The sequence below is a fragment of the Dermochelys coriacea genome, chromosome 9 (assembly GCF_009764565.3).
Source record: "Dermochelys coriacea isolate rDerCor1 chromosome 9, rDerCor1.pri.v4, whole genome shotgun sequence".
NCBI lineage: Eukaryota > Metazoa > Chordata > Testudines > Dermochelyidae > Dermochelys > Dermochelys coriacea.
This window is the reverse complement of record NC_050076.1, coordinates 18,618,279-18,690,367: the sequence shown is the minus strand read 5'-3', so window position 1 is coordinate 18,690,367 and position 72,089 is coordinate 18,618,279. Positions and strand designations below refer to the sequence as shown.

General features: G+C 39.7%; 1 protein-coding gene across 11 annotated transcripts; it reads right to left on the bottom strand.

Annotated features, from left to right (window-relative positions):
- Nucleotides 1–19,626: 19,626 nt before the first annotated feature.
- ZBBX (zinc finger B-box domain containing) lies at nt 19,627–70,473 on the bottom strand. Of its 11 annotated transcripts, none has more exons than XM_038417388.2 (22): nt 70,267–70,457; nt 69,379–69,455; nt 67,753–67,794; nt 65,202–65,335; nt 63,832–63,948; nt 61,693–61,786; nt 58,118–58,166; nt 57,625–57,734; nt 57,048–57,143; nt 42,299–42,466; nt 41,347–41,521; nt 37,456–37,576; nt 36,753–36,883; nt 36,380–36,483; nt 35,891–35,970; nt 32,736–32,914; nt 30,944–31,260; nt 29,674–29,833; nt 28,834–28,998; nt 24,277–24,525; nt 21,907–22,045; nt 19,627–19,708 (listed from the first exon to the last, which is right to left on the bottom strand). In XM_038417388.2, the coding sequence occupies exons 4-22, from the start codon at nt 65,267–65,269 to the stop codon at nt 19,633–19,635; spliced, it is 2,598 nt and encodes an 865-aa protein (XP_038273316.1). In that variant the 5' UTR covers nt 65,270–65,335; nt 67,753–67,794; nt 69,379–69,455; nt 70,267–70,457; the 3' UTR covers nt 19,627–19,632. The 11 variants fall into 11 exon arrangements, with proteins under 11 accessions (XP_038273316.1, XP_043348427.1, XP_043348430.1 ...); XM_043492492.1 differs by having other exon boundaries at nt 37,456–37,594; nt 70,267–70,373; XM_043492495.1 differs by having other exon boundaries at nt 32,736–32,902; nt 70,267–70,371.
- Between the last annotated feature and the right edge of the window lie 1,616 nt (nt 70,474–72,089).

The following is a 72,089-nucleotide window of genomic DNA, read 5'->3' as shown; positions in this document are numbered from 1 at the left end:
AGAAGTAATAGAGGTCTTTTATCCTCCTTGTGGGAAACATCTCACATTAACAAACAATTGCACCTGGTGGTATCTAGATGGTTAGTTATGATAAAAGTGGATTGACATCAACCTGGAGTAACTATTTATTTTGATATCCATCATGACCAGTAATGCCACAAGGAGACTTAGAAGATTTTTAAAGTTTCAATATTAACTACTGTCCAGATAGATCTTGTAAATGTAGCACTAATAAGGCACTATTGAGATATTAAAATGTTGTCCCATTAAGTTGCATTGAGTAAAATCATCATAAGTTTTCCAAAAATTATAATGCTGAATATATTCAGATGGAAAAAATGCATGCAAATTATGCTCTGGGAAAGTTATTTTGACTTTTAAAACAGACCCATTTCATACAGCATATGAAATGTAAGTTGGTGATGCTTATCTGAGACAGTTAAGAGAAGTTAATTTGCACTGCAGAATGGAATTGCATACACTATACAGGGTTGCCTTTTGAAGTCTTGTAACTTATAAATGTCTTAAATTGTCAAAGATATTGCATGTTGCCAGTGAAGTACAAAAAATGAAGTGCAAAGGGGACATTTGTCTATTGTTTTTTGATGAAGTTAATGGTATTTGAAATGGTAAACTCCTCAGGACAGTGACCTTCTCTTTCTGCGTAAAGGCTTGTTCAGCATCGTGTTCATTATTAGCATTCTGAAAAAACAATATTTTTTTTTCAAAATTAGGCAGTCTAAATAAAAATACTTAACTGCATATATGACCTAAAATGTCCCTGGTAGAGTTAAGTCTTACTCAGCAACTACAAAATAACAAAGATAAACATTTAACATTTTCTCCAGTTGCACAGATATATTTCTTGACCTTGGTTGCTATCTTGATTCCAGTGCAACCTAGCTAACGGTTTGCTGCTTTAGCTAGCTTTTTTGGGTACCAAGGACATTTCACATAATTAGCAAGTCCTGGCAATTATCTAAAGGATCTCTTTGTAATTATGGTTGTTAAAGGCCATACTATAAAAACACACCATAACACAGCTGCAGATGTCACTGCCTATAGCTAATTGCTTTTGCCATAAATAGAGCAATTCCTAATTTTATTTGGACTTTAAGTATATTTATAAGTTAACAATGTGCCTACATATTTGGTATGGGGTAAGAAAACAATTGTGCAGTGAGAAGGCAATGTAAGGAGAAGTCCACTAATTAGCTTACTTAATCTCTACCTGAAAATATAAGTTTTCACATCCCTTCAGGATGAAATTGGGTTTTCTGGCAAAAAGGTACAAGTTCTGCAATTTCCAAACATTCAACAGAAAGTGGCTTGAAAAGTTGCATTGGAGCAAACTGGCCATCACTTAGAATTGTGCCCACCCAATTAGTTTCCCCACTGTTCACAATAAAACAGGAATGGGAGGCAGGATTGAGAGACAAATTTATACTAGACATCTCTTGTTAATTCTGCCATATTTTTGGCAATGTCTAAGTATCCCACAAAAGGTGTACATACCCACCTGCCCACACCTGGGGTAAACGTCTTACTTCCTTGTGCACTATTCCTCCAGCCAATCCTTGCTGATCTTAAACATAAAAAGAAGCTTACAAGAAGTGGAAGATTGGACAAATGACCAGGGGAGGAGTATAAAAATATTGCTCAGGCATGCAGGAGTGAAATCAGGAAGGCCAAATCACACCTGGAGTTGCAGCTAGCAAGAGATGTTAAGAGTAACAGGAAGGGTTTCTTCAGGTATGTTAGCAACAAGAAGAAAGTCAAGGAAAGTGAGGACCCCTTACCGAATGAGGGAGGCAACCTAGTGAAAGAGGATGTGGAAAAAGCTAATGTACTCAGTGCTTTTTTTGCTTCTGTCTTCACGAACAAGGTCAACTTCCAGGCTGCTGCACTGGGCAGCACAGCATGGGGAGGAGGCGACCAGCCCTCTGGGGAGAAAGAAGTGGTTTGGGACTATTTAGAAAAGCTTGATGAGCACAAGTCCATGGGGCCGGATGTGCTGCATCCGAGGGTGCTAAAGGAGTTGGCAGATGTGATTGCAAAGCCATTTGCCATTATCTCTGAAAACTCATGGCAATCGGGGGAGGTCCCAGGTGACTGGGAAAAGGCTAATGTAGTGCCCATCTTTAAAAAAGGAAAGGAGGATTCAGGGAGCTACAGGCCAGTTAGCCTCACCTCAGTTGAAAAAATCATGGAGCAAGTCCTCAAGGAATCAATTCTGAAGCACTTAGAAGAGAGGAAAGTGATCAGGAACAGTCAGCATGGACTCACCAAGGGCAAATCATACCTGACTAATCTAATTTCCTTCTATGACGAGATAACTGGCTCTGTGGATGAAGGGAAAGCAGTGGACGTATTATTCCTTGACTTTAGCAAAACTTTTGACACTGTCTCCCATAGTATTCTTGCCAGCAAGTTAAAGAAGTATGGGCTGGATGAATGGACTATAAGGTGGATAGAAAACTGGCTAGATTGTCGGGCCTCAATGGGTAGTGATCAATGGCTCCATGTCTAGTTGGCAGCTGGTATCAAGCGAAGTGCCCCAAAAGTTAGTCCTGGGGCTGGTTTTGTTCAATATCTTCATTAATGATCTGGAGGATGGCATTGATTGCACCCTCAGCAAGTTTTCAGATGACACTAAACTGGGAGGAGAGGTACATATCCTGGAGGGTAGGGATAGGATACAGTGGGACCTAGACAAATTAGAGGATTGGGCCAAAAGAAATCTGATGAGGTTCAACAAGGACAAGTGCAGAGTCCACAAGTGCACTTAGGAGGGAAGAATCCCATGCACCGCTACAGACTAGGACCCGAATGGCGAGGCAGCAGTTCTGCAGAAAAGGACCTAGGGGTTACAGTGGATGAGAAGCTGGATATGAGTCAACAGTGTTCCCTTGTTGCCAAAAAGGCTAACGGCATTTTGTATAAGTAGGGGCATTGCCAGCAGATCGAGGGATGCGATTGTTCCCCTCTATTCGACATTGGTGAGGCCTCATCTGGCGTACTGTGTCCAGTTTTGGGCCCCACACTACAAGAAGGATGTGAAAAAATTGGAAAGCATCCAGTGGAGGGCAACAAAAATAATTAGGGGACAGGAGCACATGACTTATGAGGAGAGGCTGAGGGAACTGGGATTGTTTAGTCTGCGGAAGAGAAGAATGAGGGTGGATTTGATAGCTGCTTTCAACTACCTGAAAGGGGGTTCCAAAGAAGATGGATCTAGACTGTTCTCAGTGGTAGCAGATGACAGAACGAGGAGTAATGGTCTCAAGTTGCAGTAGGTGAGGTTTAGGTTGGATATTAGGAAAAACTTTTTCACTAGGAGGGTGGTGAAGCACTAGAATGCATTACCTAGGGAGGTGGTGGAATCTCCTTCCATACATGTTTTTAAGGTCAGGCTTGACAAAGCCCTGGCTGGGATGATTTAGTAGGGGATTGGTCCTGCTTTGAGTGGGGGTTGAACTAGATAACCTCCTGAGGTCCTTCCAACCCTGATATTCTATGATTCTATGAATCGGGGCTCTTTAATTTAGAGTACTGGGTGAGAGAAATTCTTCTTCCACTACATCACAGGAGGACTACAAATGTTCTCATTCCCCCACATTCCAGCCTCTCTTGCCCGCTGAGTCACCTAGTTACTCTGATTTCATTGACTTCCTGGCAGTGTTATGTGCTCTGACTTGGGAGTTTGACCCCAAGACAGGCAATAGCCCTAGTGGACAAAAACAACCCTAACTGATGATGAAAATATCATTCTTTATTGAATTACTTTAGAAGTGGTGAAATATCATGCCTATTCAACATGGTTGCCAGCTTTTCACAGGTGGTTTATGAATGATTTATGATTGCATTTCTATTATATATTCCTACAATAAGGTAGACACCAGCTGATTATGGCTGGCACAAAACAGTTACTCTAAGCTGGAACATATTTTGAACAATTGCCTTATTTGTAAATCTGGCTGGAAATCCATGAGTCTGTATTTATATTTGGATCCATGACTCAGAGTTTATATTTGTTTAAGAGTTCTAAACATTGGAAGTCATCTACTTAAGCTGCATCGCAACAATAAGAAGTAAATAAGGGGAGCCCTTAGAGCATCAAAAATCTTTGCCACTGAGCTGCAAGGTGTGTTCAGCCCTATCCAGATGAATGGATTTTCTGCATAAAAGTAAATTTTTATATATAGGTCAAGATTCAAGGACTAGCACAGCTGCTGTGGTTACTGTTGTCCATTAAAAGTAATGAGAAGTATATTGCATTTATATAGTGCCTTTGATGAAAATGAATTACAAAGCATTTACAAATTAGAGGCAATGATATGACTAAAAAACAACACTTGTGGGGTTTTTTTTTGTTTTTTACAGTAGACAATGCATGAAACTTGGTTATTAAAACCAAAATTCCAAACCTAACAAGGGGCTATTAGCGAGGAGAACTTCCATTGGTTTCAATGAGAGCAAAATTAGGCTAACCCTGCGTCCTTTTGAAAATCTCACCCTTAAAGTTAAGCTGTTTGTGTAATTTGTGCCTGTAACAGGGTGGACCCTTTAAAGGTTTAGGGGTGGGCAGGAACAGCAGTCTGGAAGGGAGCCCAGCAGGCAGATGGTGGGAATCATTTGCCCCAGCTGAACAGCATTTAGTGATTGGAGCTGATAATTCCCAGCCAGGTGATATAAAGGAGAGTACTGGCTCTATGAGAGCAAGGGAGGACTAGAAGAGTACTTTCCTGTAGCAGAAGGCTATGAGGAGGCAAGAAAGCCCTGTGGAACCCCAATCCAGAGCACTAAGTTTTTGGAGGCCTGAGGAATCCACAATTTTAAATGAAGCAGTGGGAGCAAGAAATTGAACTGGTTTTAAGACTGATCTTTCTAAGTGTTTAGAAGGAATGGTATGATGAGGCTGTCTACAAGGGTATATTGTCCATCTGCAACTACTAGTAGCAAATATCTCTAATGATGATAAGGAGGTTTTAGTACCATTATACAAGGCACTGGTGAGACCTTACCTAGAATACTGTGTGCAGTTCTGGTCTCCCATGTTTAAAAAGGATGAATTCAAGTTGGAGCAGGTACAGAGAAGGGCTACTAGGATGATCCGAGGAATGGAAAACTTGTCTTATGAAAGGAGACTTAAGGAGCTTGGCTTGTTTAGCCTAACTAAAAGAAGGTTGAGGGGAGATATGATTGCTCTCTATAAATTATCAGAGGGATAATACGGAGAGGGAGAGGAATTATTTTCAGCTCAGCACCAATGTGGACCAAGAACAAATGGGTATAAACTGGCCACAGGAAGTTTAGACTTGAATCAGACGAGGTTTTTAACCTTCAGAGGAGTTGAAGTTTTGAAATAGCCTTCCAGGAAGCAGTGGGGGCAAAAGATCTATCTTGTTTAATGATTCTACTTGCTAAGTTTAGGAGGAGATGTATTATGGGATAAATGGGATTTTGGTAGTAATTGATCTTTAAATATTCAGGGGTAAATAGGCCAAATCCCTGAGATGGGAATTAGATGGATGGGATCTGAGTTACCCAGGAAAGAATTTTCTGCAGTATGTGGCTGGTGAATCTTGCCCATATGCTCAGGGTTTAGCTATCGCCATATTTGGGGTCGGGAGGAATTTCCTCCAGGGCAGATTGGAGAGGTCCTGGAGGTTTTTCGCCTTCCTCTGTAGCATGGGGCATGGTTGACTTGAGGGAGGCTTCTCTGCTCCTTGAAGTCTTTAAACCATGATTTGAGGACTTCAATAGCTCAGACATGGGTGAGGTTTTTCATAGGAGTGGGTGGGTGAGATTCTGTGGCCTGCACTGTGCAGGAGGTCGGACTAGATGATCAGAATGGTCCCTTCTGACCTTAGTATCTATGAATAATGGCTCGAGATGGGACACTAAATGGGGAGGGCTCTGAGTTCCTACAGTGAATTATTTTCCAGGGTTCTGGCTAGCTGGTCTTGCCCACATGCTCAGGGTTTAACTGATCACTAAGGCTACAATTTTGTCACAGTGGTCACGGAAGTCATGGAATCAGTGATTTCTAAAGATCTCTGACTTCAGCCCTGGGTGGCTGGGAGCTGCAGGGTCCCGCTGCCTCCTGCAGCGGCAGGGAGCTGTGAGATACCCCTGCCACATAAGGCAGGGGGGCCACCAAGCTCTGAGCCCATGAGCCACCATGAGCAGAGGGGGTACCCTGCAGCTCCCTGATGCCACAGGCAATGGGGACCCCTGCAGCTCCTTTGCTGCCATGGATAACAGGGGGAACCCCCTGCAGCTCCCAAGCCCTGTGGGGTGTAGGAGGCCTCCCGCCGCAGCAGCAGGGGTACCCAAGCAGTTCACTGCCACCATGGGGAACAAGGGGACCCTGCAGCTCCATGCCATGGGTGGAGGGGGACCCTAGAGCTCTGAGCCCCCACAGGTGGAGGGTCCCTGGAAATCCTAGCTGCCCAGCCCGTTCCCATTTTATCATGGATGTTTTTAGTAAAAGTCAGGGACAGGTCACGAGCATCTGCGAATTTTTCTTTATTGCCCGTGACCTGTCTATGATTTTTTTTAAAGTTAGGAAGGAGTGAAAACAAGAGATAATGAATTGAGTTCCAGACATAACTATAGCTATTACCACCGTGAAAACCTAAACCACAATCCTTCATTGTTTCTTCTGTCCTTAAATTGGATCCTGAGCTGGGGGCCCAATCCCCTCACCCTCTCAACTTATCTCATTTCTAGGAATGGCACTGTTGCTTTCATAATACTGCAGCCAGCCCACAGAGTAATTGAAAGTTGGCTCAATACGAGTTCCTCACCAAAATACTTTTGCCTTCTGTATCAAGTTGTCAATCAAAGTGATATTTGAACGTCTTGTCTTTAAGAGCTAGAAATACATAGTCTCTAGTTCTTATTTTGGTGGTTGTCTCTTTTTTGGCTTGCTCAGAAAATGAGGTGACATAGCTTGCATTTTCCCATTTACAAGTCTGTTGATAGCTCATTTTTAACAGGATGAGGAAAAAATGTGGAATCTCTTGCTGGCTTGCAGTAACCAGTGAACAGTGGCAAACATCAATTTTTGTCAGCTACCATGTGGTGTCCTCACCTTTTTCTTTATATCACAATGTAGGTCGCCCTATTGAAGGCTTTCTTATTCAGTGACAACACAGAGAGAGAGAGAGAGATCGAGAGAGAGAGAGAGTGTCACATTTCTGGTAACACAGCTGGAGACCAATGCTAAAAGAATGGAGGGTGAAATCCCGGCCCCATTGACATCAGTGATGCCTGGATTTCAGAGAACAGTTACAAAACCTTTTAGACACAGTGAACTTTGGATCTTGGCTGGAGCCATCTTTGCAGACGTTCCTAAACTTGGACTTTCTGGTCCCACTTCTCAGGTCTCTCTGGCTTTTTAGGTGGATACTGAGGAGAGGGACTCCAGATCCAGTGACTGATTCCCTTCCCCTCTTTCCACAGCCAACCAATCAGTTGCATCTGGTCTTTAATAAGCTGTGTGGGGTCAGAGGCCATACTCCCTATAAATTGTAATGCCTCTTCTTACCTCAGTTTCCTCATCAGTAAAATGGGAATAACAATTTAACTCAACAGTGGTATGGTGTGGTCATTTTAGGCCACTGGCAAAGCTGCTAGCTACAGAGAAAGAGACACAAAAATTAGCAGCACTAACAACTACTGAATAAAAGGAGCCCAGCTAAGTAGCACAGTTTTTGTCAAAACACACCAAAAAACATGATTTCATTTTGTTTCCTAGTCCTTCCATCCCAAAACTTCCCACTTGATTCACAGGAACCAGAAGCAACCTCCTAGTTCCAATACAGCTGCTTGGTATTTAACCCTTCACTTCCACACCGACTCAACAACTGAAAACATAGTTAACCCTCAAGTGCTTTAGCTATGGCTGACACTACTAAGAAATCAAGCACACTGCTAGCTGTCAGAGGAACACAGAAAGATTCCGGTGCAAGGTGAGCAAGACATTTCACTTCAGCAAGAGCACAAGAAGGGATCATGTCTACACAGCTATATCTGAGTGGCTTTCAACGTGGGGATTGATGTTGTGATGGGCTGGGTCACAGAAACCGCCTTAGGACTGCCACTTGATGTGCTGAGACTACCTTAAAGCCCATTTTCCCTGGTACCCTGACTGGTTGTGCCAGACATGCTAGCCTGCTACAAACACAAATCCAGGTCTGAACCACGTCCCCCAAAAGCATCAGGCTTAACTGAAAACAGCTTAAGTAGTGCTCCTGTCTCCAACACCCAGATACCCAGTTCCCAATGGGATCCAAACCCCAAATAAATCTGTTTACCCTGTATAAGCTTTATACAGAGTAAAACTCATAAATTGTTCACCCTCGATAGCACTGATAGAGAGAGATACACAGCTGTTTGCTCCCCCAGGTATTAATACTTGCTCTGAGTTAATTAATAAACAAAGTGATTTTATTAAATATTAAAATTAGGATTTAAGTGGTTCCAAGTAATAGACAGAACAAAGTAAGTTACCATGGAAAATAAAATAAAACACACAAGTCTAAGCCTAATACAGTAAAAAACTAAATGCAGGTAAATCTCACCTTCAGAGATGTTCCAATAAGCTTCTTTTACAGACTACAGAGTAGCAGCCGTGTTAGTCTGTATACGCAAAAAGAAAAGGAGTATTTGTGGCACCTTACAGACTAACAAATTTATTTGAGCATAAGCTTTCGAGAGCTACAGCTCACTTCATCGGATGCATGCAGTGGAAAATACAGTGGGGAAATTTTATATAGACAGAGAACATGAAACAATGGGTGTTGCCATACACACTGTAAGGAGAGTGATCAGGTAAGGTGAGCTATTACCAGCAGGAGAGAAAAAACCTTTTGTAGTGATAATCAAGGTGGGCCATTTCCAGCAGTTGACAAGAACGTGTGAGGAACAGTTCTTGTCAGAATAGAGATAACCTATCCTTGCAACAAAGCCCGTTGCCAACTGTGTCCACATATCTATCCAGGGGACACCATCATAGGGCCTAATCACATCAGCCTCACTATCAGAGGGTCATTCACCTGCACATCTACCAATGTGATATATGCCATCATGTGCCAGCAATGCCCCTCTGCCATGTACATTGGCCCAGCTGGACAGTCTCTACATAAAAGAATAAATGGACACACATCAGACATCAAGAATTATAACGTTCAAAAACCAGTCAGGGAACACTTCAATCTCTCTGATCACTCGATTACAGACCTAAAAGTCGCAATATTACAACAACAAAAAATCTTTGAAAACAGACTCCAATGAGAGACTGCTGAATTGAAATTAATTTGCAAATTTAATTTAAACCATTAAATTAGACTTGAATAAAGACTGGGAGCGGATGTGTAATTACACAAAGTAAAACTATTTCCCCGTGTTTATTTTTCCCCCCTGCTGTTCCTCACACGTTCTTGTCAACTGCTGAAAATGGCCCACCTTGATCAACACTACAAAAGGTTGCTGAGCAGAGATTGGCACCCCAATCACATGCACCTCCGGAGGAAAGCCAATAGCTGCCAGGCAAAGGGCAAGAAGTGACATTGGTGCTCCGGCCAGTCACCAAGGAGACTATGATGCCGGAGCAAGTGCAGCACATTCAGTGTCAGTATCCAGAGGAGCTGTTTGGGAAGCAGCCCACAGTGGGACTGGCAGCAGAGGAGCCACCAGAGCCAGAGCCTGGTAAATTCTTCTAACATGTTTTTTATTAATACATGAATGGGAGGACTCTCCAGCATATGGTCCTATTGAGTTATTAATACAACCCAAGATTGTAGTGTGCTTCCATTCAGGGAGGATCTTATACCAATTTCCTAGCACCTTCTTCCTTTCCCCTGACACTATGTGGGACACCAAGAACTGAGAGGGTAAAACAGTTAAACAAGCAGTTATGCATTTTTTACTAGTTACTCATTGACCGCTTGAAATATGGGTTGGGGTACTACAATTTGAAGCATAACATATCCCTCGCAGCTAATACAACACATCTTATACATCAGCCACACCTGCACCATCTCAGACCACATGTACAATGAGTAAAAAACAAAACCCAGTCCCAAACCTGGAGTGTGTACTTGGTCCACAACTGGTTGTAATAAGTCCAAACAAAACCAGAATGTGTATTTGGTCCACAGCTGGGTGAAATAGGAGTCCAAACAGTACAAACAACAGAGACCCAGAGCCCCAGAGGTATTTGGGCACCTAATTCCCATTGAAATCACTTATAATCTATCTTTTGTAGTTAATAAATTTATTTTGTTTTAATGTAAGCTAGTGAGTTTGGAGTGAAGTGTATGGGAATCTTAGCTCAGAGAGGCTGTTGTATATTCCTCTCCACATTGAGGGGGAGGTGAACTGGATAATAAATTCACACTGATTGGGGTTTGGACCAGGGCAGGACGGTACCGCTCTGGGGTCCTAGGCTGAAAAGCTGACCAGCAGTGGCTGGTTAGAGAGCCTGCATGTAACTGCAGCTTGGTGTGTCCATACCTGTGTGAATGCTGGTGGAAGCGTAAGACCGGGAGCATGTCTGCAGCTTGTCACAGCAGCACAATGTGAGAGGGAACCCAGACTGGTGGGTCAGAAAGCTCAGTGGTACCCAGTTCCAGGTGCACTCCCAGGGGAACCCGTCATATACATTACAGAGTTAGTTCAACGCAAGCAGCTTATGTTGACCTAACTCTGTAAGCATCTACAATAAAATGTAGCTCCCACCAACGTAATTTGGCCACCACACCGACTTAATTCCACCTCCACAAGCAGCATAGCACTTAGCTTTATGTAGTTAGGTCGATGCAGTGTCAGTGTAGACGCTGCATTGGTTATATTGACTATTGCTGCCTTTCAGAAGCTGTCCCACAATGCCCCACATCGACAGTTAAATCGTTGCAAGCGCTCCTGGTAAGGATACGCACCACTGACACAAGGAGCATAGTGTGGAAGTGCAAAAGCAATTTAATTACTGCCATGGCTGTATGTTGAAGTAACTAAGATCGACTTAATTTTGTAATGCAGACTTGCCCATAGTCTTCCCACTACATGTCAAGTTCCTGCAATAAAATGGATGGTCTAATTCACAGTAAAGGTTAAAATTACAAATTACATTCATAAAACCAAATGGAATTCATAAGTGGAGTCATCATGCCAGACTGGCAAATGGATGGAGTATGTGAATTTTCTATTTCTACAATTGTTTAAATCTGTTAAATTGAAAGAACAAGACATTTAACACCTTCTCACTTGATTCTAAAGGTTTTGGAAAGTGTAAACCAACAAAGTAGATCCTGACATTTCCTTAGACCTTATTAACGGAAAGAGATTTTTCTTCCTTTTAATCTATCTTTTGTAGTTACCATTATATTCAGTTGAGGCCAATTATTTATGTACATGTTGGGCAAATTCTGCAGTTACTACTCAGTGGGAGTTTGCATCAGCCATGAGTGAATAGAGACTGAAGGATTTGTCTTGTTGTTTTTCAATATTTCCACTGGAAACAAATACAAAGTAATTCATTTCTACCTCTGTCAAGAGATATTTGAAACTTGGCTCTTGTGCATTTCCTGTTAGCAACTATCGTTTATTCTTTTACTGTGGTGAGCTTCTTACAATTATAATTCAAAAAAAAGAGGATGTGGAATGACCAGTTCATGCAGACTCTGAAAATCTAATACTCTTCACCTAAAAAAGACTGCCACTAAGTAATTGCAGGTAGAGTGTCAAAAACTACAAATAAAATCAAATGGTAGGAAGAAGATGTACCACTTCATATTAGATCTTTCTAAGGGCTTGTCTACACAGTACTCAGCAAGCTGCTGTTTGAATCTACCTGCCATTAGACTTCTGTGGTCTGACTGTTCACATGCACCCTGCTGATGTGCATTAACGGTTTTGTTAAGGCACTTTGAGGTAGTCCTGTTTCAAAGAGGACTAGATCAAAGCAGATAGATGCAGCAGACAAGCACAGGGCACTTGCCATGGACTAACTAATTGTGTAGACAAGCCCTTAGTAATTATTTGTTTAATTTTTTCTGAAGTCAGTAGATAATATCTTGGCCCTATTGAAGTCAAAGAGAGTTTTGCCATTTACTTATAAAGCATGTGGATTTCACTCTATACATACAACATGGGGTTTGGTTTGTTTTTTTGGAGGGCTCCATTTCTTGGGTCTGTTAATTTATCTACAATTTTAATATCAGTTACTTTTTATTATCATGCCTCCCCTGCCTTACAAAGAGCATGAGCATTTTCAGATAATCCTAGTTAAATCCTATAATCCTTATATAATCCTCGTTAAACAGTTGGAAAGCTTCTCATTCCCTAATTCATAAATGCCCTTGTGTTGGTTGTTTACAATTAGTCAAAATTCAATGATCAGTGAAATAACAGATGTATTTTTCCCCAATCTAAAGGGGCTGGATACATTAAAACTGACTGGTTTTGTATGTTACTGATTGAATGAGGCACACGTAAACCAAATTACAATGGAAGAGAGATGATGCAACATTACATTGTTGATGTACTTTGCAATGTTGCAAGTACAGCAACAATTAGATAAATGATAAATTCTTTAAGGAGGGTGGAGGTGAACGAATATGTCCTGCATTTTGGGACAAGGAATGATCAGAAAAAGGGATCTATGATCTAGTAAGTCTAATGTCTCTAACTACTATGAATTAAAGTTATTTAACAGAATACTGTATTTCTGGGAAAGAAGCTGGTTTGGCTACTGTTCCGTTCTTTTCAGCTAGCAAATAGTCAGGATGGAAAAAAATAAGGAGGCTGAAGGTGCTTCTTTCAGAGCCCTGTTACTTTAATACAGAGCATAAAACTTCTTGTGTCAGGCTGCCTTTGTTGTGCTGGATCTGTACTCCAGGAGGTTGAGAGCAAGTTTTCTATAACTGCTCCTATGAAATTAAACATTGCAGCTAAGGCCTAGCCTACTATATGACAGCTTCAGCCACTATTTAAACCCAATGTTTAAACAGGCAAGCATTTTTAGGGTAGCAAAGATCCTAATGAGAATGCATTACAGACTTCTCACTGATATGCTGGCAGGCATTGCTCAGCAACTCTGAAAATAAGGCCCAAGGGTCTCAAGTTGAGCACCTAAAATCAGTGGCTATTTTTGAAAATTCGAGCCTGTGGCTTCATTAAAAATGCCATAAAGTTAAAAACAACAATTTTAATGGACAACCAAACAATCCAGGTATGGGATTGCTATTTTTTACCAAAGTCTTTTTAAACTACTAGGTTAACGCTGTGTTCAGTAGATCAAAATAAGCTCACACTTACTCACCACAACAGACAAATAGACATTTCATTACTCAGTACAAAACAGAAGATGACATGTAAGCATCTCATTTCCCTGTTCTCTTTTAAAAGCTATGCTAGGTCTCGATTTTTAATCACATTGCCAGCTGTCGGTTCCTTCAATATTTTTCTGCAAGAGTACAGTTAGATCTGTTTAAACTTATGCTTAAACATTGATTCAGAAATACTGGCTATTTGGCCTTCTAAAACAACAGACGTGATGCATCGTCTATCTACATCATCTTTTACTTCCTGTAACCGAGCGGACTTACCCAGCCTCTTGCTGCTCATCTGCAGGAATTAGTGGGTCAACCTCTGGAGAGCCCTCTGCTGAGCCGCCTTACCACTAGGCCCGGTCCCTCCTCCCACTGGGGTGCCCCAAAAATCCCTGAGGGTCTCCCCTCCCTGGGGAACCCCCACCCACTACCTCCACCTCGGCTTGGCTACTGCCAGTCATCGCTTAGCCCCACTCCCTGGGGCAGACTGCAGTGTATCAGCCTCTAATCACCGGCAAGGGGGGTGGGACCTGCTGCCTCTGTCTACCCATGGGCTGCCCCCTTGCAACCCCAGTACCTAATAGGCCCTGATCTAGCCTCGCAGCCTGGAGGTTTCAGGCCAGAGCTCCCCCTGCTCCCCTGGCTTTTCCCCCTCAGCCCTGATCCAATCTAGGTACTCCCTCTGGTCCCTGCAGCCAGGCCCTTCTCTCTCTGAGCTGCGGCCTGATAGGGGCGTAGCCCAGCTGCGGCCATTTCCCTATTCAGCCTAGCTTTTCTTGCCCTCGGCCCTGGCTCTTGCCCAGGGCTGGCTTTTAAGCCCCACAGGGCAGGAGCGGGTAACCACCCTGCTATACTTCCCATCTATGTTGTACAAAAGTTTTCACTTGTGTGCCAGTAAAAACAATTCTCTTGTATTGGCTTCTTGTTTCACTTTCGCTCTTTGAAATTTTTTTTAAAATCTTAATAAGTGAAACTAAATGGTTGGTGCTTCAAATGCTTTAACCTTACCAATTTAATCTGCATGTTAAATGCCCTAAAGATGTGAAAAGTTGTAAGTGGGAAGCTAGGTATTAGTAAGCTTCACTGAGTGGTAATCATCATACATTATCCCAATAGCAGTTCCCCAATACAGGTGCGTTGCATCTTTTGTGCATTTAACATGTGCAAATTCAGCTTTGCGCAGTCTGCAAAAAAAAAAAAAAGAGAAAAATAATTTAAATACTGTACCCGTAGTGCGGGTGATTCCGCCCGCCATTACACTCAATGTAATATTGACTATACGCGATTTTCGCTTTATGTGCTGACTGCGGAATGTAACCCCAGCGTAAAATGAGACTCACCTGTAAATGTCTGATTTAGCTAATGTTCCATATGAGCCAATAAAGTGGGTGCTACAGTAATAAATGAGAATAAGAGACTTCAAATTACAGGTATGTTCTTCAGATGGTCACTCCTCCTCCATCTCCCAATGAATAACTTGATCCGGCCAAAAGAGCTGCTGTTTGACATTTTTTTCCAAATTCAGATACAATAGTATGCTTAAGCAATAAATGTATTAAATGCAATCAAATGCATCCGATGAAGTGAGCTGTAGCTCACGAAAGCTTATGCTCTAATAAATTTGTTAGTCTCTAAGGTGCCACCGGTACTCCTTTTCTTTTTGCGAATACAGACTAACACGGCTGCTACTCTGAAACCTGCAATAAATGTTGAGTACTTTGCAGAGTCTATAGGACTTTCTGTCAAAGAACTAGAGGTCAGGTGGGAATAAAGTAAACTGTAAAGTTGAAGGTCTTGAAAAGCCTACTACAGAGAGTTTCAAGTCATCTTCTATTCCAAGTGTATGGTTTGTTTGTTTTTTTTAAAGTAATCATTGAGATATATTTTTCAAAGTACTTTTCAAATAAAAGTAATTATACTTTTAGCAAAAACAAATATTTTACCATTTAAACATCACAGATCAGCATTAAATTGCATCATGAAAACCATAAGGTTTGTTAATAATTGCAGAATACCATTGCTCTAATGCATATTCAAGGTGCCATCTAATGCATTTTAGTGAAAGAGCAGGCTTTTTGCAGTCACAAATCACAATAACAATGTTCTAATTATGTTTGACAGGCATATATCTCATGATTACAATAGCAAAAGCAAAAAAATAAATGGTTTCTTGGGGATATTCTTTTAAATGTAGAGCAATCATGCGTAAACCATAGAAAGCAGGTTCCATGCTTTAAATTTTCTATTTCTGGACAAAAGCATCTCCGAATTAGGAAATCTTTGACTGGTTATGTCAGGCAAGAAGCAATCTGTCTACAGATGGGTACAACAGTTGTTACCAGATAAAGTTTTTCAATCCAATCCCATATTAAAGATTTCCCAGAAGTATTCAGAAGCATCTTCATCTGTTCCATATCACAAAACTATCTCTTTGAACAAAAACATGACTTTCTCTCAAAGTACTATCTTCATCAAACAAACAAACCTTATCACAATGATTTAGGGTTCTCTGGGCTCAGTCAAAAAATGGAAACATATGTACTTGCAGAAATTTCTGGAAAGCACTAGGTCAATCTAGTATTAAACTAAAAGATATAGAGGCTCACCCAGTATTTTAATACAGTACTTTGAAGAGGAGAACTAAAATCTGAAAATGAAAGTGAGTGTGGATAGACAGAGATGGATTTTAAGTTAGTCTGTAACTTTATTAAACTTAACCCCAGAATGCCCCATTTCCCCATACCAGGCATTTAAGTAGATCCAATCCAATCCCATCTAACCTACAACTCGGGATAGTCAGTGGAAAGTTTATCCTTACAAGTCAGCTCATTCTTCTGAATCTTCTCACCTTCCCCCCCGCCCCCCGCGAAAGGGACAGAAGGTACCAAAAAAGGACCCTGGTCTCCACATATTTCCAGTCTCCCCTTTTCAATAGGGACCAAGGTCTGACTGCAAAATCCTAAGTCTCTTATTTCTGGGCACTGGCCCTTTTGGCTAAACTAAACATTCATACAATTCCTATTATTAAATGTCTGACTCCTATTCCTAGATGGGTCTTCATGATACTGTGAGGAAAGGAGTTGGGGGGAACCTTACCAGGCCTCAACCAATTTTGCCACAATGGGAAAAATTAGTTCCTGACCACCACCCCCAAACCAAAACAGGTGATCTATCAGATCCACAGCATCCTAAAAGCACACACTAAATACAACATAACTAGAGGCAAGGAGGGTGGATTCAGCTAAAATGGGCTATGGGCTTGAGAAACTCAGAACAAGGATTTAGATAATGATTTTGGGGAGCAAGGAGCCAGTAGGCTTCCGTGGCTTTAAGACTGGCCAATGGGTACTGGAGTGTCCAGGAGGATGAGGGGTCTAACCCTGCCTATACTCCCCTTTTAATTCTAAACCTCTCCAGCGACTTGCAGATCCAATCAAGTCTCCCACCTGTAAACTAGGTGGGCAGCCATTAAGGAGGACCTGACCATATAGTCACCTGAGAAAACTGTTTTTAACTATATTCCATTGGGTACCTCCTGGGCCATTCCAATGACAAACATTTGTTCTGAAGAAGAATTTGAATGGGTCATTGGTAAAGGGTCATCCCTGGCCAAAGATCTTTTAGCTGTATTTAAAAAGAGGGCAGAAATGCCCCAATCCCACATTCTATTAAACTATTGTGCCAGTTCATAGGGTAGCTGAAAAGTGACATTTTTTACTGATTAAGGTTAACATATTAATTCTATGTAATCATAGCCTAGTTTGTGGGGCTGAAATTCACCAATTAACATCCATGCATCCTGAGGGTAAATAAGTTTTCAGCTCGGAGAATTGTGAATGGAAGCATGAAACCTAAGAATCTGTGCAGCTAGTACCTTTAAAGAAAAGTAATTTTTTTCCAAAGGAAATGTTTTGCAAAGATTCACAGGAAGGGTCTCGTATAGTCTTTGCTCACTGTGCTTAACATCAGGGGGAGAGACAATTGTCTCTTTCAAACCATATACCGCTGCCAGGTGTTGAGCTTCCTCAACATTCTTTGTAGCAACAAACAACTTGCAGGATCAAGCTTCTTGTTTCTCAACTATCTAAGGGTACGTCTACAGTGTGAAATTATTGCGAAATTATTGTATTAGAATTTTCGGAAGCGATTTTATACATTCAGTCTTGTGTGTCCCCACTAAGAGTGTGAATTCGGCGGAGTGCATCCACAGTACCAAGGCTAGCATCGAATGTCTGAGTGGTGCACGGTGGGTAGCTATCCCACAGTTCCCACAGTCCCCGCCACCCATTGGAATTCTGGGATAAGCTCCCAGTGCATGCTGGCGCAAAACACATTCTCGCGGGTGTTTCAGGGTGTGTGTCATCAGTTGCTCCTCCCTCCGTGAAAGCTACGGCAGACAATCATTTTGTGCCTTTTTGGTGTGCAGACACCATACTGCCTTCAGCAGACAGTGCAGTATGGTGCACTGCTGTTCTCATCCTACTATGAATCCACCTCGCATTTCCTCTCGTCTTCCTATGTAATCTCTATAATATCTACTCTCTCTCTCTCTCGCTCATCGACCGCTTCCGCTGCCAACTCTGCTTGGCCATTGTGAACTGAGTAGCACAGCTTCTGCAGCCAATGCTGTTCTCCTGCTCTTGCCGTGCTACCGAGCATTTCCATGTTGTCTGCCCTGGGCTTCTGCCTCCTTGAAAGCTACAGAAGACAACCATTTCCCACCTTTTTTTGGCTATCATGAACCGAACAGCACTTCTTCCACTGCCACTCTGCTCTCCTATGTTTCGTGCCCTTTTTCCAGGATTACCTGTGCAGGTGCCATAGCGCGGCAAGCATGAAGCCCGTTCAGATCTCAGCTGCAGTTTTCACCATTGTAAATACCTCGCGCATTATCCAGCAGTATGTGCAGTACCTGCAAAACCAGGCGAGGAAGCGATGACAGCACGATTACGATACTGATGAGGACATGGACACAGGCGTTCCTAGAAGCACGGCATGTGGCGATTGGGAGATCATGGTGGCGTTTGGTCAGGTTCATGCCAGGGAACGCCGATTCTGGGCATGGGAAACAAGCACAGACTGGTGGGACCGTATAGTGTTGCGGGTATGAGATGATTCCCAGTGGCTGCAAAACTTTCGTATGGGTAGAGCCACTTTCATGGAACTTTGTGACTTGCTGTCCCCTGCCCTGAAGCGCAAAGACACTAAAATGAGAGCAGCCCTCACAGTTGAGAAGCGAGTGGCCATAGCCCTGTGGAACTTTGCAACTCCCGACAGCTACCGGTCAGTCACAAATCAGTTTGGAATGGGCAAATCTACTGTGGGGGCTGCTGTGCTGCAAGTAGCCAAAGCAATCATTGACCAGTCACTATCAAAGGTAGTGACTATGGGAAATGCGAAGACCACTGTGGATGGCTTTAAGGCGCTGGGGTTCCCTAACTGTGGCGAGGCGAGAATGCCTGTGATGGTGGACTGTGCTGATGGTCACCTGTGCTGATGAGATCGCCACGGTGACCAAACAGGAAATCAGGTTTCAGAGTAGCAGCCGTGTTACTCTGTATTCGCAAAAAGAAAAGGAGTACTTGTGGCACCTTAGAGATTAACAAATTTATTTGAGCATAAGTTGTAGCTCACGAAAGCTTATGCTCAAATAAATTTGTTAGTCTCTAAGGTGCCACAAGTACTCCTTTTCTTTTTGCAAACAGGAAATGAAATTCAAAAGTTCCCGGGACTTTTACTGCCTACCTGGTTAGTGCATCGGAGTTGACAGTGTTGTCCAGAGTGGTCACAAAAGAGCATTCTGGGATAGCTCCTGGAGGCCAATAACGTCGAATTGCATCCACAGTACCTCTAACCCGGAACTGTGATCTCTATTTTAGCACTACTCCACTTGCTGAGGTGAAGTACAGAAACCGGATTAAAGAGCCCTTTAAATAGAAAAAGCCGGTTTGGTTGTGTGGATGGAATCAGTTTTATTTCGAATTAACTCGGCTAATTCCAAAATAACTGCGTACTGTAGACCAGGCCTTAGGTTTCAGTAAAATGGTCTTAAAAGATGCAATAGTATCAAACACATAGTAATATACTATTTGTGCTAAAAAAAAACAAAACCCATAAATGATTTTTAATTTTAAACATGTTTTATTTGTAGGATAGACTTCCAACAACATTCTTCAGCAGTTAACATCTTCAACACCTGAGAACTGCCTTCTAACAGGCTGCCTGTTTTATACTATGCAAAGAAAAAAAAATTACAGCAAGTTTTGGTTGTGGGGTTTTTTTTTTGGGTTGGTCAACGTAGTGCTATAACTTCTTGCTTGTCTCTCAGAGTCTCTTCCTCCTCATCTGTATGGCTTTCATCATAGTCTCTTAAAAAAAAAAACCCCACACAATACAATGATTATCAACAGTTTGTGTTCAAGGTCTTCAAAGAAACAAATCCTGGTAAAATTTTTTGGTCCTGTTTCTCATACTCATCTAATGTTAGCTTGATTTATCATATTAAAAAAGGTATGACCACTGTGCAATCGGTAAATTGTAACAAAGTATACTTTTGGCCAAAACTACTGCATCCATTTATTTTTTCTCAACTTCGGACAAGTTGTTTCTCAACTCTCTCAATTAGGTTTGGCAGAATTTGATTTTCTTAAAATAATTTCACTGGATGATATCAATGTTTATTTTTAAGCTTTTTAATTTATCAATTTAAATGTTAACAGTTGTGCAAAATTATGGGTGGGGAGGACAATTATTTAATTACAGTAGATGTTGAGGTTTTAAAAGTTAAAGCTTCAATACCATTAAACACAAATGGAATATTTTGATGCTGATAAAGTAAATGTCCTCAAAATCAAATTTTAATGTTATCAAGCAGTTTCTTACTTTCCTTATGTGTAAATTTTGATCATTATTGACGAAAAAATATTTCCATCAGTTTGTGTGTGCATGGTGAAATCAAAGTTTACCAACATTTACTAATGAAAATCTAATTCTTCCAACCCCACTCTTAGCTAAGCGGTGAGTCAAAAGTACCTTCCTTATCCTGTCTCAGCTGAAAATCCCAAGTCCCAGAATGAATAAGCTAAGTAAGGGGTTTTCATTTGTGCCATCATCATTGGTTTAAATAGCAATCAAGAAAAAAAACAAACTAAAATTTGTTTGAAATAGCTTTCTAGAATCTCGAGCATAACATTTCTTCTGCTACTGTTTTTATTTAATTTGCAAATTTTGTTTAATTTCCTGTTGACATGCACCTGCTTCATTATTAACATAAAAATTCTAAAACAGGTTTCATTTCCAAAACATAGTACAAAGTTTAACTAATCCTTTGAGATAGAATCATAATTATTTCCATTTTATAGATGAGTTAACTGAGAGGCAGAGAAGTTGAATACTTTTCCTAAGGTCATGCACAGAATTCATGTCAATCAAAGAATTTTCTGGTTTTCAGTCACATGCTCAGTCCACTGGACCGTCCTGCACCATGACTGATGACAGAACAGTTATGGAATCAATGTTTCCAATTAACCTATGCCTTTTGGTTAGTTGGAAAACAGTTTCCACAGCAAACTATTGAGGACTTTCATTAACAGGTGCAATTTTTATGTGTCGTGGCAACAGGGCAAGGTATTTAAAACCAAAACCCAATAATAATAATCTATAGGCATTTACCAGCAAATTACACCATTTTCATGATTTCTGATAGCTTTCCCTCCCCCACGAGAGTTGCAACAAATTTCCTATCACCTAGACCTGTCCACACACTGTTCTTTCAGATATCTAGCAACTAGCAGTGTCGTTCTACTTTCCTGGCAACAGCAATCATATCACTGTAACTGCCAGATATCGAATTCCAAGTAATATATCAGAGGGAAGATGTAGAAGACATGGTTAAATAATGGAATTATACAATTTTTTTTATCAGACATCAAGCAGTGACTGAGAAAATGGAAACATCTGCATTGCAATGGTCCAGAAAAGGCTTAAAAACAACGTTCAGCTCTGAACAGTGTACAAGAACTAATGTTTTCCAATAAAAAACAATTTCATTATTTTCTTAAATTAAGATTGCACAAGAAAAATAAATTAGACTAGCTATGTAAATTACTTTGTGTGGTCATGAAATTTCACATTTAATAAATGGGTCCTTTTTTTATTTCTAACAAAGTTTTATTTCTAACAAAGAATAACTCTTTCCCCAATCACAGATGTCATGAGTCAGCTAGAAATTACTTGGCTAATTTACAAAAGCAGCATATTTTTAGATTTATATTACTTCTACCCCAATATATTGCTATAATCTTGGTGGCTAGGGAATATTTTTTCTTATTTTTAATGGATTGTATTCCCGTACAATTTTCATCTTTACATGTTATATTAACTCTGTGATTTAACAAAACATTATGCAGTGTTAGGGCATTTTTTAATTCTTTTACAACAATCCCATCAATATAGTAAGTCATTCAGATGAAACACATATATTAATAATTGGCCCTTTAAAACAAAAAAAGTCAATGAGTAGTTTGCTAAACAGCTAAAAAAAAAATAATCAGCAGGTTTAACTTACCTATAAATATCAACTCTACTGTGGTATTTTATTTCTAGGTTATTATGGAAATCTGTAATATTTTCACTTATCTTCTTTGAATGTCTGCTGAAGGCGGATAAGTCTTCAGAGGTAAAGCTGTAAAGCTTTTCCTGCAAATCTGAAATATTTTGTCATTTTCAATAGCCTATGTAACAAAAGTGCAGTATCTACAATATATGGTCTCTAAAAACTTTCTCAGAACAGTATAGTCATATCAGCAAAAACATGACATCATTAAGATAATAGTGATAAAACACTCTGGTTTCGGATGTTACTGGAAACACAAATTAAGTATAACTTTATTATATGGTTGCATCAGTGTTTCTATTATTTTCAAGAGTTCAAAATAAGGACAAAATACCACAACTTAAAGCTTGAAACACAGGGTCCACCAGCAGCTGCTACTATAGTTGCATACATTCCTATGGTCTTGAAATACCATAGATAGGGCAGAGAGAGCTGATTTACTAGTTCACAATACTTCAAGAAGACTAAACAACATGGATCCCCACTCCTGGTGATATGTATGCACCAAAAGTTATATGGTCACTATGATTGCTAGAGGCTGCACCACTTCTTTATGACACTGAAGATGCATAAGATAATATAGCCCTAACTATCCCTCCATTACTTCCACTTTTTCAGAAGCCTGTAGCAAAATCTGAAGAAGTGGTGTCAGAAGCAGAAATTAAGAGTGTGACCATCTGACAGTCTTCTCAAAAGTTACTGGTATTTTATTTCTCTTTCTCCTTTGAGTATTGTTAGTGTGCATCCTAACCCCTGGGAGATCAGCAGTAACAGAAACCTACAAGGATGTGGGTTGGATGAGAACTAGTTAAATGACAACTGCAGGCCTGAAATGTGCATCGTAACTCAAAACCAAGACTAAAGTAATGCTGCATGAACATATACATGGAACTCTAAAGTACCAGCATTATACGTCTCGATGGAAGAATCTCTTGAATCTGGACTACAGTTTCCATGTATCATGTTGCATCACAGCCTGGGACTCCCAGGAGGCACCATGGTGGCTCATCAAGAGGAAACCATGATATATTATGGGAACTGAAGCCTAGCCCATAAAGGAAATCTTAGGCATGAAGCACCCAAACTACAACTTCTATGAGGGACTGAGCCACACCTGGAGTATTGTGTCTAGTTTTGGTCTCCCCACTACAGAAGGCATGTGGACAAATTGGAGAGAACCCAGTGGAGGGCAATGAAATTATTAAGGAGCTGGGGCCAATGACCTATGAGGAGAGGCTGAGGAAACTGGGTTTATTTAGTCTGCAGAAGAGAAGAGTGAGGGGGGATTTGATAGCAGCCTTCAATTACCTGAAGGGGGATTCCAAAGAGGATGGAGCTCAGGTGTTCTCAGTGGTGGCAGATGACAACAAGGAGCAATGGTCTCAAGTTGCAGTGGGGGAGGTTTAGGTTCGATATTAGGAAAGAATATTTCACTAGGAGGGTGGTGAAGCACTGGAATGTGTTACCTAGGGAGGTGGTGGAATCTCCATCCTTAGCAGTTTCTAAGGCCCGGCTTGACAAAGCCTCAGCTGGGATGATTTAGTTGGTGTTGGTCCTGCTCTGAGCAGGAGATTGGACTAGATGACCTCCTGAGGTCTCTTCCAACCCTAATATTCTATGATTTCTAAATTAAAAATTTTGGTTTTCAATTTTTCATCAAAAAGTTTAAATTGTATGAAAGAAAAAAAAAGAATAACCTTATCTAACCATCTCTATTCACCATAAATTGTCCCTTAAATAAATGGTCTTCACAGAGGTGGTCTTAAGAAAAACAAAAACAAAAAAACCACAACCCCAGGAGAGAAGTGTTTCTTTGCCAACACTGCCTGATAACTGGCATGCGTCATCTTGAGATGATGCATTAATAAGATTTCCTTCTTGGCCTCTTTTTCCCCCCTGTTTGATTTGATCCTGGTGGCAGGGTTCATTTGCTGTGTTCATTATCAAAGATCAAGTAAGCAGGTGGCTGTTAAAATACTCAGACCCAGAAGGGGTACCTGACACATCCTGTCAGATTTCTTTGATAGACATGCACGAGGTGAGAGATCCATAAGTATGAGCTCTCTGCAATTTGTTCCTATAGAACTGAGCTGAAGATTATGTGATGGTTAAAAGTAAGAAGACTGTTCTATTAAGCCAGAAAACTAGAGTTTTGCAAAGCCCAGAAGGATGTGAGTACTTTGTGCTGGATCAGGTCTTTAATTTTCCACAAATCAGAGCTCAAATAATGATCATGAACATAACAATACTGTAATTTGCTTTACATTTTTGCAAGCATAAACACAGCTAAATTACTCTTATGTTCTCACTGTAAGTAATTACCTGTATGACTTTTTAGTTCATTTTCCAAGCCAGCTAAGGCTTGTTGATCAGCAGTATATTCTAAGAGAGGGTCATTTTGTTCAGTTACATCAATGCATTCAATTTTTGAAATTTCAGTAGCAGCTCTAGATAAGGGCCGAGTAATTAAATTTCTTGGTCTTGTCTGAGAGTGTGTACAGCAGATATCATCAGATTTCATAGATTTAGAGGATGGTATATTTCCTGACAAAAGTCTTTGGAAACTATTATCTGAAAGAAAAACAAAAAAATCATTACTGTCTTCTAATTGTGAATCATGATTTTAGATGTATAATAGAATTTGATCTCACTAATGTCATTTTCTCTAATTAAAGTAATGAATTAGTATTAGTCTTGGGAGAATCTGATTTTTAAATAATTTTGACAGATAATATTGATTTAGATTTTAAGCATTTTTATCAATTTCAGTTTTCACAGTTGTACAAAATTATTGGGGGGCAAGCAATTAAGTACAGTAGACACTGAAATTCAAAAAAGTTAAAGATTTACAACCATTATAACAAATTGTATATTTCAACACTTGATGCCGATAAAAGTAAACATTCTTAAATCAAACTCTAATTTAAAGTTCTCAAGTAGTGTTTTTCTTACTTTGCCTATCTATACATTTTGATTATCATTGACAAAAATATTTTTCAGCTGTTTGTACGTGTGCGGTGACAACAATGTTTACCAGTAAAAATCTAATCCTTCCAAGCCTAATTATTATGACTGAACATGTACATAACACAATGAAAATTATAATGAGAAGTGGCATCTGACACTCCTTTTATAGTGCCATATAACTTTCTGGAATTCAGTATTCTAGATTGCAAGTTAACACACTTGGTCTGTGTGGCACAGAATATTTTTCTGCCATGTTTAAAACTATTTGGTTCTGCCATTTTTGATGTGTATAAAAATAAAATATGAGTGTATAAACAAAAACAAATAAAATTTCAGATTTTTTGCACTGAATTCAAAATTGATTTTAAATCGGTCAAATAATACTTTCTAAACAATCAAAATGTCAACTTGGTTGCTCAGGATAAGCGAAGAAATATGTGAGCTGTGTGTCTTGGGTGGGAGATAGTTGAGGTTGAGAAGGATAACTGATGAGATGAGAGAAGAATAATTTAACTGCTCCTTTTGTTCCTTTTGTTTGTTATTATTTGTTTGTTATTGTTTAGCATTTGTAATATAATAGCACTTAAAGGCTCTAAGATCAGGACCATATTGTGCAAACCACTGTACAAACACATAGTAATAGAAAATCCCTGCTCTAGAAAGGTTTATAATTTAAATATACAACACAGACAAAGGAAGAGAGTGGAAACTGAGGCACAGAGAAGTGGCTTACTAAAGGATATGAAATCTAAGTTTTAAAATAAAGTAAACAAAGTTGTTTGTATGGAAGTTGTGAGAAAGATGAGTTTATGAGAAAGATGAGGTTTGAGTATATACCGTTCAATATGTTGTTTAATTTTTGCTGTTGGTGAAGACATGAATATATTATATTCAACAGTGTGGCCACAAGCATTTGCTACTGCTGCTTGTTAAATGTTTAAGAGGTGCTTGATACATATTTTAAGAACACGTAATACTGAAATGGAAATTTTAAAAAAGAAAGCTTTAAAATGGTTAAAAACTGAGTGCAGGATCTTATCCATGGCTGCCAGTTTCAATTTCACATTTAAGGCTTGTATTTTCAAATGCTCATATGGGAATTATGCATCCAACTTCCACTGAAAAAACAACAGCAGCAAATTCTTATTATTACACGTGTTACAATTGTGTTAATTTGAGGCTTCTTGTAATATTCACAGTGTGGAAATGAGATAGACTCTCTTACTAAATATGAAACCAAATGTTGAGAATGCTACAATAGGAACATTTCCAGGATGCAGAAATAGCTATAGTATAACTCGTTTAAAAAATACAGATAGACCTAAATACTGTTCACTTTTCTCAGAAACACCCATTGGATTAAATTGAGTCTTGTGAGTAAAGTGAGCTGTGTTTGGCCCTAGAATAGTTATTTGCAAATAAGTACTGTAATACATTCTGTTTTGTTTTTTCTAGTGATTAAGTGAACTGAAATAGCCAAGATGACCTTGGGATATGTGCCTGTTATACACATATCTTAAAACATGGGGGCTCCAAATTGAAGTGCCATCATTTACAGTATTTCTGGAGTATGGACAGCAGAAAATGGTACTTCTGAAAATGATTACACAATTATCGGTAACTATCATTGTATGACGTATCATTTCTTTAATAAAAATGTTGATATAATTTTTCATTTAACCTATTACAGAGCTGCTGCTTCCCTCAATACAAATCCGTAAAATCTCATATCATCAACATCCACTACCCACCCCCTACTGTGCACCCAGAAGGGGAGATAAATCCAAGTTAAGGACTAATATCCTATTGATTGTATCAGATTACGCCATACCAAGCATTTTAATTTCGTAGGTGCAGATTAGTGGAAATTAGTTTGTGAAAATTAGGTATTTCAGATACGAGGCTGTTTTTAGTATTAGAATCGAATAATAAAAATTTGGCTCTGATAAAAAGAAATTGTTTTCTAATATATAAGATTTCCTGTAAAGACTCTTCTTTAAGCAAAGGCAATTTCAAACAATTATAAATTAAATAAAGTAAAGTAAAGTAAAAGTATTTGCAACTAAAGTTTAATGGCCAATATACACTATAAGCTGTTACAAGCTTTTTAAGATCATTAATGTTCCTAAGGTGTATTTACATTGAGTTAAAATAAAAACTACAATTTTTAAAAAAAATTTAAAAGAAAATATAATTTCTTCTGCCTGAACAAGGAAAAGGCAGTGGAGACAAACAGTTCCAACTTGTGTAGTACAAGAACGAACAAATCAGATTGCTCTCAAGCCTGCCTGCCTGTTTCATAAAGACCAGTGATACAGGACCAAGGTAAAATGGTTATATTTATGTGACTGTTTTGCATTCAACTATAGTACAGGTACATCATATTCCAAAACTACCATAAAGTGAAAATTCTTAATGATGTCAATTACTCTCTTTATACAACTAAAACTATCTTGGAACTTTGAGTTATCGTACACCTTCAAAATCTACAAGTTCCCTAGTGATGACAGTGAGTTAAAAATGTGAACCACCATGAAATTTAATCATGTAGTTATTGTGCATCTTTCAACACAGTAAGCTCCAAAGAGAAATAGTTACTACTTATTTTCTCTTTTTATATAGTTTTATTACTCTCTCACAGGCTCTTTTTAGATTTTAGATCAATTTTATGATGTGTTCTCTGGATTTTTGGAGACCAGGTAAATTGTGGCAGTGATGCACTTGCAAATTTATTTATTCACACTATCACCTGTACTAACCACATCTTTCCAACTACTTCAGGGCCAGATTCAACTCTCAGGGAAGAGTCCATAGCAAAGCCTTCACTGAATTCACTAGACATTGATAGGATATGCTATAATAAGCTGTATGGGAAAAGTCAAAGAAAAGATGGTTAAAGTTAGTGGACTCAGTCTAAGGGTTCACAAAAAGAAAAGGAGTACTTGTGGCACCTTAGAGACTAACAAATTTATTTGAGCATAAGCTTTCGTGAGCTACAGCTCACTTGATCGAAAGCTTATGCTCAAATAAATTTGTTAGTCTCTAAGGTGCCACAAGTACTCCTTTTCTTTTTGCAAATACAGACTAACACGGCTGCTACTCTGAAACCAGTCTAAGGGTTGTGCAACACAGAAGCCAGCACTTAATATGTCTGGAGACTACCATATGTGGGTATTGCTGTCTACCTGTTGCCAGGGCCAACTACTGTTATACCTCAAACACCGATGGGTAGGGAAAGCAAGCTGTCATGTAGCTCCTTGGACCTTTAGTGAGCTCCTGCTGTCTGTCAGTTGTTGAGCTCACAGTCAGCCCAACCCTAAATGCTGGCATCTGGAAGACCTTTGGGAGTACAATTTGAGAATCACAGTCTGACTTCCGAGTTTGTTATTGGATTTATCCATCTTTCAAATTGAGTTATTTTTGGAGATGCGATTGAGGCAAAGTTGGAAATCCTGGTCTAATTTTTTTTTCGGTATTCCCCAGATTACTTGAGGGACAACTGAGTATGCTTCAGATTTTTCATTTTTCCAATATCTAAATCTAAAGTTAAACTGGATAGACTCTAAAACTACCTATTTTAGAAAAGAATAGTAAACTAGCATTCCAAAAAATAATTAATTACAAATTGTATCGGACAGATCTAAGCCCCTGAGCCAACAAATCACTGAAGCATGTGCTTAGCTTTAAATCAAAGGGACTACTGATATGTTAAATTTCAGAGTAGCAGCCGTGTTAGTCTGTATCCTCAAAAAGAAAAGTAGTACTTGTGGCATCTTGAGCTTATGCTCAAATAAATTTGTTAGTCTCTAAGGTGCCACAAGTACTCCTTTTGATATGTTAAAGTTAGCCTGGTGATTACCTAACCTGCTAAATCAAGGCCTCGGAAAATTGTTATCTTGTCAATATTCTTACCAGTGGGTGACCTGTGCATTAATGTCCATGATGAAACTCCAGCACATAAGTTTTGTAGTTCCAAACTACTTGAAGATCTGCTCAGTTCACTTTGCAAGACATCCTGTACTACAGAATCATCAGCATATTCACTTAAGCTAGTGTCTCTGAACCAACATCCCTTTCCTGAAATAAAAAATGCAACATAAATAGCACCAGAAAAATATTAACACTTTTTTCATGTGCATATTTATTTAGCCTGTGAGACTGTAGCTGCTGTATTATTTCTTTATGTCCAGAGAAGGTCAACAGTGCTATAATTAAAAAGTTCACATGACAAAACATACAAATACATTTTGAAGTGATATGCAGATAATTTGTTATACATTTTGTATTTTACAGATTCTATACTTCAAGTAAGAATTAAGTAACTTTTCATTAATAATTTCAGATGCTTTAATGGAAGCCATTAGAAGTAACAAAATAGACATAATTTTAAGCAGACCATCACATCAAAATTTACCACCAGCAGAAAAGTGTGAAGACTGACCGGAGTCCAAATTCTCAGGTGACAGAGAGAGAGAAAACAAGTATATTGGTGTAATTTACAACTTAAAATAGGGGGCTGGTTTATCCTATGCTTTCTTACATTCCATTAGTTGCTCTTCTTGGTAGAGCGAAATATCATACCAATATCAGCCAATTTATCATATAGACCTAAAAATTATACCACAGGACCTAGCACATGCTTATATAGAGGTAGAAATAAATCTATGCACAGATAAAGGCTATGATGCACTGCAACATATGTACTCAATATGTAAAGTTCAGTTGTGGAGGATTTTATTTCCAGATTGTTACCTGAAACTGAAGTACTGTTTGTAGAGCTGCAATCTGAGAAAGGTGAAGGAACTGAATCAAGTCTTACTTGCTTAGAATTTGTATGCAAAATAAAGAATCCCTCAAGTCCTTGATATTGGGTCAAAGTAGGTTTTTCTCTTAGGGCTACTTCCTGTAATAACTAGGATAAAAGACAAAATATTAAAGACCACTAAAGGCTTATATTGTCTACTTATACCAAGTCAATATTAATGCAATGTTCATGTCATAAAACCTGAAGTCATTCTAATTAATATAAAAGTACTTTTTGTGAAAGGTTTACCGTTTAAGACACGGAATATTTCTAAAAAAAAATCCTAAAAACCTATCTTACTTAGTAGTCACCAAAGTAATCGGAGTATTACCTCCACTGATCTTCACATTTCTGTTAAACCATTGGGGGTATGACAACATAGGGATTTAAAAATGAACAAAAAAAATCACACACAGCTGGGCCAGGTCAGCTGACTCGGACTCATGCTCCAGGGCTGCAAAATCGCTGTGAAGGTGTTTGGGCTTAGGCTGGAGACTGAGCTCTGGCACCCTGCAGTGGAAGGTCCCAGAGCTCGGGTTCTAGCCCAAGCCTGAATGTCTACATAGTGATTTTTAGCCCCTTAGTCTGAGCCCCGCAAGACCCAGCAAGCCACAACCATGGTGCACATCTTTTATCCCAGTGTAGGCATACTGTGTGATCTGTAACCATGAAAAGAGAATCAAGATTAGTTGCCTTGATGAACACACAAAGACTGCATTCATAAATGGAAGCAAGCAAACAAATCTGCTCCTCAGACCTATTCAGTGAGAGATGTTTGAATACTGTAGTTTCCATAGGAGGGCATGCTCAACGTGAGACAGCAAAGTTAAGGGGGAAAGGGAGGGTGAGCAGCAGGCCACACAGAGCAGCCCTTCCGAGATTGCAACTAGCCACCCGTTTTCTCTTGCTCTTTCTGAACTATCCCCGTAGAAGACTGAAAGTGTGGGGGTGAAAGCACTTTTATCCTTCCCCAGTTGAAAGACTGGGGCCGTGACAGCCAGCACTCCTCCTGCCCCACTAAAATTACATTCATGATTACCACTATTTTTAATGGAGTTACTTTGTTACTACATATTAATGTGCAGTATTTCATGGTAACTACTGTATATGGTTAACTACCAGTACCACTCTACTGCATTGTGCCAAGATAAAAATGTTGAAAAGGTGACAGGGCAATTATGCAATATTTATTTGAAGAATAGGTACAAAACATTTTACCACTGAAGCCTCTGTAGTTACAGGTAAAATCAAACTCTTGCTTGTGTGGAAACTGTTAAATTCCAGTGAATCTGTATTGTTTTTCAATGATCTTGTCATGAGGGAAGGTTCATTGCTGCCTAATTTAAGAAGGTCAAAAGTCTTCTCAGGTGACATACAAGCACTAAGAGATCTTCTATAAGTCTTTGTTTTAATGCTTTCTTTTTCTGTTACAGCACTTTCATGAGGACGGCTGAAAACTGTTTCTTCTGTGCTAGAATGGATGCAATCAGTATAACTTCTTTCATGATTCACTGTAGATGTTCTTGCAGATGAAACTAAACAAAAAAAGGACAAACTGGATGTCTACAGATATTCTCAGGAAATTCAAAACAAAAATGTGCAGCCTTATAGCATTTTACTGTTAGATAGCCCTAAGATGTCAAATAAGCAATTCATAAGGAAAACAATTGACTTTCATGTAAACTTACAGCTTGATTTTCAGAGATGATGGGCAGCCAGAGCTCTCATTGAAATCTATGGGAACCAGAGGTGCTCAGCTCCTCTAAAAATCAGACCCATAACAACTCATTATCCATGAATGTATTAAGTCATTTTGTATCTGACATTCCTAGAGGGGCAACTATCTCTAAGAAAATGCTTTATGGAATTGTCATTTTTCCTTTTAAAAAGGCATGAGATCTAATTGGAAACAGATGAACAACTGCAATAGCAGCATTATAATTTAACTACAAAAAAGCGAGACGGCTACTTGGAAGTACATTTCTTTGAAAGCAGTAGCAACATGCTCTTGGGGCATGTATCTTTTGTATGCATCACAAAAGTAATGATTAAGTTTTTTTTTTTCTTTTTATCTTAAGATATAGCTATTTGCCTTTCCTTCTCTGCCCCCAAGGTAACACATAGCACACCTCACTGTCCAACTGTCAGTTTCTCTTTCATGGTTTGGGCCTGAGCTTGAACCAAATGCAAAAAAAGAGACTGGCTGAGCACATACAAGAACTAGTTTCTGACAATTTGCAAGGAAGAAACAATTAAATGTAAAACATTAACCTAACATACTAATTATTTAAAACACTAATTATTAAAGAAAAATGGCACAGTAAAATAACCCAGTTTTCTGATTCTGGAATAAGAAAAACAAATGGTTTTCTGACTCGTGCTTAATAATGATTTCACAATACAAAGCTGCCACATTTTCAGATGTCTTTCACAAATCCATCCACAAAATTTTGCAGGTACATCCATTTAAGTATTCAAATACTGCCTCTGTGCATGCAAATCAGACAGACAGCTAAGCCAGGCACCCAGTCTGCAAACATTTGTGTACATAAAAACTGATGCACACAATTTGTGAATATATCAATGTGCTCCATTAAAACTTTGAGGTAAGGGCCATTCTGAGCGGTTGTATAAGCGTACAGTCCATTTAACTCACATTCTCTAAATAAACCTAGAGACTTTGGTTCAAATCCTCGCCTAGTATAATTGAGTCCTAATTATGCATGCCATAAACCCATATATTGCAAACATTATCTCTCCCTAATAATCAAGCTATAAACTTGTTTTTCTGCATGCCATACAATAATGAATATTCAAAGTATCTTTAAAGAACAAATGTTTTTACTTTTGGCACAAAAAACCCATTGTATTTAACTGGTTACAATTTTGACTGCTACAAACACAGAAAGATCATCATATAAAATACCGTACTGCCTACTAGAATAAAAGTTCTTTTCTCTCCCTCCATGTAAGGAAAATCATTGCAAAAAATAATCTTACTAAAATTTACCTTTAGAATTTTCTTTAACAGGAACACTGCTTCTATCATGAGGAATGAAAAGGTCTTTTTTGTCAGATGTAGAAGCAGAATTAAGAGATGTCTTGCTAGTTACAGAAGCAGCTGGTTCTGGTAAAAAGTCTGATATTGTATCCTTCTGATTTTCAGGTACTGCATCACTTTTTCTTTTTCTTTTTTAAAAAAACAAAACAAAACCAAAGAAATTTCACACACAAAGGCTCCTAATAGACAATCACATCCAAAAATTAGATAGTTTTTGGGAGGTCATGGAAGTTGCACAAGTGTCAATGGCAGTACTCAATATGAACTTTAATTTTTAGGATACAAAAGTGAAATAAAACCATATTTAAAAAGATAAAAGGGCTTGATTACAGTGATTCATAATTTTGCCTGGACATACTAAATTAACCCAAGGGTATTTCTTTAAGAACATAATGTAATCGTAGATACAGCTTTCAATAATATACTGCCTCGGACTTCTTGGCACCCAAATCCTGATATGAAAGTACACAGAGGTCATGTGAATGCAAGGAAAGATGTTCACTCATTCAAAAGTGTGTGTTGCACATTTTAATGTGTGTTTTTATTTTAAAGTACCTTGCAACCTCTTACTCAGACAGGACCTTCACCAACAAGTCATCTATGAAAGAGGAGATGAAAACCTTCCCACAGTGAAGAATAATGGAACAGTCAGGATCTTTGAAAAGACCCAGAGGGATGGGGAAGTCAAATGACAGTGTCATGTATTAAAGATACTAGTCACCTAACACAAACTGGATATATTTTTATGAGTAGGATGAAAAAAATGCACATCACGGGCATCTTTAAATCAATTAATGCCAACAAAGTCCCCCAGATTCCACGGCTGCTTTGAATAAGCTGTGTCTCCATTGAAACTTATCATGAAAAAATTGAGCCACTTCAGATCCAAGACAAGACTGTTCCCCTTCCTCTACCACAAGAATCTCTGCTTTTTCTGCGACCTTGCAACTACTGCAAGCTAAATTGTGTGAACAAAGCCTGTCCGCCATAGATTTGCTTTTAATCTGGTGTCTTTTGCTACTTCATCTATGGGTCAAAACAAAGAAGTTAATACTAGTGGTAAACCCTTTAAAGATGTGGGACATACCTGCTTTGGGAAAACATTTTTTGTACATGCTATGGATGGTGACAAGACAGTCCCACAAGCATGTTGCTTTTCAGCTTATACCTGTAAACAGACTGGAAGCTTGGCACAGCAGCAAAAGCATAACAGGCCCACGCTGTTGTGTGGAAGGGAAACTGAGGCACACCGCCTCATGGCATTGGTGGCTAAATGCCTAGACACCTACACTTTAACTGTTATTGCTGACTGCATTCTGTTAGCAATACTACACACCAACATGTTTTCAAGCACCCAGGGACCAGGAACACCAAACCTTACTAGAACACCTATGAATGACATTATATGGTTTAAAGGTACTGAAAGGGAGTGTGACCAGAGACAAACAGGTATTTTACATGTACTGCCTCCACCACGGACAGCGTCCAAGTGTCTGACAGTAAGTTCAGGAGAAGGGTGTGATGTTGCACCCCATAATGCTTTATAGAAATATGCTTATGAGTATAAATATGACATAACTGGAATGTATTTTATGCTAGATATGCCATGTAACATATCTCTACAAAGGTTATGATTTACTGGATATATTCATCCTATATGTATGCATGTATCATTATTGTATTTGAAGTTATTAATATTGGCTATGTACTTGTTTGATTTTAAGTAGCCTCAGTGAAGCAGTTGGTCAGCTTCTTGAGAAAAGACTATTCTCAGTAAGTGCCCCCAATCAAGAAACACTTAAGCTAACAATGAACTTTGAGAGACACCAATCCACATCTGAGCTTTCCTGGGAATGTGGCCTCGGCCTGTAAAGAACTGAGTCGTGCATGGACATGTGACTTGCCCATGTGACTCCAAAACTCCATCTTGGAGCTGGATTGTGCACAGGAGAGGGGAAGGGGTTTCCACCCACAATGGAGAGACTATTTAAGCCCCTGGGGAAACCTCTCCATTTTGTCTTCAGCTGGCTCAAACGATAGCCTCTCCACCCCAAAGGATATCTGAAAGAAACTGGAACAAAAGACAATAACTACAGCGGCGTGAGTGATTGCTGGCCCCAGACTAGAAGGAGCCTAGTCTGTAAAAGAAGCTTATTGGAACATCTCTGAGGGTGAGATTTCATCTGTAATCACTTTCTTATTGTATTAGGCTTAGACGTGCATGTTTTATTTAATTTTGTTTGGTAATTTACTTTGTTCTGTCTGTTATTACTCGGAACCACTTAAATCCTACTTTTTGTATTTAATAAGATCACTTATTAATTAACCCAGAGCAAATATTAATACGGGGGGGGGGGGGGGAACGCGCAAACAGCTGTGCATATCTCTGCATCAATGTTATAGAGGATAACAATTTACGAGTTTACCCTACTTAAGCTTTATACAAGGTAAAATGGATTTATTTGGGGTTTGGACCCCATTGGGAGCTGGGAATCCGAGTACTGGAGACAGGAGCACTTCTTAAGCTGTTTTCAGTTAAGCCTGCAGCTTGTGGGGGACGTGGTTCAGACTTGGATCTGTGTTTGCAGCAGGCAAGAGTGTCTGGCTCAACCAAGGCAAGGTACTGAAGTCCCAAGCTGGCAGGAAAAACAGGCTTAGAGATAGTCTAGGCACATCAGGTGGCAGTCCCAAGGGGGTCTCAGTGACCGAACCCGTCACAAACAGATCCGCAGTATAGGCTACCTTTATGCTTGTTGCCCTCTAGATGGTCTGGGACTCATGGCACTGATTCAGCCACTCTTAAGAGTGGTTGGAGAACTGAAGCAGCAGTCCCAATGGAAAGCACTGCCTTTTAAAATTTGTTTCGCTTAACAAATATTCATATTCAGGCTCTTATGGCCTGGAATGGGTTTTTATAGCAAAATATTTTCTTCAACTCAAAAAAATATACAACAAACACTTTACCAATGAGGTTCATAGTATTATATCATACTGTTATGGCAAAATATTTGCTGAACTATGATACGTCAGTCATTACAGATCACTAGTTCAGTTCCTAGAAAGTAATGAAATCACAAACTACCCTATCATATTGTTCCATTTACCTTTGTTCATTTCTCAGTTTAGTGGATCCAACTTCCATCGCTACAGAGTTGCATGATTCATCTAGGTCCTCTTCACAAGACTAATTAAAAAATACACACACACACACACAGGGGAAGAGAGAGAGAGAGAGAGATTAGCTAAACAGTTCAAAAAATATACCATCACAGTGGGTGAAAAAACGGACAGATTACTTTTGTGTGACCTCTGTACAGTTGGTGCCATCAGGGGAGAAATACTAAGAACATTTATTTACTTTTGGAAAACTGAACTTTCTGTGGATGGACTGACACCATTAACAATATACCAAAACAAGTACTTTAACTATATTTCTGATGATCTACGGTATTCCGTTTAAGTTTGAAGTCTAGCCAACTTAACTTTTCTGTTTAGCTCTTACTAATTTGAAAATTTAATTGCTCAATTTTTTTAAAGGATACAGAATAATTAAAATGAATCATTTGCACTTTACTACTAAGAAACATACTTACATCACTGAGTACCTCAATTTTCAAAGCAGACTCAAGATTCTCATGAACCGTGTAAAACTTTTCCGCTCTAAAGAGAGCTGTCCAATATTTTTTCATATCTTCAACTGGGAAATACAATTAAAGTAGTGCATTCACTTTTATTTTAATTTTTAAAATATTTTTATGTATTAAGTTACTGGGTTGGGGTTTTTTGGAGAGTGGGTGGAGGCTGTTTTGTTATTTTAACCACCATAAGTTTCCTTTGTTTCCTGACTACTCACATACATCTTCAGGAAAGAACAATCTACTTGCAGTTGTTCAGTGAATATGCATATGAGAAAGAATTGTAAGGAACTAAGATTTAATAGACTCAACTAATAGAAGTCCAACAAACCTATTAAATCATCATCATCATCATCTCCTCCTCTTTCTCCTCCACTCAGAGCCTCATCAGGTTCATTCATCAGGTTATGCTTAGGTCTGAATTCATCTGCTTGAATACCAGATATTTGATTAACTGGCATTCTTAAAATAAGAAGGAAAAGAGGAGTTAAGTCTTTAAAAGTTTCAGTATTATTACTATCACTCTCATACTATTATAGTGAACGCTGAGACTGAAGTTTGGGTCTCATCACGCAGAGCTGCTTGTGAGAAAGGCTGAACACCCGTGACTTCCATTGACTTCTATAGGCATTGATGGTACTTAGTACTTCCCAGAAACAGGGGATAACAGAATTATCGAGCACCCTATATGCTTCAGATAATGTATTCTTACAGTACTAAGCTCCATAAGAGTGAGCTGAAACTCCTATATTTTTTTGTTAATACCACCATCAAGTTTTACAAAAGGTTGTTATTTTTGTATTGATATTGAAGAAAATCTCTCTAAAATAATTCCAAAATAACAATTCATCAAAATAGACATAATTAGTAATTTATTTTACAGAAAAACAAACACACAATCATCTCATCTAAATTTTCCAATATTTGTTTAATATGTTCTCAAATATTCAGATAAAATTGCTTTAGATTGCTCATATTAACAAATGCAGCTATTTCTGCATTCTTTTATTAGCAGTGTGTGATTCAATGACTACCTTCTATGCTTCTGAAGCCACAGTTTCTCCATATAGTTTAGGCTTTCTTCTTTGAATTCAATTTTAACAGGTTTTCTCAAAATTGTGAGATGGGTCTGTACCTCACAAACTCCCATGGATTCTATAAGTATAAATAAAACTGTAATATATATCATTAAAATATGTTAACAATATGCTTTCCTTTTTTAAACTATAAAATTCATTTTAATTAACAGTACATCAATAGTCTATGCTTGGTTTACGTGTTTGCTTATTCATGAAATTTAAAAGGTTAATCTCATATTATTCATATTCTGTTGAGAGAGTTATCTGGAACTTGTAGCCCATATGAAAAGTGAGTTTACAATCTAATTTGGATTGATTGGATTTGACTGAAAAAAATTCACTCTCTCTCTCAAGGCTAAGTCATCATACCCTGTGTGAAAACAGGCTTTAAACTGAAGATTTATTCAGAGTTGGGTAGCTGACATCAGCTGACTTCTTCTTCTGCTCCTTAACTGGTAGCAAGTAAATTGGAAGTTAAAAGGATATATGTAAAGATTTCACTGACAAGCAGTAAAGGAGAACTGTACTGTTAAGTTTTTCTAATGCCTAATAAAAGACAAGAAACTAACCGTTTAAGACAATGATATATCTTTCAAAGTATATGCATTATCTGTACTATGTAAGCTTGCTAATTAATTCTGAAGGTCATGTACTTGGAGGTATGAGATTTCAAAAACAGATTTACATGGGATACATGTCCAGATTGATATGTAAGACCCCAGACTTGGACACACTTATGTCTTACCTTTATGCATTGAAAGCAACTGGGCTGCTCAGATGCATAAAGTTAAGCTCATGCACAGTTGCAGGATCAAAACCCATAGATTTCCAAATAAAAACCCCAAATCATAGGAAAAGGTATTAGTAAAAGTGAAAGATTATTCTAAATGTATCAAGTAGCAAGCCATTTATACTTCAGAAAGAGAGAACAGAGCAAACTGCCATCCATATACTAGTGGAGACACAGAATATCCTGCACAAATCCAAAGAAACAAGATTTTGTTTCATGGTTCATGATTAACAGACCACATCTCTTCATAGGGAAGGAGTCAACCTGATACTCAGAGATTGATGCAGATACTCAGCTATGAGAGAAAAAGAAAATGCACTAAGATGTAATGTACATAATCTTGAGGCATGTGCATTGCTCACCTCAATAAACAGGCAGTAATCTTTAGGCTTTGAATTTACAGTATAGAAGTCTCAGGTGAAAGCAAGAGACCCAAGATTGGAGAGGTATATGACAGAAGTGCTTTGAACTCTTAGCAAGTACCTTTGATCTGAATATCTGAAAAATCCGTGGCAGCAAAATCTTATTAAATTATTTTTACAGATTTCACTGAAGAAAAGCGGTTAAATGACTTGCCCAGGGTCACAGAATCAGAAATAGAACTCTGGTCCCCTGCACCACCAGTAGACAACACTGTCTGTATACTATTCCACTATTCTAAATAGTGGAGAGAATACTTCAAGGAAAATATATTCACTATTCCTAGAAAATATGATCTTCACCAACAGTGTCTTAGAAACAATTCCAAATACTTAAATCCCTGTTTGCAATGTACATAAAAAGGCTATAATATTCCAAAAACATAATGCGGCCTACTTGAGCAAACTGAAGTTATAGAAACAGATTAACCAGCATTCAGAGTGCTTCAGTGTACAAACAGAGACACTAATATTCATTTGGTGTATCTTACATATTGTATACTTGAGGAACACCATCACAATAATAGTATGAAAAAAAACCACACAGTAACATTTGAAAAATATTTCAGAAAGTACAGACTTGCTAGCAGTATGTAAATGAGCTGTTTACTCATTTACGTACTGTTCTGTGCAGCACTCCATTCTGGTCTTCATTTGGTTCTAGGGAGCCCAGCATCAGTTTCCCTTCGTGCCAGAGCTCCTCAATAAGTCCAGCAAGGCCTTTGTCACATACCAATGCTCCTTCTTAAGGACTAGTTTATCAATGTACAATCTGCTCAAATACAGTCTCTTTCATCCCAGACTCCCAAAAGGTACAGCTCCTCCTTTCCTTTCCTCCTCCTACAGCAGCTTCAAATAAAGTCTGTTTTTGAGGTCTTTCACTTGGCACACGCCCCTCCTTTGTGAGGCTTGTCTAACACAGCTACTTATTAGTCTCTCTCCTGTCAGACCGCTCTGGATTACTCAGGCTTGTTTTCTTAAAACCAGTGCTCTCTGGATTCTGGGCCACACCTCCAGAAGGCTTCCCCAATTACTTCCCTCAGCAACCCTTTCAGCTGCTCAGTCCCAGCTCAAACAGTTCCTCCCTGCCTTTTTGTCCACTCTTCCCAGTTTTATAAAGCTTAGGGACCTTCCACTTCAATCAATCAGCTGCAGTTAATCAGCCAGAGGCCTCCTCTTTCAGTCAATTGGGCATCAAGGAATCAGTCACACTTTCACCCTCTGACACACATTTTGTCAATCTATTTGATGTATTGTTAAATCAGTGCAATGGGTAGAAAGGAAAAGATTTACTATCTAAGAAAGGGGCATACAGTTTGTGTCATGAATATATCATATATATCACGTTGGTAGATGCGCAGGTGAATGAGCCTCTGATACTGTGGCTGATGTGATTAGGCCCTATGATGGTGTCCTCTGAATAGATATGTGGACACAGTTGGCAACAGGCTTTGTTGCAAGGATAGGTTCCTGGGTTAGTGGTTCTGTTGTGTGGTTGCTGGTGAGTATTTGCTTCAGGTTGGGGGGCTGTCTGTAAGCAAGGACTGGCCTGTCTCCCAAGATCTGCGAGAGTGGGTCGTCCTTCAGGATAGGTTGTAGATTCTTGATGATGCATTGGAGAGGTTTTCCGCAGTTTCCATTGCCAACTCTGTCCACATATCTATTCAGGGGACACCATCATAGGCCTAATCACATCAGCCACACTATCAGAGGCTCGTTCACCTGCGCATCTACCAATGTGATATATGCCATCGTGTGCCAGCAATGCGCCTCTGCCATGTACATTGGTCAAACTGGACAGTCTCTATGTAAAAGAACAAATGGACACAAATCAGACGTCAAGAATTATAACATTCAAAAACCAGTCGGAGAACACTTCAATCTCTCTGGTCACTCGATTACAGACCTGAGAGTGGCTATCCCTCAACAAAAAAATTTCAAAAACAGACTCCAACAAGAGACTGCTGAATTGGAATTAATTTGCAAACTGGATACAATTAACTTGCGCTTGAATAGAGACTGGGAGTGGATGGGTCATTACACAAAGTGAAACTATTTCCCCATGTTATTTCTCCCCCCCCCCAACCCCCCACCATTCCTCAGACGTTCTTGTTAACTGCTGGAAATGGCCCACCTTGATTATCACTACAAAAGGTTTTCCTCCTTCTCCCCCCCGTTCCCCTGGTAATAGCTCATCTTAAGTGATCATTCTCCTTACAGTGTGTATAATAAAACCCATTGTTTCATGTTCTCTGTGTGTGTATATAAATCTCCCCACTGTATTTTCCACTGAATGCATCCGATGAAGTGAGCTGTAGCTCACGAAAGCTTATGCTCAAATAAATTTGTTAATCTCTAAGGTGCCACAAGTACTCCTTTTCTTTTTGCGAATACAGACTAACACGGCTGCTACTCTGAAACCTGTCATGAACTATGTCACCTTCCAGTAGCATGGTAATCAGCTGGAAACTTAGAAATGGTCATTTTAATAAAAAATTATGAATTCATACATTACTAGTTGATACTGTAAAGGCTGATATACGCTCATCAGTACATAAGCCTTGAGAATATGCACTATTGACCAAAATGGGTTCAGTTTCCTTTTTAAAAATGTATGTAGCAGAAGCTAATTCTTACCTGGTTGAGCCTCATCAGAGTTCTGTTCCTTTTTGTGTTCATGACCTCCATTTCTCCATTGAGTTAAAGCTTCTTGAAAGGACTCTGCAGATTCTTCCTCATCAAAAGTACCATACAATAATAACCCACCATTCTGATTCTCAGAAACTGCCCCTGTTGGTACTGTGGAAACTTCCTGAATCAATTTCAGGAAAGTGATCAATCAAATATGTCCTAATGGCAACTGTCTTCCCCACCACACACACAAATACCTGATGACAAAGGACTAATGGTTTCGCATCTTAACTGCTGAAGGGATTCAGTTCTTCCATGTGGTCCCCTTTCTTATGCACTACATTTGAGTTAAACTGTGATCAAGATAATTCAAGGCTATTTTTGGAAATCGCTCCTTTTAGCCAGATTGAATTGAGATACCCCATCAACAGAGCTCTAAGCCAGACTACTAAACAAATGCATAAAGGCATGCAGATTTATAGCCATAGAGTTTAAGGCCAGAAGGGATCACCAGATCATCCAGCCTGACTCAGTGTATATCACGGGCCACATGCATACTAAATTCAACTAGGAATGAATGCAATTTCTAAATTATCACTACTATTAAGTAGTACTATTAAGGCCATTCATATATTAGTGATAAGTATAAAATAGTTTATTATTAAAAGAAAATAGTTAATTCTAATGCTATAGATGTAATCTGCCAAAAGTCCAATAGAATCAGGGCTTGTTTCATTACAAGCAAAGCAGTAGCAATCTGAGGTCCCGCATCTCATGCAGACCACATGCAGAAACATGGACCAGAGGGGTGGATCAAATGGATAGCCTGATCTAACTTTTGGCAATTTGTGGCACCAGAAATCACAGGGCCAAAACACTAAGGAATTATGAGTGTAAAAATTGAATTTTCTGTTGTTTTACAGGAACACACACAGCTCACAGAAATTCCTCAGCCTACCTCAGCATTGCCTGTTGACATTAGCAGAGATGAAGAAATGTCTGACATGAACTGATTCTTGCTATTTGCTTTCTTCTGCTCATGATTCTCTTTGGATTCATCAGGATTAAAGTATTTCATGAATTGATGGGTAGCTTCTAATTTTCCAACTGATACACGGGTTTTTGCCTACGAACAATATAGATCACCAGATTAATTCAAAATAAACACACACACTTTCCACTAAACAATGCTCAAATTACAGAGGCAGAAACAAATAAACAGAGCAGAACACAGAATGATGGTGGACTGACCATATCCTATCTTCAACAATCTGAATCAAACTGAATATTCAGATCAGACAGGAATGTAAGAGACTACCAGATTATTTAATGTATATGGGAAATAATCTACACAGCGCATGTCATATGTTAAAATAACTTTATAATCAACATGCTATAAAATTTGTAACTAAGGAAGGTCAATCAGATATTGGTTAGATTTTGTCTTCTTTAAAACTGCAGCTGGAGAGACCCTTAAGAGATGAAGCTGATTTAAGTAGCTCAAAGAAATTCCAAAGAAAGGCTGGAAGTACCAGGTCAAAGGCTGGAAGTAGTTCTTAGATGACAACACTTTTAATCACATTGTTGATTGCATTTTTGTTGTAGCTGTGTTAATCCCAGAATATTAGATACCAGGTGAAATATTATCTTTTATTGAACCAACTTCTGTTGATGAAAGACTCAAGCTTTCTCCAACAGAAGCTAGTCCAATAAAAGATATTACCTCACCCACCTGGTCTCTTTAATTCCATTGCCACTTTCTTTTATTCCTCTGCAACTTACATTAGTATAAAGCAAACTGCTCCATAAATTTCATCTTATGAGGTTCTAATTGCCCATACTTGAACAATTACCTAAATGAGAAAAAGTAAAACCAAAGAGAATAGAAAAAAGAATGCAAATCTCCTCTCTCCATTTGTCCTGTGGAAAGATTTTGTTTCAGAGCCACATTTGGGATCTAGAAAATACAGTGGACATAGAATGCTAAGTAAAAATATGTATGATGCCACAAAGGTCCCTGTGTTTCCCTGCTATGTAAAAATATGCATAGAAGAAAAAGCTAATAAGAATACTCCTTGGGTCTCAGGACAAGCAAGAATGCACACAGGAAGTGTGGCCAGAATAAGCTGAAGAACACAAGATGCATTGTAAACCTAGGCCCAATCACTTTGGCTCTGTGACTTCAACCACTCCAGGGAACTCCCTCTAGCTCCATCTACCTATGACAATACAGTTGATCTAGTATCCTTGCTGTCAATGGCTTGCACCTCGCATACCACATTCTACGACCTTCCAACGAGCATGCAAGAAGAGTTAATGTTGCTTCAAGCTACATTCGCTTTTTGCCATTTTGACTGAATATATTCTATTCAAATTCTTATCCCATAATTCTCACCATGATATGGTGGGGGATACATTTTCCCAGGGGAAATATATTACTTTGTTGTGTCCTCTATTTCTGATTCCCCAGAACTGCTGGCAACAATCCACGTCAGCAAAAGATCACTAAAATATTTGGAGACCAGAAGCCACATATTTTGAGAGAAGGAGACCTTCTCTACATGATTGCATTTCCTCTTGGCAGGGTTCCTTAAGGCATTTTATGCTCACTTGCTTCCCTCCAGAGGTAAAGTATAAGGCCAAAGAAAATGAGTTTGGTGCTCTCTAGTCACTTTCCATTTGATTTTTGACCACAGCATTCAGGTGAAAATCAAGACTAATATTCCCTGCTCAAGAGATAGTAGCATGTGGAAGCAAGTGAAGCAACTGACTGAATTGTTTGTGGCTCTAAATGGTACTACAACACATTTATATATGTCTATCACAGATATTTGTAAAACTGTCACCTAGAGCTCTATCTATACATTTTACACAGCATTACTCTCTTGATTTGGCATTTTGCTAATTTGTTTTGGAATTAATTCTATTTAACTGATTTTGAAGAGAATACTCGGATGAACATACTGGACTGGTTCCTATATTATTATAGTTCCTAGCAAGTGATTTTAGATGCTCTCTGAGTTTCCTCTGCCTTGCTAACTAAACAAAATAAGATTATGGTGAAACATTCCAATTAGGGGGTAGGATTTTGAAAGATACTGAAGTGATTTCAGAGTACAAGTCCCATCAACTTTCAGTGGAACTTGTGCTTTCAAAAATCCCATCCATGATCCTTTCTAAACTTGGTATGATGTGTAACTGGCTGTTTCCACACCAATTTGTTGAATTTTGAATTAATAAGAATTGTATCTTAAATGCATAAAATGATCAGGAAAATAATAAAAATTGGTCATATTCACAGGTTTTACTGTCACAACCTCAACCTAAAGAATCTACTGCAAACTGTCATCATACTAAGAGGATTAAAAAAACAACACCTCCAATCATCTATTTAAAAGAAATGCTGGTTCCTTCCCCTTCCCCCCCACCACCCCAATTTCTACAGTTACCTGCCATCCAGTATGATGGCTCAATTAATCCAAAAATTAACCTAATTTTGCTTTCTCAGCATCAAGATTCTATAATTTACAAAAAGGTTAAAAAAAAACATGAAAACAGAACAATTAAAAATGAGCATTTTCATTATACTTGTTTTTATACTAACTTCAGGGCAGATCTGCAGGTGGTATAAATTAATTACTTCAGTGAAGCTCTGACAATTTACAACAGCTAAGGATCTGTCCCTTCCTTTCAAAAGGAAATTTTGACACTGCCACTGATTTTTAAAATCAGGGTTCAAGTATTATTCAGAATGTGTCTATATGAATATTTCCTTTCCACCTCCTCACAAAGACTGTTTCACTGGGCTTTCTAAATGTATTTTTAAAACATGAAGATCAATAGCACTTAAGTATTTAGGATGATGGCAGGCTGTCAATCTTTTGGACTAACAGAAATTCAATTATTTTGGCACAAATGTCAGAAAGTTATTTTACTGTAAAAGCATTCCAGATAACATAATGTCATAAAGATGATAGCAGCAGATCCAACCTACTTCCATTCCTCAAATGTAATGCATCTTGATTGCCAAGGACTTTCCTGAACCCCATTAAGGCCTAGGACTGTAAAAGCAGCAACTAAGGCCACAGTTGGATTTTCAATTTTCTCCTTTATCACATTAAAAATAAACGTATTCCTGCCATCTCATACACGCTGAACAGTTGAGACTGGATGTACAGCTACTTACTTGTTTTCCAAAGCCTTAGAGGCACACTAAATAGATGCTCTAGCACATATCAATACATTCAGTGTTAGGCTTTGTAGATTAGCTAACTTTTCCAGAATTTAGCAAATATCGTTTTATGTCATTAGCTTAATTCTCACTGCCTTACATTTCCCATTTTGTGCTGTACTTTTCCTTTGTCTACACAGCTGACACAAAGATTCTTTCTTCCTCGCTCCCTTGCAATACATCTGTTCGCATGCTTTGCTAGATGTTTGCTATACTAAAAAGCAAAGTTACTATCTATAACTGTTTAGGTATTTGCTTCCAGGGATCAATCATTATGGGGATTTGGAGTCCTAGTACCAGGAGCTCTGAGCAGTCTAGAAGGGCAGTCCTTATTGAGGCCATATAAGTGTTTCTTACTTTGACTGTTCAGATCCTATACAATTCTCCCCCAAGGAGTTCAGTCACAAATTTATTTAATGCATTATTTTTTTAACGAGCATCATCAGCATGGAAGCATGTTCTCTGGAATAGTGGCCAAAGCATCAAGGGGCATATGAATCTTTAGCGCATCTGACACAAATATCTTGCAACGCCAGCTACATCAGTGCCATGCAAACACCTATTCTCACTTTCAGGTGACATTGTAAACAAGAAGCAGGAAGTATTATCTCCTGAAAATGTAAACAAACTTGTTTGTCTTAGTGATTGGCGGAACAAGAAGTAGGACTGAGTGGACTTGTAGGCACTAAAGTTTTACATTGTTTTATTTTTGAATGTGGTTATTTTTTGTACTTAATTCTACATTTGTAAGTTCACCTTTCATAATAAAGAGACTGCACTACAGGACTTGTATAAGTGAACTGAAAAATACTATTTATTTTATTTTTACAATGTAAATACTTATAATAAAAAATAAATATAAAGTGAGCACTGTACACTTTGTATTCTGTGCTGTAATTGAAATCAATATATTTGAAAAATGTGGAAAACATCCAAAATATTTATATCAATAATATTCTATTAATGTTTAACAGCGCAATTAATCATGCTTATTTTTTTTAAATTGCTTGACAGCCCTAGTTTCTGCTATATAAAGGGAAAAGAAAATATGATGGCATATGCCCTGTTCAGGAAAGAGGGCTCTGACCTGCTGCCTCCAGGTCGCCAGCAGCTAGTCCTCTGGCAGCTTTGTACGGGGGGAAATGTGACCTTAAGAGCTTCCCAGTTTCAGCTGGCTTAACCAATTCAGTGTACACAACTCACTATAGTTATAATCTGTATATAAAAAGTGTCATGTGAGATATCACTGGAAAACTAATAAAACTCACTGATATTAACATTCTTGCATGATGTACATATGTGGCGTATACAAGAAGTTATTAAGAAGAAATTACGTACCTTGTGCAGTAACAACTGTTCTTCGAGATGTGTCCCTATGAGTGCTCCACTGTAGGTGCACTTGCGTCATTGTGCTGCTGATCAGAGAACTTTGATAGGAGTGTCCATTCGGCCCGCACACATGCTGTCCCCTACTCATGCCCTGTCACGAGGCTAACCAGCATGTGCGGGCGAACCCCCACTCAGTTCCTTCTCTATCACAGAGTCCTTGACAAGAACTCCAAAATAGATGGGAGGAGGGTGGGATACGGAGCACCCATACGGGGACACATCTCGAAGAACCATTGTTACAGCAAAAAGTGAATAACTTTCTCTTTTTCTTTGAGTAGCATCCCTCTGGATGCTCCACTGTAGGCAACTCCAAGCAGTATCCCCACTGCAGGGCTGGAGCTTCGGAGTCAAGTCTTTGGATGACAATACTGTAAAACCGAAGATAGCATCGGAGGCAGAGTCCCCGGTAATCACATAATGTTCTGCAAAGGTATACACAGACGCCCAGGTTTTAGCCCTGAAAATTTCCAAGATAAGGATGTTCTTGAGGAAGGCAACAGAGGAGAAAAACGACCTCATGGAGTGCATGCTGTGAACCTGATAGCAGTGTTTGATACAGTTCAAGACCCATTTGGAAGGTCTCTGAGCCAATATTGCTACATCTTTAGACCTTTTCATAATGGATAAGAAAAGCTTAGATTTCCTAAAGCTTTCATCCTGTCCAGGTAAAGGGCCAAACGTCTCCTAATGTCTAGTGTGTGCTGTGTGGCCTCACTGTGATAACAGGGTAAAAGGTCAGGAGGTGAAACAGTTGGTTTATGTGAACAGACTAAGCCACCTTGAGGATTATCTTCAGGTGCAGTTAGAGTAACCTTGTCCGGAAAGTATACTATATGACAGGGTGTGCCATTAATGCCACTACCTCCCCAATTCTCTTCACTGAGGTGATCGCCACAAGGAATGCTGTCTTCATGGACAGGTATGTGAGTGAACAGATGGCCATGGGTTCAAAGGGTGGCCTAGTCAGGCTTTTTAGTACCAAGTTTAGGTACCATGATGGGGGGGGGTGAGGTGGGGGAGGGAAAGACATCTGGGTTGGAGAAAAAGGTTTACTACATCCTGGAGGAAACACTGTGTAGTGAGAGCACTGAGTCTCTATTTGTTGAAGGAAGGCTGCTATGGCCAGCAGGTGAATTTTGAGTGAATTAAGGGATAGTCCTGATTTCTTGAGAGCCAATATATACTCTAGGGCAGTGTTTCCCAAACTTGGGATGCCGCTTGTTCAGGAAAAGCCCCTGGTAGGCCAGGCTGGTTTGTTTACCTGCCGCGTCCGCAGGTTTGGCTGATCGCGGCTCCCACTGGCTGCGGTTTGCTGTGCCTGGCCAATGGGGCTGCGGGAAGGGCGGCCAGTATGTCCCTCGGCCCGCGCCAATTCCTGCAGCCCCCATTGGCCGGGCAGAGCAAACCGCGGCCAGTGGGAGCCGCGATCAGCCGAACCTGCGGATGTGGCAGGGAAGCAAACCAGCTGGGCCCGCCAGGGGCTTTTCCTGTACAAGCAGCGTCCCAAGTTTGGGAAACGCTGCTCTAGGGCTATTGGGAGAGTAGCGCCTGTCGGGGAAATTTGCTTGGAATTACAGCAAACATGAAACCTGGTCCACTCTTGCTGGTAACTATGACAGGTAGCCAATTTTCTACTCTGTAGTAACATTTCCTGTACCTCCTCAGAGCAGGATCTTTCTATGTGTTGGAAACAGAAAGGAGTCAGGCTTTGAGTCGGAGTATCTGCAAGTTAGGGTGGAGAGTGCATCCTTCGTTCTTCGAAAGGAGGCACGGAATGGGATGAAGAGGGATCTGCAGACACTTCTCCAACTATGACAGGTAAGGGTACCAGGTCTGTGTTGGCCAGATGGGAACAATCCGTATAACATTTGCTCTCTTTGTCTTTTTATTTGAACAAGATTTTTAGCAATAGAGGAAAAAGCATATGGAAGGCCCTTGTCCCATGAAAGGAGAACGTCCCCTAAGGAGTGCTGTCCGAAGCCTGCCTGGAGCAGTAGCGTGGGCATTTCCTGTCCAGGTAAGTGACAAACAAGTCTATTGTCAACATCCCCCAATGTCTGAATATGTTGTGAAGTACTACTGAGTTCATCTCCCACTCGTGGTCAGTGGGAACTTGCAGCTAACACTGTCCACTTTTGTGTTCTGTACTTCTGGTAAATAGGCTGCTGAAACTGTCACATTGTGGAAAACACACCAGTCCCATAGCTTTAGTGCTTCTGCACAAAGGAAAGACTATCTGGCATGCCCATGACAATTTGTGTAGTAAATGAATGCTATGTTATCTATAAGGATCCTTGTGTGTACACCTCTGATCAACAGAAGGAAATGAGCACGTGTTCCTCACCGCTCTGAATTTGAGGAAGTCGATATGAACATGCCTCCATGGGTAACCATTTGCCTTGTGTTGCGAGGTTGTTGAGATTGCTCCCCATCCTAAGAGGGATGCATTGGCAATGAGGAGTAGTGACGAAGAGGGCTGTGCAAACGGGATCCCCATACACTGGGTACTTCTACCAGTTCAAGGATTGTTTGACCTTGGTGGGTAACAATAGGGGGTTTTTTTAGGCTGTCTCTGTTCGACCTGTACACTGAGCTGAACCACAACTGGAGACGCTTCATGTGTAATCTGGCCTGAGCTATCACAAACGTGCCCACAGCCATGTGCCCCAGAAGTTGAAGGTAGTGTTTGGCTAATATTTGAGGGCTGGTCTGCACTGTCTCTGTGGACAGATTGAGGAATCTATGTTGTGGGAGGAGCACTCTCACTCAGAGTTGAGACCAGCTCCTATGAACTCTAATCTTTGTACTGGGGTTAATGTCAATTTTTGGACATTGATTTGTAGGCCCAGGCTTCTGAATAAGTCCACAGTCACATGGGTAACCTATAGGGTTTTGAAGGAATGAGCCCTGAGGAGGCAGATGTCCAAATAGGGGTAGATCATGATCCCCTGGGAACAAAGGTGAGATGCCATTACCGAGAGGACCTTGAAGAATACTTTTGGCATCGATGATAGCCTGAAGGGGAGTACTCTGTATTGATAGTGGTACTGTCCTAGGATAAATCTGAGGAACTTTCTGTGGGAAAGTAATATTGAAAAACGGAAATAAGCATCCTGAAGCTCGAGGGCTGAAAATCAGTCTCCCTGTTCCACAGCTGGAATAATCACTGCTAGAGTGACCATCTTGAATTTTTGAGCCTTGACAAACTTGTTGAGTGCTCTGAGGTCCACTATGGGTCTCCAACCCCCCTTTTCTTGATACGAGGAAGTAGCGAGCGTAAAAACCTTTCCTTAATACTTGCTTAGGTACTGGTTTTATGGCTTCTACACAGAGGAGGTTGTCACAATAAACTCTCATGAGAGGCGTCCCTGGAGAGGGATGCGAAGGGTGTTGTGGGGGAAAGCGGGGTGGCAGGGAGGTGAAATGAATGGGATACCCATTACAGATGATTTCTAGCACTCATTTGTCAAATGTTATCCTATTCCCAGGTGCAGTGGAACAGAACAAGGCATTATCCAAAGGGACGCAAAAGGTTGGTCAGCATCAGGTAGCTCTTATGTGAGTGATCTGTTGGTGCCCCGTCTAATCCATCAGAATTAATATTTTGAAAGTGGATGGTTGGAAAGACGAAGGTTGAGGGTCCAATGGTTTGCACTTTGTGAATCTGGACTCTCACTTTTGTAGTTCATAAAAGCATTGAGATTGATATGATTTAAGAGAGGAATAAGATCTGCATTTACTCTTCTGTCCAGGTGCATAAATCCCCAATGACTGAAGGATAGCCCTGGAGTTTGTGGAGTGATGAGTCCATCTTTTCCGCAAAGAATTTGGTGCCTTCGAAGGGAAGGTCCTCCACAGTTGTCTGTAGTTCCTTGGGGAAGCCAGATAAATGTACTGAAGAGGCTCCTTGCATCACTACTGCTGTGGAGATGGATCAGTATCAGTCACGGTATCAGTCATGTTGAGCACTGATTGGAATGCCATCTTGGTCACCAGTTGTCCTTCATTGATAATGGCCCTTAACTGATCTCCGTAAGATTCTGGAAACTGATAAATAAATTGTATTTGGAATAATCAAAGTAGTCGTATTTTGCTGTTAGTGATTGATAATTTGCTATGCGGAATTGTAGTGTGGCTGACCAATAAGCCTTTCTTCCAAATAGATAGAGATTTTTCCAATCCCTATCATATGGGGTGGACTTCGCCTGGTGTTGAGGACCTGTGGAGTTGATATCGTCTACGGCAATAGAATTAGGTGGTGGATAGGAGGAAAGAAATTCTGTGTACTTGGCTGGGATGTAGTATTTCTTATCAGCTAAATTACAGGTTGGCACAAAGGATGTAGGGGCCTGCCATAAAAGTTTGGCTGGATCCAAGAGAACCTCATTGATGGGGAGGGCTACTCTCGATGAAGAAAAGGAGTGTAACATGTCTATCAGTTTATGTTGTGATTCTTCTGCCTCCTCTAGAGGTCATTGCAGAGTGTCTGCCACCCTCTTAGCTAAGTCTTGAAAGGGACAGCAGAGGGGGCATCACTGCCTCATCTGGTGAAGGGGACAAAATGTTGGTCAGAAATGTGACCTCTTCATCAAGGTCTACCTCCTGTTTCTCCCTCATCTCTTCTGGAGGTTCAGTGGCTCTAGATCAGTGGTTCCCAAACTTGGTTCGCGGTTTGTTCGGATTAAGCCCCTGGTGGGCCACAAGATGCTTTGTTTACCTGGAGCATCCGCAGGTACGGCTGGTCACAGCTCCCAGTGGCCATGGTTTGCCATTCCCAGCCAATGAGAGCTGTGGGAATCAGTGGCCCAGCTCATGCTGCTTCCCACAACTCCCATTCGCTGGGAACAGCGAACCGCTACCACTGAGAGCTGCAAGCAGCCGTACCTGCGGACACTCAGGTAAACAAAGTGTCTCTGGGCCCACCAAGGGCTTACCCTGAACAAGCTATGAACCAAGTTTGGGAACCACTGCTTTAGATGCCGAGGCTAATCGAAGGCGCTTCATTAATTTGTAATGGGCCACGCTAGATGCCCAGTAAGCATAATGTCTATAAGCCTCTCACGGGTCCCATTGGGATGGCAGGAAGGGTCCCGGTGGCTGGCACCATAGTTGTCCATATCAGGGTGGTTGAGGGCCCGATGGACTGTACAGCTTTGAAGGTCCAGACTGGTAATGGGCACTATAGGGTGCATGAAAGGAGCGATGGGAAACAACCTCCTCCTACTAGCCACCAGACTCTCCACTGGACAATGGTGGTGCATAGCATGGTGCTGGTGGTGACTCCCGAGTTCGGGGTAGTCTCAGTACCGAGCAGCAGAGACTCAGATACATTAGATATTGTAAAGTCTTTGGAGCATCTGAACTCCTGTGTTGCTGGGGAGGTCAGTACCAGTGATGGCTGCTGGTGCGGAGACGACAGTACTGACCAGGTCAGCAATGTATGCCAGGCTAAACGCACCAATGTTGTTTGGCATACCATTGATGGCACTGAGGCGTTGCCCATACAGAGGATTCCTCCCCCAAGCATGGTCTCTGTCTTTATCTCTCCCAGTCAATATCATAGTTTCAGTGCCTGGGCCCATCAGATTTTTAGGCATGTCAATGCATCCTGCTGACACAATACCATCTGAGCTCTGGGTGCCATGTTTGGCCAGCTCCAGTGCCATCGGTACTGACGATATCAAACATGCCAGAGATCTTTTCCAGCTGGTTTGGGCTCATTCTGGGGATTCACAGGTCTCTTTTTTTTTTGAGGCCTTATGTGAGCGTCTCATGGTTTTAGTTCACCACCTTTGGATTTGGAGGGCTCTTGTGAAGATTCCTATTTGGGTAAATCTTGGCATGGGTCTGAAGGAGGTTGGAGAGCTGCCTCCATTAGAAGGAGTTTAAGTCCGAGCTCCCTGTCTTTTCAAGATTGCGGCTTCAGTTGCTGACAAAAACCACACTTCTGAGGAATGTGGTTTTCCCCGAGGCAACAGACACTATAAGAATGTCCGTCCATTACAGGGAAGAACTCTTTATATGAAAGGCATCTCTTAAACCCCAGTTAATTAGGTATACTCTGGAGAAAGGGAAAGAAGTAGATAAAGTTTGGGGGGGGTTAAAAACAAAAAATCTCTAAACAAATATAAAAAGATTAACTACTATTTAATTTTGAACAACAGAGTTAGCAATCCGATGAACAGACTGCTAATACTCCATCTATAGCCAGGAGTGGTTGAGAAGAAACTGAGGGTGAGGCTCACTGCACACGCTGGTTAGCCTCATGGCAGAGCATGAAGAAGGGATAGTGCATGTGCAGGCCAAAAAATACTGCTTTCCAAAAGTTCTCTAATCAGCTGCACAGGGACGCAAGTGTACCTATAGCAGATCACTATTCTAAGAAGAAGGAGTGTTACAATTATATTCTTAAAATGTGTTTAAGCAGTCTTCCTTAGAAAAAGGAATGTGTACTTAATTCTCTGACCAGCCCTGTCTTCAGGCAAAGACAATGAAGGTCCATATTTACATACCAGGTATACAAAAATATCAAGCTAACAAGTGGGGGAGAAGGTAGCATGGCTTCTATGCCTCAGCAGGATAGAAAAACTAAGTCTGGGTTTTACTTTCAAAGAATACATTGCAAAGGTTTACTAGTCTATACAGACAAGGGGACTGAAGGTCAAAAGATAAGCAATAGAACCAACTGATTACACACAATATTACTATATTATCAAAGTGTACAGAGCTAATGAGACACTGGTGATTAATAGTATTGTGAAATGTATGTATTAATACAATATGAGGAAATATGGATACTAAATGATATTATGCTTTAAAGTCTATGGCCAAACATGGAGAAACAGGTTTCCTCAGAGATAAAAGAAAAGTTAGCTATCTACCAATTAAATTAAGCAAGAAACCTGCCAGAAACAATGGAAGACAAATTTACATAGAAATCAGCAAGGAAGTGGGGAGTCCACAGGAAGGGAAGAACAGCATGAAGTCATCCTGCTTCTTGAAACAAAGTCACTTAAGTTTGGAAGACATAAGCAAAGCAGAAACCATATTTGCGATCCATCACCAGGCAGACAAGGGAACAGAGCTCTTGCAAGCTGAAAAAGATGTGTCCTTCAACCAAGAGGGGTGGGGGGAGGGAGTCTCTGTCTCTGGGAAATGAATATAGATAAGAAAAAACATCTTGAATAAATCCTGTACCTTGCTAGATTAAGTTAGATGTGTGTTTTCACTTCTATTTGCTAGTAACCCTTTCTAACTTTATTTCTTTTATGTGGCACCACTTAACCTAAATCCTAATGTTAATAATTTAGTTTATTTTTACCATGAGAAAACTCAGTGCTGTGTTTAAGCAGAATTGTGCATTTACCCCAGTTAAGTTAATAAGCTGTGACGTGCTTATGTGTCTTTAGAGGAACAAACAAACATTATTTCTCTGAACTGCCCAGCAGATGGCTGGACATTGCAGAGCACACAGGTCTGGGGAAATTCAAGACTGGGAGTATGTTTGGGTCACCTTACTGGTTGTAACCAAGGCAGGTGAAAGCCAGAGTGGGGCTCTGGGGCTGTAACAGGCTGCTGGGCTCAGAGCTGCTGAACCAGGTCTGTCTACCACACAACCACTTCAGGGTTTGACAAGCATACTTGTAGGTTGGTTGTGAACATCCCAGGCTGGAAGCTACAGCAACAAAGCATTGTAAGGCACCTAGGGTTGCACAGCAAATGGTGTCACAGCCCCTCAACTGGTCTGGACTGCACCCCCTGAAGACCAGGACAATCTGCCCCTGATTCTGGTATAAATCCCTTAATCTCGGTGTGTCTCAACTTCCCCATTTATAAATAAAAAAAACAATTTGTCCTCCTTTATAAAGTATTTTGAGATCTATGAATGAGACTGCAAGTTATTATTATTACTTAATTATTAATACTCCAACCTTATGTTCTGAATGTACAAATTGTGAGAACTGATAGATCAAATAGATTCAATAAATCACTGTTTGTGACTGTTCAATGTGGAGAAAATGCTTTTAAATCCGGCCAAAATAGCTGACAGAACATATATATCTTGCTGTATAAAAGTGGGCTAGTAATAGGGGTCCAAGAAGATGATTTACTACCTGCTTTTCTACACTACTGACTATCATCCCTCAATGAGCTGGGTCATCCTGTAACTGTCTTAATTTTTTCCTCTTAATGTAATCTTTCAAATAATATGCTATGAGCATGCATCGTTCTGACAAGAACACATTAATCAGAGCAACAACTTTGATAATTTATAACATTACTAAAAAGATTATACTTTTGGGGTGAAAAGGTCTGACATCTGCAAATAAATTTCATGAGAGAAAGTACCATAAAATTGTCACAGGGCACATCTTGACAATCAAACATTGTCTTTTTCCAAAAATACAGTTTGACTTGGTAATGAACACAAATTAAATTGAAAGGAAATATTTAAGTTCCCCGAGATTCAGTCAACATGCTTTTATACATATTCCCTATATTTACAATAATTTTCATATTTATCTGAAAGTAATTTTGTTTCTCTCCACAGAAGTAAGTCTAAACACTTCTACATACAGAACTCCTGACATGTTTTCTCTTTAGTTCATTAAACCAGCCCATAAAACAGTGCAGCCATAATTAATGTATCAACGAAACAAAATGAAAAACAGGATAATTTTATATAAATTTCTACAAATTGAACTGCATAAAAACACCACCTCATTTAACAAAAATCAAATACTATTTGATGTGTAAAATGGAAGAAACAGGGATCTAAAAATTGGACAAAAGTTATTACCATGATCAATTTATGCAATATAGCAAAATGTGATGAATGAGAAATAAAGCAGTTTTAAATAAGTGTGCTATTATAATTTTATGCAGAAATCCTTACTACAGTGGTCATTAAAATGTTATCATTACATCAAAAGAATACACAGTACAAATAAACCTGTACTTTAAAGATGATTTTTTTAATGCTGTTAACGCAGGCCCAAATGGCAATGAACTATACTACTTTACAAAGAACATTACACTCTTCAGATTTCACCATCGTTAAATTATTTGTTGTTCTGAAAAAAATAAATCTTTCCAATTATATCACTATCATTTTCACCAATATGTGACTGTTCATTTGACGGACAAGAGCTAATTGTATATGGGAATTCTCTTCTATTAAAATGTATTAAAGCAGCAAACAGAATAGTATGTTAATTACCCTAGCAGGCATTTACCATTGTACGTGGCTACTTTTACGACATCCAGATTAATTTGTTGCTTTTAGAGCCAACTCAAATATATTTGCACCATGTGAATGAAAACTGCTCGACACCAAACAATTTGAGTGACCGTGTAGCATAAAATCACCCCTCCCCCAGTCTGTGGAGGTTTATGTATGCAAAGTCTCTTCAACTAACAATCTGCCGGCTGCTTTTTAGAACCTTGTGGCATGACAGTTATTTCAGTCACTTTTTTCCCATGAGAAATCAAAAGATTGTAAAACCTATTAGTGCATAGAGTAAGAACTGTACATTTTTTTCCAACACTAGAATCAGTATAATATACATTTGCTGCATTTTACAGGAAGTTTCTGTACAAACACTAAAGCTCCTTTTAATTAAAATCTGTTCATTTTTCTTAGGTAAAATTTAAAAACACCACTTTTTATAAATTGTAATTAAAAAAACACTGCATGGTACAAAACTCAGCTTATTTTTAACCCAACTGATCTTAAAATTTAGCCCTATTTCTTACCTATGAAGTAGAAATACTACTCACATGCATCAGTGTTTCTAGGATCAGGGCCTCAGAAACACAGTTTGGTATATATAAAGATTTTGGGGTATTATAAAAAGTTGATGACCTTATTATAAAACAAAATAATCTCTCACCTACTGATAAATGAAATTGAAACATATATTAAAGATGTAATAATAAATGCAGAAAATATGTCATTGTGTGACAAAAAAAGGCTTCTGATGAATGAAAATGTTTAAGAAATGCAATTATTTAAACAATTAAGTTTGGAACTATTTACAGAGACAAGTTTTATTATAAATATAAGATTATCCAAAAAAGTCTGTACCTGCAAAGGAATCATTCTGTGGAGCTTCAGTGCCCCCTTCTGGTGGACTCTGGCAAAGCAACTACCACAGTAATCTTCCCCACATTCTAAGCATACCTTGAACAAAAAGACAGGTTTCAGAGTAGCCGTGTTAGTCTGTCTTCGCAAAAAGAAAAGGAGTACTTGTGGCACCTTAAAGACTAACAAATTTATTTGAGCATAAGCTTTCGTGAGCTACAGCTCACTTTATGCGTCCGATGAAGTGAGCTGTAGCTCACGAAAGCTTACGCTCAAAAAAATTTGTTAGTCTCTTAGGTGCCACAAGTACTCCTTTTTTTGAACAAAAAGTAACAATAGCAAAAATGGGTTCATGATATACAATTACTGCTGAGGATATTTTCCCTTGTTCATATTTTCCAAAATGTTACAAATAAAACTTGAGGAAATAAAATTAGATTTTTTTAGGGTGTTCCACCTCATATTAATTTGGTCATAATTAGACATTTTAAAAGAGGATTATTTTAAATTAATACAATCCAAAACCCAATGGCTAGCTTTCTATACTCAAATATTAATACTTTTGCTGCCATCTACTCACCAGTAAAGCATTTTTGGCCTCACACTGTCCACATGCCTTCCCCTTCATTTTAGGTTTTTCAGGAATTGCAAAATTTGCCATTTTATGTATAAATGGCTGTTTCATTGGCTCTGGAAAAATACAATGGAAGGCAAAAAAAAAGATCTATATTTTATAAGATGTTAAGCATGTATTCTGACTGATGGGAGTGGATATTTTGGTTCCATATACTTCTTTTGAACCCCCTTAAAATTCAGTATGTTAATGTCTTCAATACAACTATTTAAATGTTCCTAAGAAAAAAATACCATCATGCAGCACATAGGAAAATAAAATTTAGTAAGGCTATTAATTTTAATTTTAGGCTTCTTCGTGGTAACTATAAACAGTAAAGGTTCTTTTTTTCTTAAACTATGAAAAGTATCTTCCAAACTATTTAATTAACAACCTCTAAGAAACACATAAAATATTAACATATAATATTTTATTTTACTTGGTGAATACATCACTTTACCATGAATCTGTTCTTTGAGTATCTTCAACTTCACTTTTCCTGAAGAAACCTATAGTGAAACATTTATACATGTATATACAGAGAAAAGTAAAAGAAATATAAATACAAAATATAGCCACTGAAGTATGCATGTTAAAATGCTAAGCTAATGACAAAAAATAATTTGACTAATGATTTTTTTTTAAAAATGATGTTTTCATTTTAAAAGATACAAATAAGCAATGTGTTTCATATTCATGATTTCTGTGACAAAAATCATGAATTTTACTGGTTTTTCATAAAAAACATGGTCTTTGTTACCCAGCATGACATGATCTATCAATGTGATGTGGCTGTGAAAAAGGCAAATGCAATCCTAGAATGCATCAGGCAAGGTATTTCCAGTAAAGATAGGAAAATATCGATGCCATTGTACAAAGCACTAGTAAGACCTCTTCTGAAGTTATGTATACAATTTTGTGTACAAAACCCATGTGTAGCAAAGATGAATTCAGACTGGAACAGATTTAGAGATGGGACACTGGGATGATTAGGGGAATATAGAGCCTAATTTATGAGAGGAGACCAAGAGATATTGGCTTTATCCTAGCAAAATGGAGGCTGAGAGGGATACAACTGCTCTATATAAATACATGGGGGCGGGGGAAGGCACGGTGAACACCAGGGATGGAGAATAGAGAATACCTATTAACGCTGCAGGCCAACATTAGTATGAGAATGGGTATAAACTGGCCATGAATACATTTAGACTGGAAATTAAAAGAATGTTTCTAATCATCAGAGGTGCAAGGTTGTAGAACAAACGCCTTTCAACAGAAGCGTGCCAAACAACCTAACTAGTTTTAAAACGAACTTGTTAAATTTATGAATAGGATTATATGATGGGGTTGCCTGTAACAGCCGGGGATCGGACTTGATGGCCCAGGAGGTCCCTTCCAGTCTTATGTTCCTGTGTAAGGCTAACCAGTAATTCACAATCCAAGACAGCTAGGGAACCTCCAGTAACCTGACCTTGCTGCCCGGGGCTGAGGCCTCTGTTCCACCTGCCCCACACCATCTCATATTGCCTAAATTTTATTTAAATACCATTCACAGTCTATTGTGCAGGGTACAAAGAGCTCCATGTATCTCCTTCTGCAACAGCCTTCTGTGACTAGACCCCCATTTTCTAGGGCTAGAATTGATCACTTTAAAAAAATTCTCCTGTACTTTTCCTTCCAAACATAGAGAAGTCTACAGTGCATCCACACTTTCCATCCCTTGTGCATGTTACACTTTTGCCTTTTTGAAACTGTTGCCCTATGTGTCTTTACCAGAAGTGACAGCTTCAGCCGGAATTTTAAGTATCAGCAGGATACTTAAAAAGGGGAGGGGTTAAAGAAAACCTTTTCAATCTCATCCTCTACCTGCTCATGTATGAGTAAAAATGTTATTGAAATTGAGTATGTTAACTGAAAACACCTTCATAACAAACAGCTGCTCCTTCAACGCCTTCAAATAACAAATGCAACTACTTGGTCTAAGGTTGTAAATGTCTCCTTCTGGACTTATATAAATTTTATTATATAAAGTTTCTAATGAGTTCTATTAAGTAAAGCTTGCATTTCAGGATGAGGTATATAGCTTGGCTTCCTGAAGAAACATAGCAAGAAACTCCCTCTTTATGCATTATTCAGCCCAATTTGTATGCACTTTTCAATAAATCAATTTGAGCTGAAGGAATTAGGAAGCATATCTTTATTTCTAAGCTGAATTTAGACCATTTAGACTTGGGTATCCTTTTAGGATTCTTCATACTAGTTGAGACTGTGAGCAAAGAAAACTGATTTTGCCATCAGAATCAATATTTTTAGCAGAGATCATAAACATTGTTTGACTCAGTAGGTAGCTCTCGAATCACATGCAGTGCAAGCATGTGTCAATTAATACCTCAAGGCCAAAATCCTTAGCTAACAAAAACATGAATCTATTTTCCAAGAGCTGTGACACTCGGGAATGTATATTGTTGTAGGTGGCGCTAGTAGCACTGGCTACAATTAAGGTTCTCCAACACTTCCCATTATAAGAATATGTTTTCAACTGCTTATTAGTTTGCCAAACAAAGTGGACTGAAATTTTCCAAGCAGGCTGAATATTTGTCAGGTTTCACCAAAAACAGTTCAACCATTTCCGTGAAGGAGATTAGGGAAAAATACATTCTTTTGCCTGTATTTAAAAAATAAATTTCTCAACCCATTTTGTTGAGAAGCTCTAGCACCCTGCATACTTTGGAGAATGGACTTGATATTTGGCATGGGTATTGTTTTTAGTACCAGGGATATGTCTTTTACTGCTCTTGAGAAAAAAATGCCCAAGTTATAAACCTTGGAAAAATCTGAATGTGCAGATGTTTTATAGAGACTTGCCAGAGCTTTCAGCTGAAATTTGTAAAGATTCTGTCTGCACTTGGCTTGCTCCAACCCAGGGATGCAGGGACTGAGCAGGATTTTGCCTGCAATTGCTGTAGCACTGGACATCAGAACTGACAACAAGAACAATGTCTCTTCTGTGCTCTAAATAATGCCCGCTTTGCTGGCACCCAGGCAGCATGGAGGAGAAAGCAAACTGATTTGAATGTAGACATAACAAGAGCCAGGCTGGGGGCAGGTAGCAGAGGGAGTAGATTCCAAAAAGCAGCCTGGCGGTAGGGGAGAACAAGACACTGAACGATGCATGGATCCTATGGTAAAAAGGATAGGCGATTATTTTAATTAAAAAGACTATCATAATGCCAGTGCACAAGAGAACAAGAAGACTAAATTAAGATTTTACAGGCAACCTTAATTCTAGTGTTCCTTACTTCTGAGTGCTTGACTTTGCAACCATAACATTCTTTTAATGTCGTTGTTTTGTATGTACATTTCACTTTGCAGAATATACCTGTTAACCTTGAATTTCTCCTTAAGCTAAATGTTAGTATCTCCCTAAAGAAAATTGAGGATTACAAATTTTTTATAGAAGAAAAGTCTGAAAATGTTTCCTGGTAAAAGTTTTCCACACACACACACACACACACACACACACACACACACACACACACACACAAAATACTTTGGACAGTAAATATGACAAATTTAGCTAATACAGCATACTACAGTTTGATCATTCAAACAGATTTGTACTTGGGTCTTATCTAATGCCCACTGAAATTAATGGGAAGATTCCCAAATGACTGCAGTGGGTACTGGACCAGGCCCTTAACAATCTGTTCTTGTACAAGTAGCACAAACTTACCCCTTAACTAACCTAATTTATGTAATACAACATAACACCAAACAATTATTTCAAATACTGTACTCCAGAACAATCTTCCTCTAGCTCAGTAGGATAGTATATGCTCTGTGCAGAAAAACAAATACCTTTGAAACGTTACTTATAAAATATTCCATTTCTCATCTTAATACAATATTTAAAACTGTCTTATTAATTCAGTTGCATTACACCAAAATAGTGAATGACTGACTATAACCCACAAAAACCTCTTCTACATCTTGTATCTTATGAGACTATCTGCAAATCCAATGAAATTTTTGTACCTTAACAACATTTTCTTTATTTTGTGACCACACTTGAGGTTGAATGCCCAATGGTCCTGCCTGTCCAGATTGCCAACGATAGCCACTTGATCGTCTAGGAAAAAAACAGTACCCTAAACTTAATTACTGAGCATATTTCTCCTGTAAATTGGGGTGGATGAATCATTTTTCCAATATGCAGATTTTTAGTAATAGCAACAAACAGGATACCAGAAAAATGAGGAAAAAATCATCTCTGTAGACGCACTGATTCCTGAAACACAGCTCCCCTTTAATTTTGATTGCTTTCATGTCAAGATTGCAAAACTGAAAGACTGACAAAGTAACTCTTGTTGGATAATTTACCAAACTAAGTATTTTTTTACTGTCACATATAAACCTGCACATTACATTAGTTTCCTGGATGTTTACAAGTAGTTTGCTTTAATGACATGCCCTATCATTCCACTGTGAAAACTATCTACCCAGACAGTTGGTCTGACAATATCCATCAACTTTTAAAATCCCTTCATTGTCTCCCATGCCAATTTCCACAGCAGATTTATGCTTGTTGTTACCTTCAAGGTCCTGCACAATTTAGTACTATTTGCCTTGTCTTTTAGCTCTCTTTCACGTCAACCAAGACACACAACTCAGTGCTTCCTTATTATCCATCTCCTTGCCTTCTTTCATGCAGCTCCTAAGCCTGGAAGTTTCCTCCTGGATCTAGTCTACTATGATACTATACTCTCAAAACATGCTTCTTCCACAAGATCCATAAATCCTAGCCCTCAGCTCAGAGAGAGAGAGAGAGAGAGAGGGAGAGAGAAATGGAGTAAGACAAAGTGCAAGAGAGATTAGAATTTTAAAAATTGTGGAACTAACGTGTGTGTCTAATGTCAGTTCTCAGTCGTCTACTTCTCTTGCTTTCTCCCCATCCCTTCTGTCCTCTACCTGCTCTCTCTTTAAGTAGGAATAAATGTAAGATCCCGTGTCTTTGTTTTTCTCTGAAAAACATTTAGTACACGATCAGTGCTACATAAATTAAATAATTAAGAACAGTAGCAGCACCTCTATGATAGCCTATCTTGAACTGATTAGTTTTAAGGAGCAGCCAAGCTGGTGGTCTCAGTCTCAACATTAGTCTTGCACCTTCAAAACCACTACATTTTTTTAAGGAAAGAAGAGATGGCATAAAATCACTGAAAACTAAACTGGAAGCTAAAGAACGAACATACTTTAAAGGTTTTAGCTATTTATTGAGATTTTGTCAATGCATAAAGGCAACTAGAACCCAGCTTTAATTGCTCTGAGAAAAAGGAATTTAGAAATTAATTACTATGATCCAATGCAATTAATGGCACTTAGTGCTCAAATAGCATTATATACCTTTGTATATAGTGCTGTACAAACATTAATGAATTTATCCTTATAACACCTCTGTGAGGCACAAAAATAAGTATTATCCATATTTTACAGATAGGGAAGCAGACACAGAGGTTACATTTATTTGTTGTCACATAGTGAGTCACTAGCAGAGCCAAGATTCATCTATGGCTCGGCTCGTTTCACCAGACAATGGTCCCTTCCTAAATGGGTTCTTTCCATCATATATAAAACTATTACAATGTTCTAGTCTTTTTGTGGTGTTATGTACATACATTTAACTCACTGAAACAGTGACAAAAAGTGAAATACACTAGGAGATACAGGGTACTGATTGGCTGATTTAACTCCAACGTTACCATTTCATTGGGAAAAAAAAATGTCGGGGGGGAAAGGAAACTGGCTGGCAGTTCTAATATCATATTCCACTGGGGAGGAGAAATAGAAATGATTGTGACATTCGAGGTAAATCAACCTATTTCACAGGAGAGACTGTAAAAAAAAAAAACAACAACACACCCATCAAGCAAAAAACATGCTTATCACAGGACAGCGCGAGGCTGTGGAGAGGAAAGGAAAAGAAAAGAGGAGATAAAAGACAGAATAGGATAAACAAAGAAGAAAAGCAGGGAAAGGAAACAGCTCAGAGGGAATAGTGCAGAACACTACCAAAAATGCTAGTCTTTAGATGGGTTATCCACAAGTGATTTTTCAAAAGAACACATTGGGATTCCTTGATTTTACAGTTAAAAATTCCAAAGAAATTTCACCTACTCCCTCCTCTCTTCTTTTTCTCTACTCATATTAGATTGTAGTTGGTGTAGTTTCTTCTCCATCTCCTTGTTTTCTAGTTCTAACTGTACTTTCTCCAACTTCAGCTCTAGTACATTTCTAGAGAAATTAAATTGAAATATTCAAATGTGTATTAGCAGGAAAATTATAAGGACTTTGATCAGAACATGAAGGAGAATAAAAACAGATATCTGAATAGATTTTAAGCAGTTTTAACAACTTTTAATATTGAAGTATGTAACCCGTATCCCCCATAGCAAGCCTAAAACTCCAGCTCTGACAACTACACCATTTGTCAGACAGGGCTATTTTCAGGGCTAAAACAGCTGTGCATGCCCAGGAATGCTTAACCACAAAAGAGGAGTTTGCTGGAACTAGTCAACTCCATTGCTCCCCCGAACTTGTGGATGAGTGACCAGGAGAGATGGAGATCTACTCCACTCCACTCTCCTCAGCCCCTGCATGACCTGAGTGGATTCAGGCATGTAGGAGGAGAAAAGAAAGGGCGATATGCATGCCCTTCCTCCAACCAAGGACCGGTCTAACTAACCAGCAAAGCCTTCCTAGTATGCACACAGTATAGTAATTAAACTGTGTCCATACCAGCACTTATACTGGTATAGCCATGTCAGTAAAACAAGCAAAACAAAACATACCCCTAACCAACATAGCTATTCTGGTAAAAATTTTAATCGGAGACAAGTCCCTTAACACACAAAGAATTTTGAAGACCAGGGAGTAGATTTTGCGCTGCATTTTGCGCTGAAGTTGACAGAAAAACGGACCCTGGAGATTTCTGAGGCTTGGAACAACATGTTCCATGTTCATTCGGGGGATAAACCACTATATTTTGAACAGATATTTGGAAGTGGGGCAGGGCAAAATGAATTGTCACCATCAAGAAAGTGAGGACAGGATAGATTTAGGACTTGCCTATTTTGAAAAGTTATAATGGTAATGTTATGTGGGTTAGGGGTGTGATTTTTTTTTTTTACCGACATAGCTATGCTGATATAAGACTCTATGCAGTATAACTGCATCCATACTCAGAAGATTTTGCTGGTTAACTATGCTGGAAAACCCTCTTTAGGATAAACAAGGAATTAATAAAGACAGTATATATTAGATAATCTGCATAGCAATAATTCCCATGAATGAATTCAGTAAGTAGGTTAAAAAAACCTAAGGAGGAGGAGGAGGCAGATAAGAATAAGAGCCTGGAAAAACAGTAGTAGAGAGACATATCTATGATTCTTACTTTTGTGCAAACAATCTCATACTTAATGTTGCATATAAAGTTATTAAAAATGTACAGTCAACATTTCTATCATAGTCAGAGGAAATGCACTTACTTCACTTTTAATTTTACGGAAGTTCCAGTCTTTGAACCTGGCAGTATTACAAAGTCATTGATGCTCATGATTCCCAGTGCGAACTCGTCTCAAAAAAATCAGAATGATTTGTGAAATTCTTTGTGGTTAGTAACCTGTTCAAATTGAACAACTGGATTGAAATTAATATGTTGGAGCATTGTAATAGTTTTTGCAATTTTTAATGTACAGGAAAAAGAGTTGGAAAGCAGAATATAATATGCAGTTATATAATATGGCAATAAAATGCTAAAGAAAATATAAATTAAACTAAAATAACTTTTAGAGCATTTATATGAAACTCTGGGCCACATTCCAGTCTCAGTTACACCTATGCAAACCCACTGAATACAATGTGGTTGCATGGATTAACCAAGGATGAATTTGGTTCAGTATTTAATAAAACGGCTTTCTTGAAGACTATCCATAGAACAGATGGACAAAATAAGGTCCAAATACCAGTGCTAAAATGAGCACTAACTGGAGGCAAAGTCAGAATAAAACCACAGTAAAGTATTAGGGAAGCTGAAAGCTATCATATATCAAGCACAAATCCATATAAAATGATAACCATATGGTTCTTTCCTGGTTTCTGCTGTACTCTCCAGAATCAAAGATCTTGACTATACTTTCAATTATTTATTTTTATTTTTTTAATCTGAGTTATGACATGCTCATGTGATCCAGTTTCAACCTTGTAAAGACAAAACCATAGGGCAATAGCATGGGCATGTCTATACTTGTCATGACACTAATCATGTTTACTTCATTGCATTTTGGGAAAAGTTTCACAATAATCGGAAGTACGAGCAGCCTGAGACAATGCACTCTCGCATGGCCTACTACCCAAATTTCTGGAATGGCTGAAGATCATGTTGTGCAGACATGGTTTAGAGAGTTCCAGCTATATAGCAGAATGACATTGTTACAGCCTGATCACAGGAATACAGCCATAAGCCAGCCTAGGATGCTGGCAAGGATGACTCATGATTAGCAGTCACAGTTTCTTAATACACACTAAACACAAACCATCTTTAGAGCCAATCATGTTGCTAACTGGTTAAAAACTTGGTTAAAAGTCCTAGTACAGAAGGACTGAAAAGGATGACCATTTTAATGCTGAAAGAAGTGTCAGAAACATGCATCAAGTGCATTTATCTAATGTGACTGGATGCCCTTGGCAAGACTTGATGCTCCATTCATCTCAATGGATGTTCAATAATAAAAAAAAGAATCTGCTGTCAGAGTACGTGTGTCCTAGCAGCAGTGAGGTAGTTAAACAAGCTGGCACAGCTATTCTACTTTTGATTCAGACTTTGAAGATTTATGAAAAATTAAAAACCCATACGACAAAGGACTGAGGCCAGTTTAGTGGCCTCAAGTAGTATTTTTTAAAACTATATTTCTAAGGCATTGTTTAGATTTAATGCCTGTAACGCTGTTGTGACAGATATGGCAGTTGTCTACAATATTCCTGAAAAATCTTATTGAACTATTATCTGCTGATTACCTGTTCCTGTAGTCTCAAAATCAAAGATCTAAGATGTATAAAGGAAAAACTAACCTATTCATGGATATTCTAGTTCTGAATCTGAGACAGTTATGAATTTGTAACCACTGAGAAAACCCAGTTGTGGATCTCGAAGGCTGACACTACCAGAGGTTGGAGTTGGGATGACTTCTGGTAAGCTTTTTAGCTTGCACAAAGGTTCTTTTATTTTTTTTTTTTGTTTAATCTTTTCTCTGTAATGCTTTCACCTTAAGAATAAATGTGCTTGTTTAGCAGGGCCGCCTAGAGGATTCAGGGCGCCTGGGGTCTTCGGCAGCGGGGGTCCTTCCTCTCCGGGTCTTCGGGGCACTTCGCCAAAGAGATGGAGCGGAAGGACCCCCCCACAGCCGAATTGCTGCCGAAGACCCAGAGCGGATGAAGCAGCGGCAGGTCCTTCACTTCGGGTGTGTTCGGCAGCACTGAAGGACCCCTGCCGCCGAAGTGCCACCAAAAACTCTTGTGGGGGGCCCTGAAAACTCTCATGGGGGGCCCTGCGGGGCCTGAAGCAAATTGCCCCCACTTGCCCCCCCCCCCCCCCGGGCGGTCCTGTTGTTTAGGAAAAGTTGTATGGTAACTTATAACCGTTGCCAATTACACTGTTTATAGCCTCTGGAGAGCAAGCAAAACGCAGACCTGGGCCTCTTCAGGCAGTCTGGCTTGCTGGGAATATTACAGTGTAGGCAAGGAACTTTGCAGCCTGGAAAAAAATCATTCAGGAGGAAGAGAGATGTGGGTCTCGACCCACGAGATATGATGTCTGAGGAGCCAGGAGCCTACAGCGGGTGCGTTCGAGGCTTTGACCATTTTCTTTGAAGAAAGCCTGTATTAAATTATTATGCTTTCTGTCTGGGCATAGGTCATTATATCACAGTACAACAATGAAAGGCAAAGTAAATTCTTAGTCATTCAAAGTAAATGTTTACAAAAGTACATAATCTGAAGCACTTCATGTAAAAGTAGAATTTTCAAAACAATTCACTTTACCTTTAGCAAGTCACCTTAGGACGAGAGACTAATGACCTGTTGCTGTTAGATGTATTTTGTGAAGCACCAGGTTGTTCATAAAGATAATCAGAGACAAAACATTTGACTTATTTTGGAAAAAAAACCCACATGATTTCACTTTACAGTTATTTACTATACAACTGGCAGTAGCAAACACCCCACTAACAGTTAAATAAAGATTTCACTGCTATACTGTTTTAGTTACATATCAATGGTATAAATGTGACATTTTAAATTAACTGCACAACACTTCAGTTAATATGGACCCTACGCTGAAATCAGATCCATATGAGTGGACTTCTTCAACCATGTAGTACTCCACTGACTTCAACCGGACTCCGCCTGAATGTAAAAGTATATTCATTTGGATCCAATTGCAGGTTCAGAGCCATAGGTCGCAAAATCTTAGGATATGTTTTAGATATTTAAAAGCTAATTCAAAAAATTGCAAGCAGCTATGCAAAGATTTCTGAGTTTTACTTATACGAATCATGTGTGTCTGTGTATAGCTTTATCAAGTGAAAAGAGGTATTTGAGTGGCAAGCAAAAATTTCAAATTATTTCTTTCATGTTGTGACTTACAGTTGAAAATTACAAATCTTTAGTGCATACTGCTATAAAGAAGCAGGAGCAGGAGTTTGTACAGCTGTGTACTAGTTTCCTTATTGCACTGAAATTTACTCTTGTAGTCTTCATTTTAGTAAAATGCCCAATGAAATCCCCTCTCATCAGCCAGGATCCACCAGTCATGCTTGCTCTCTCTCTTTCACAGCAGTCTTTTTTTAACTTTAAAGGAAAATTTTATTTCCAAACATCCTTTTACTGCTAATTGGAATCCTAGCGAAAAGAAACTCCCAGAAAAATATCTCCTTCCTTTATTTCATTCCTCACCCTACCTCCGCCACTCACTTTTGGGCATTTACATCTTGCTACCTCATCTCTTTCTCTGATTACTGCATATTCCTAAAGCCTCTTTGCCCTGCTGCCTCCTCACCCCATTTTGTTTCCATTTCCCCATTTTCTTTCTTCCATGGGTCTTCCAGGATCTTCCCTATTTTATCTCCCTTTCACTTTCCCCTAACTTTAAAGGACATAGTTGACACCAATCTTCCCCCTTGCCAAGGAGGGATGGAGTGGCTTCCTTCAAAGTTTGTCAACATTTCTTTCAAAAGTTTACACATGAATATTGACTTAATACAGCTTTGAAACTTTACTATACAAAATAAAAATGCTGCTTTTAACCATCTTAATTTAAATTAAACAAGCACAAAAACAGTTTCCTTACTTTGTCAAATTTTTTTTTAAGACTTTCCCTTTTTCTTAGTAGTTTACATTTAACACAATACTGTACTGTATAGTATTTGCTTCTTCTCCCCCCCGCCATCTCTGCTGTCTGACTACACACTTCCGTCTCCAAATGAGATGTGTGGTTGACTGGTTAGTTTATAACTCTGGTGTTCTTACGTCTGAGGTTCTACTGTATTTCTAACATTAAGACACTTTCAGGCACCTGCACTTGCTCTGAAGACTTCCCAAGAGAGGGCCCTTGAACTTCCTCTGCCTATTTCTTAGACATTCAAAACCTCAAGCAAATTAAACTCTTGCCTTTAGCAATTTCATTAAAACTAACTCTTCTCCCAGCTAAGTAAGGTTCACAGGTTTGGTTGCTCCTCGGATTAGCTCTGGAGAGACAAGGGAGAATTTCAATGAACGTGTACAGAGATGCAACATAACCTGAATCATGAGTTAGACTTATTAAAAGTCTCATGTTTCTCTGTCCATAATGCATACAGCGCTGTAGGTGATTTACACAGCAAAAATGAAAGATACTAGGGTGACCAGATGTCCCGATTTTATAGGGTCAGTCCTGATTTTGGGGTCTTTTTCTTCTATAGGTCCTATTACCCCCCCACCCCCACCCCGATTTTTCACATTTGCTATCTGGTCACCCTAAAAAATACTATAAACAGCATGCAGCTGTACCTCCATAAAGGGTGCGTTTGCATATACATGTGTAGGACTGTCTCTAGGGTACACCTCCCCAATCCCTAGGGACTCTAATGCCCACCCCATCTCCATTCCCTTCCCAAGACCTTGCACCAATTCCCCGCCCCGCCCCCGCGCACACACACACACACAAACCCCCCTCACCCAGGGGGCTGCTGGAAACCAACCATCCATTTCCCCCCCTCCCCCACACCCTGCTCCCATGCTCTCACACAGGGATCGGAGGGAGCCCATTGCCTACCCCATCTCCGCTCCCCTCCCGGGGCCGGGGCCAAGGCCCCCACCCCCCGATCTGCTCCAATGCTCCCCCCGCCCCAGAGGTCTGCTGGGGTCCGCTGACTCGCCACCTCCATTCCCCTCCCGGGGCCCCGCCCGCGAGCCAGGCACCTGCTCCCCCGCGGCCTGGGCTCCGGCCGCCGCTGCCTCCCTGTCCCCGAGCTGAGCGGCGGGGAAGGGGCGGCTCGCCCAGGCTCCCCTCACCCACACCTGCTGGCGCGGCTCCAGCGCCGCGCGCATCGCGACCGGCGTACGCGGTTCCCAGGACAACTGCGACGCGGAATGTACCACTGAGACTGCCGGGAGGGTAGTGCGGAGTCGGGGGAAAGTCCATTCTGGGCCGCAGGAAGGGGGGGAGGTAGAGGCGAATCCATGTTACACCATGGTGAAGGGAGGGGGAGTGCTCGCTTCATGACCCAGCTGAGCAAGGGATGCTCCCCTGGTGCCCATTGGTCCAGGCCAGGGCTTGCTAGTGACTTTACCTAGAGGAGTTTTTAGTTCTCAGGCAGGGCTTGCAAATAAGCACCTAACAGCCCCTAGTAGCCCAGGGACCAAATACACCAGGGCCCTAAGCCCCACCCTGACCTGCTTTGGCCCACACCAGCTGGGTAACACGCTATTGCCCCCAGCTGAACACGCAGCCCCCAGTTAATGCAGGGCTTATCATGCATGTGGCCAATACATCCATCAGTGCGGCTACCCCCACGCAAAACACATCAAGGGATGGCCCGACCCTGTATTGTCAGCTCCAGGTGTTCAAAAACCAGGATGCAGGCTACCAAATATCATGATATGACTTTTAAGTCTCAGATTTCTAAAAAATGTTGGGTTCTTTGTATGGGCCTGCTGATTACTGAATTTAGGGTGCACTAGCTTCATGTTCCCAAGCATTTCTCTCCAAACACGAGGCCTTGAAACTTACATTCCACACCTGCCCAAACACACCCCTCCATCCTCACTCCCCCCCCCCCCAAAAGCTGAGATTCTCATGTAGTACTTTGATTCTAGCAGCTGGGAGTTTAAGAAAAAGCACTGTGAGACTTGCAATGAAATCATGAGATTTGGTAAAGCTATCGCTGCTGCCCCCAAATCAGTTGGTCTTGCTCCCACCATATTACCTTAACGCTACACAGTCTTCCCCCCATCCAAGAATTCAGTTTGTACTGGCCCCATACATAGAGCTCTCTGTGGGAGGCGTAGGTGTCCTCCTTCCAGATCTAGAGCAGGAGGCTAAGCAGCTGTGAGGCATCTTGCAACCAGAACTTATCTGCTACCGTAGCCACTTGTATAGGTGGCTCCCCTCACCCAGATGTTACTACACCAAGCACAGTGTTCTGTGTACGTGTGGGTGCCTGTTCCACCAATCAGTGGGATGTTTGTACCCTTCTGCACTATATAGAGTTGAAGGGACCTCCAGATCATTTAGTCTGACTTCATCTATGTCACAGGCCACCAACCACCACCCAGCACTTGCACGTTGAACCCAGCACCCAAGGTGAGACCAAAGTACTACAGCCCACAAAAAATTGGACTTTTATGTGCCACAAGCAGATAATTGGAGGGATAAGGTACAACAGTGCTCAAGGCTTCCACAATGGCAGGTAAATGATTAAGTGAAATATACTCATATAATCCTGGCAAGTGACCCACATCCACACACTGGAAATGAAGGCAAAATAAACGATTAAACCCACAAGGTCACTGCTAATGTGACCTGGGGAAAAATTCCTTCCCAGTCCCACACATGGTGAGCAAAGCCTGAGCATCTGAACAAAAACCAGCCAGCCAAGTCCCTGAGAGAAAGAATGATTGGAGCCACTGCACAGCAGGGGGCCCACCCCACCCAATGTCACAGCAGATTGGTTTTATGAAGGGATCCCCCTCCACTTCCACAGCTGCAGAGCTATTTGTTCCATGGCATTCTACTCCAAGCAGCAGTGACAGTTGACCCCCCACTGCAAACCTACCAATGGTGAAGGCAGCACTGGATTTATCTTTCTCCAGGCTTTGTAACTGATGCAGTTCTGTGCTCT

Bases quoted from the DNA above. Each gene is read 5' to 3' on its own strand.
- ZBBX (XM_043492493.1), bottom strand. From the start codon at position 65,269: ATGAGCATCAATGACTTTGTAATACTGCCAGGTTCAAAGACTGGAACT. The intron at 32,915-35,890 runs GTAAATGGAACA...TTTTTAAAAAAG, and splicing joins AAACTGAGAAATGAACAAAG to AAAAAGAAAAAGTGATGCAG. The intron at 29,834-30,943 runs GTAAAATGTTTT...CTTTTATCCTAG, and splicing joins TAACTACAGAGGCTTCAGTG to TTATTACAGGAAGTAGCCCT.